Source organism: Nilaparvata lugens, chromosome 13, assembly GCF_014356525.2.
Source record: "Nilaparvata lugens isolate BPH chromosome 13, ASM1435652v1, whole genome shotgun sequence".
NCBI classification, from domain to species: Eukaryota; Metazoa; Arthropoda; class Insecta; order Hemiptera; family Delphacidae; genus Nilaparvata; species Nilaparvata lugens.
The window spans coordinates 15,670,810-15,742,898 of NC_052516.1; the positions used below are offsets into that span (position 1 = coordinate 15,670,810).

The 72,089-nt window shown below is 33.8% G+C and overlaps 2 protein-coding genes across 10 annotated transcripts in view; both read right to left on the minus strand.

Moving 5' to 3' along the window:
* Positions 1 to 2,867: 2,867 nt before the first annotated feature.
* LOC111059678 (cryptochrome-1) lies at positions 2,868 to 33,383 on the minus strand. 2 transcript variants are annotated; one of them, XM_039439897.1, is made up of 13 exons: positions 33,000 to 33,383; positions 29,013 to 29,330; positions 27,561 to 27,669; positions 23,439 to 23,581; positions 22,307 to 22,491; positions 19,664 to 19,752; positions 18,359 to 18,499; positions 15,356 to 15,523; positions 13,346 to 13,486; positions 11,429 to 11,580; positions 7,941 to 8,143; positions 5,296 to 5,588; positions 2,868 to 3,349 (listed from the first exon to the last, which is right to left on the minus strand). In XM_039439897.1, the coding sequence occupies exons 2-12, from the start codon at positions 29,318 to 29,320 to the stop codon at positions 5,356 to 5,358; spliced, it is 1,872 nt and encodes a 623-aa protein (XP_039295831.1). In that variant the 5' UTR covers positions 29,321 to 29,330; positions 33,000 to 33,383; the 3' UTR covers positions 2,868 to 3,349; positions 5,296 to 5,355. The 2 variants fall into 2 exon arrangements, with proteins under 2 accessions (XP_039295831.1, XP_039295832.1); XM_039439898.1 differs by lacking the exons at positions 27,561 to 27,669; positions 29,013 to 29,330; positions 33,000 to 33,383 and adding an exon at positions 26,086 to 26,223.
* A 3,730-nt stretch (positions 33,384 to 37,113) lies between these two features.
* Positions 37,114 to 72,089, minus strand: part of LOC111052380 (diacylglycerol kinase eta) — a 260,041-nt gene continuing 225,065 nt past the window's right edge. For all 8 annotated transcript variants that reach the window (XM_039439900.1, XM_039439902.1, XM_039439906.1 and 5 more), the window contains 12 exons: positions 64,578 to 64,883; positions 62,832 to 63,044; positions 60,566 to 60,665; positions 58,313 to 58,582; positions 56,639 to 56,826; positions 55,075 to 55,181; positions 49,967 to 50,130; positions 48,614 to 48,731; positions 48,082 to 48,177; positions 46,551 to 46,688; positions 45,070 to 45,416; positions 37,114 to 43,078 (listed from right to left, as the gene is read on the minus strand). In XM_039439900.1, the coding sequence (XP_039295834.1) occupies positions 45,090 to 45,416; positions 46,551 to 46,688; positions 48,082 to 48,177; positions 48,614 to 48,731; positions 49,967 to 50,130; positions 55,075 to 55,181; positions 56,639 to 56,826; positions 58,313 to 58,582; positions 60,566 to 60,665; positions 62,832 to 63,044; positions 64,578 to 64,883 (2,027 nt within the window). In that variant the 3' untranslated portion in view covers positions 37,114 to 43,078; positions 45,070 to 45,089. The remainder of the gene's footprint in view (positions 43,079 to 45,069; positions 45,417 to 46,550; positions 46,689 to 48,081; positions 48,178 to 48,613; positions 48,732 to 49,966; positions 50,131 to 55,074; positions 55,182 to 56,638; positions 56,827 to 58,312; positions 58,583 to 60,565; positions 60,666 to 62,831; positions 63,045 to 64,577; positions 64,884 to 72,089) is intronic.

Here is a 72,089-nt window from a genome sequence, read left to right on the forward strand (position 1 = left end):
AAACAATTTTTGCAAAAAAAATTGCTGTCATAAATTATAAAGGAAAAATGGAACCACAATGGCTCTGATTTAAGAAATTTAATTCATAAGAATAATTTGATTATCCGTAGCTGCCAACAAATAGCAGACACAGAATCCAATCAGAACTACATTATAATTATACGGTACAACCTATCAGTTGCTGGTTTACGATAAGCCTACCAATTGGTTCAGCAACGCTATTTCCAAAGATTTATAGATCATTTAAAAATAATACAGCCAAAAGGATCAATAGCATGCATAGATGTTCACCTTATTGGACGTAGGCGTATATAGACTTTCATCTTATTATTAACAAAACTCCCATATCAATCAGGATAAACTTGCGTGCAATTGGAATTAATGTTAATTTCTCGTTTACTACGTATCCAAGAACCCAAGGCTGGGAGGCTCAGAGCTTCTACCACAGGAGCGTACGGTAACTTTTCCGCTTATCAGAAAAATGCATTGTCTCTTATGGGGAACACAATTCGAACGGAATATACGCATTCTGTTGACGAGCGGAAAAAGAAAAAATATCGTCGCGTTGTTATTCCACTCGTATAGAGATATACTAGTAGTTCTGCGAACAGTAGACCTCGCTCATGAATAGCCTACAACTTTTAAACTAATGAGAAGGGCCATTAAGAAAGTACAGTATATTGTGAAGATTTATCCATGTCATCTATTATCTTCTCCATTGAAAGTGCTAAAGACATTGTTTCCAGGGACACCGGACTTATAAATGTCTCTCAAGGAGGTACCTTCATATCGTCCCCATATTTACAATATTACTACTTTTCTAACTATAAATTAATCATAAGAAATCGGTCAACTGACAGAAAAATGGAATATGCAGTAGGCAATTTAGACGATGAATCGTCTCACAGACGATAGTGAGACGGAAAATAATTCTAAATAAGATGGGTTTGTTGGTGACAATGACAGGAGGTTGAAGTGGATTCAATGTTATGGCGGCTTGTTATGCCTATGCAGAATGTTTCTGCTCACAGGTCGGTTTCCGATCTCATACACATACTAAAACGAATACAAGAGCTAACTAAGCTGTGATGTCTCCGGCCGGTTTGGTAGGTCTAGAAACTATTCATCTATGAAGCAGGAAAATATCTTGTTGAAAAGGAAAGAAATGGTGCAATCAAGTAAGAAATTTTTTTTCAATTAATAAATACAGTATGATTTGGAGCGGCTCAGACGTTTCAAGGTTCAACTCTTGTCCTCTATTGATAGCATTCATTCAATAAAGCACATTTTAGAGCGGCACAATTTATATTCTATTATATTAAAACCGGAGGTCTTATCAAAAATCGTTACACAAACGTTTCTGCGCCTTGTTTCAAAGAACTTGTATACCAAATTTCATCCAAATCGGACAATAACTGCGACTGTAACTGAGGTACAAACAAACAAATAGACAAAAGCCGATCGACTCGAAACTAAGACCTCAGTTTTGCTTCGGTCAATTATTTCTCCAAGAGAAGAGAAATAAATTTCGGATAATAATTATTCCTAATTTCTCCTCTTCATAAATCGATATATTTTAGCAATGAAATTGTCATAGGCCTACTGTGACACAACACTTGACACACAAATAAAAATATTAATCTGAGAACCCTTATTATTTTGTCAAAGGTTATTTTAAGGGTATTTTATAAAGGCATTAGTAGCCGAAACATGTAGTGACAAAATAATTTATAAGGGTACTCAGTTTAATATTTTTTTATAAGTAGCCCTAAAGAAAAAAGACACTACTTGACACACATAATGGGTCAAAAGTACCATAATCTATAGACAAAAAATATCAAGTTCCAGTTGGAAATTTTGAATAGGTCTACTCGCTCTTCTATTCTTGAGATTTTGGGTTTTTGATACCATTTCATTCTATTACTCTTGAGATCTTGACTTTTTTAATACCTACTCGCTCATGCTCTAGAGTTTTGAGCGTTTAAAAATTCTTATGAAGTAAATAAAAAAACAGTAAATAGAGTACACTGCCCCCTGAATTATTGACCGAGCGAAGTGAGGTCTAAGATTCAAGTCGACGGTTTGGCATTTCTCTTAATGTTTAAATTTTGCGCTTTTATGGCGAAACGCGGTAATAGATTTTCATGAAATTTGACAGGTATGTTCCTTTTTTAATTGCGCGTCGACGTATATACAAGGTTTTTTGAAAATTTTGCATTTCAAGGATAATATGAAAGGAAAAAGGAGCCTCCTTCATACGCCAATATTAGAGTAAAAATCAGACTATAGAATATTATTCATCATAAATCAGCTGTCTAGTGGACTATAATACCACCCGTTCAAAAACATCGAACATCTTGAAAATGTATCTTTCCATTAACGTTGTAGACAGTTGCAGCCAGACCTGATAACAGCGCTCACACTCACATTCCGGGACGACACGTCACGGTAAGATAGGACAGAAAGCTCTATATTTATTTAGGATTTTTTCTAGACATTTTAAATTGATAAATTATTTATTAATTTTTGAGAAAACATAACAACAGGTCAATGTAACTTACTGAGCGCGAGGTCTACTGTTCACAGAACTACTAGTGAATACTGCAGTGATATTATTTTTATAAATAAATTAATGATGAATTATGGAGAATATCACACTTGAAGCAAAAATGATAACAATATCAAGAAAACTCAATTCGTAATTAATAATTTCTTCTCACAAATATATAATATTTTACAAAGGAATGTATTGAAATACTTCAAATTATTTACCTAATTTTTAAAATCTGGAGCGAAAGAGAATGGATAAATTATCTCAAGTAATCGGTAAAAAAATGTTCATAACTAATATAAAATTGCAAAATAAACCAAGGCTCCATTCTAGGATAGCTAAAACATGAATGCAAATCCTATTTCTTTTTCAATAATACATTTTAAATACTGTAAAATAACAGTTCAAAGTTTTGAGAATGATTAGGCTACTAATAATCAGTCAAAATACTAGGGTAGGCCTACCAAAAATTTAAAAATCGAAGATGATGATTCATGAAAAACATTTATAAATCCAACTTCTAAAAAAAATCGTGTTGAATAGATCGTTAATATTGAAAAATTACAATACATGGAAAATATATAAGTTTTGGAATAACACTTTACACCATGACCAATCATTGTCAAATCTTAACTTAAAGCTGTAGGTTTATATTATATTTATACTAATGAAAGCATTGTTTTCGTTGATTATAATTATATACACATCAATTTAAGTCGTAATATTAAAAGTCCATAATTTCATTGTGTAAACAATACACAGCCAATGACAGAAGTGGTCTATACTTCACGTTCAAACCTGAAATTGAGAAGATGAAGTCAATTAGAAATATAGATTGCAACAGTTGTTAATAATTATTGTTCTACAGACGAAAAATGTTCGTTCACAATGACTTTTGTACTAAAATTGCAAGAAAATAGTGAATGTTTAGTTAACTTATTTCTTAAAAACTTTGGATAACGGAAAAATACGTCTTTCCCTCATGAATACACAAAAGAAAATAATATGCATCATGTTTAGAGCCTCATTCATGATATAAACTTGATAAATGTGAAGGTCATGAAATACCACTACAGTGATTAAAATAGAACACGGTAATGAATAGGTAACTGATTAAATAATTAAATAAGACTAAATTCTAATTTAGTTCTGTTGAGGAAAAGCAAGAGAGGTTAGAATAGGAATGGGAGTGAGCAGGAAAGGTGAATGAAAGAGGTAAAATGAAATAATTGAAATGAATGCTGAGACACATCAACTGGGAACTCAAGGAGAATTGAATTTGTGGAGCGGAATATTCTGGATTGTGAAGAAGCAACAACAGCCAAATTTTTCTGAAATAAGAAATAGAAAATAAAAAATAATCATAACGTGATAAAGAAAGTAAATAAGTAAGAGTTGAGTACGTAAGCGAATAACTGTGGTTGTTATTAGTTATTCATTATAATACTCTTATCTTCAGATCCTATTTGTTCAGCAATCTTTGTCCACAGATTCCTTTGAACATCACGACGATGATATCTTTTGTCTCTCATATCCCGCAATGGAACATGCTCTTGAACCAAACTTATCAGCTTTTCACTGTCCATAAATACAATTTTATAGAACAGAACAACTTAAAAAACAAAGAAGACTGTGAAACAATTTTAGGTTAGGAACACTTTGTTGTCTCAGCTCGACTAGTTAGCTCGGCCGGATAGAGCCGGAAAATCCCATTCAATTCGGATCGAAAAATTGATCGGCCGGAGACGGCCGTATGAACCTGTTGCAATGTACGAGCATCTATTCCTTTCTTTGTTGGGGATCGTTCGGTCGCGTTCGGTAGTTTTCGGCCGATGCTAGTTCGACGAAAACGGTTCTAGTGGACGGCCCACTTTAAGCTTCTCAAGCTTTTACAAACGGTCCTAAAAATGACAGTCTTATACAACAAATTGAATAAATACAAAATAGTTATTTGTATATCTATAGTGAAAAGTACGACTTTTCCCCCCTGTGGGAAAAAGTTTGAAGCCCGAGGCGAAGCCAAGGGCAGCAATTTTCCTGAGAGAGAAAAAGTATTTTTCGCTCGTGATGTACACAACATTTTTCCTCCATCTACATTTTTTTTAGAGACTGCAAATAAAATCATTCTAATAACTTACGTATTGGTGACAATGATTCCTAACAACATAACCTAAATCTAAAACCTAAAAACCGGTCGTCTCATTGGCACTGCCGATTGCGCTATCTATCGGCAAAAGTTGTAACAATTATATCAGCTGAGCAGCTACCAAAAATGGCTGACTCCAGATCACGCGGTTCAGATTTGAATTGCAGATCAAAAATATTTGTTGGCTGGTATTTTGAATAGAATAAAATATTTTAAAAATTGTATAAATTTTTATTGTCTACTAATATTAAGAATATAATAATTATCATACAAACATAATATATTTCATGAGTTAATCAAATTTCTGGTTGTGGTATTGAATTCAGTTGACTCAATGACAGACACCTCTATTATGCTTTCTCATCTGAGCTTAGACCTTCTAACCTATTACAATGTAAGTTTCAAAATAGAGATGCTCCCCATGTTATTTAAATGGAGTCACTTTTACTCCCTAAGGAGTTTTTCTGTTTTTTACTACCGAGAGCGAAAAAGTGACACTTTAGTATTAGGTTTCAGGGAGTAAAGTAAGTACTTTAGACAGTAGGTGGAGGAAAATTGTTTTTATTATAATTGGAGTATTACTAAGTTTAACACTTACCTCCCGAGACACATAACCTCAAAACGCACCCGTCGAATCCTCTTTCAATTATCCTTCTTCTCACTTGTGCATAATGAACCGCTTCTGATTCAACTTATCCTTGTGTTTGGGCAGAAAGGGTGTGTTGAACATTGCCTTGTCGATGGACTCTTTCGAGTTCCTCTCGTTCTTGATGCCATTGACCACGTGATTCGACTGCGAGGAGATCTCACAGTTGTCCATCAACATCGTCATCACACCGTTGGAGGTGGTGGGGCCAGAGGGGGAGGGCAGTGGTCGCATTAGATGCATATCTGAAACAAAAAAGAATAATATGAAAAATCAATATAAACATTCTATATACACAATGAGTGCTGCTATCCAGAGATTGACAGTTTGGTGTAATTGGTTGAATCATGCCTAACTAGCAATTAGGAGGTATGCAGATTTGATTCCCGGGCTGGCAAACCAATAACTTATTATTTTTTCCCACAGTTACGTTGAAAAGTGGCCATTGCTGCACTGATTACAGAACGCAAAGAATCACTTTTCCGCTCTAGTGCGGGAAAAATTTTTCCTGCACTCCAGATTTGCAACATGGCAACGCAAAATACTTAGTAGGTTATATGGAGCAACAGTGCAGCAAAATCAAAATGAAGTTGGTAACAGTGACTGGGCTGCTATAGTGAGCAGAGGTGCAACGAAGCACAACGCGCAAATTATTAATTAGATATTATAACCAAGGACAACGAGGACTTTAGGATTTTAGGATTAAGGTTTTTATCAATAATAAAATTACACAGAAAAACATTTGATGGATTTCAGGCAATTTTACCCATAATTACCCACTTCTCATATTCAATGGTAACTGTAGGAAAAAATTAATGTGAAATACGTGCGCAAAGTTCCTCTGCTGCACTCAACAAACCATTCCGCCCTCGCCTTTCGGTGCAGCAAACTGTTACTTTGCGCACTAGTTGCACAAATAACTAATTCATCCTATTATCTTTATCCATTTATTGTTGTAGTTACTCCGCATTTTCCAATGCTCGAATTGATAATTTTGTTAACTTTTACCAGAATAGATACTCTTCTGATTTAGTAGAAAATAGATAATAGCTTAAGACCATATTATGTGCTATACATGTTTAACGCTAGTCTACGATTGAATGAAGGTATGGTCGCATTTATTATAATGTGTCCAATTCCAGGTTTAAACTAACAGCTGATCAATCTCCGTTTAAACTAGGATGGTGTATATATCCTTAGAATATTATGCACCATCCCAGTTTAAACAAAGTTGGATTAGCTGGTGGTTTAAATTCGGAATCTTACATATTACAGTAGTGTAATAAGCACGATTCCTGTAGTGCCTTCTCACCATAAAAACATGACTAAATAAAAACTCATGTAAGTTAATCCTAGATTTTCGTCAAACTCTGACTGTGCATACGCTCTCAAGTTACAGTAATTATAACTTAATATCGGGGCACCGAGCTTCGCTCGTTATTTTTATTTATTGATAAAAAGAACACAATTCTCTAAAATTATTGTGTTTATTATATTAAATTTACAGCTGGCTATACGTCAGCTTATGAATTTCGGGGATGCGATATTTTGATTTTCCACAGAATCACTCGCTCACTTTTTACTATACACAGACGACGAAAGTCTCAGCTGTTTCATCCAAGGATTAATTATCCTTTTAATGTCGTTCAGCGAGTTTTCCCAAGGATGAGACCTAGTGCAATCGAATTTTTATATCATAAACCTACTATGTTCCAAATTTCGTGAAAATCGTTAGAGCCGTTTTCAAGATCCGTTGAACATTAATGACCAGATATAAATATATAAAAATACAGAAATTGCTCGCTCAATATAATAGGATAGTGAGATTCAGGTTATCAAGTCAGTCCTACTTTTTCGTTACCACCGCCTTCTATAGTTCAAAGCTGTGATGATTGAAGTTATCCCAGTATATTTCATTGACAATCTCAAATCATATTGAAATATGATTGGGAGAAGACAACAGGCATAGCCCAAAACTGTCTTTTCCCAAATTTTTACAAATAAAAGTTTCAAAAAAGAATGAGGTTAGATTTCACTTGTCACTTCAAAAAGTCCAATTTACACTTCAAAACTAATGACTAAAATAAAAATGTCAAATTTTGATATTTTAAAACTAATTAAAAACAAAAATATTCACTGAAATCTCTTCAAATTTGAAATTTTTGAGTAATATCTGATGGAATACTGTATTTATTGTAGATAATGATCAATTCCATCTCAAATATATTCTATACATCGATAAAATATTTATTAGAATTATATTCAATAATACATTTTAATAATTAAGATGACATATTTTAGTAGATCATAATATTCCTACATATATAGTCTAAAATCAATTTGGAAACGGTCAATTAGCGGAGCTAGAAAAGGATGGAGTTATCTGCTTTGTTTATTTATTATTTATTTATACTTGTGGCTTTTATTGGCAGAGAGATGTTCTGACACGCCATAGTACTCAATTTTTCTCATTATAAAAACCTGAGTTTATAGGTTACATTGGGTAGATGCATCTATCTGGATGATCTGGATATTCTGGCAGACCTTAAAACTTGAATCTTCTCACTACAGTTTAATTGTATGAAAAAGCGACTGACTATTGTTTCGGAACTCGGCGAGGCGACTGTAGACCTGCTTGAGGCGCTCCATGTTGACACGTGACGCCTGCACGTGGTTGACCATGGGGAGGGGGAAGTCCTCGCCTATTATGCACTTGGCACTCCGCTGCAGCTCGACAGGGCAATTCCACGGCTCGTGGATGTACGCCGACGGAAAGTTCTTCAGGGCGGGCACGTATCTCCTGACAAAACAAAAATTTCGCAATAAATAAAAATTTTATTATTAATGAATATTATTTATTTTAAAATGAATTTATGAAATATTATTTCAAATAATAAATCTACTCATAATACATTATTTAGGGAGGAAATAAACTATAGTGAGGTCCACTTTATAATGACAGTGGATAAAGATAGGAGAATAGCGATGCCGATTCTCTGCATTGATTAATTATATTTCTACACAGTCAAAAACATATTTGGCATCGTTGTGGACCTAGAAAAGGATAGTACCACCGGCTTTGCCGAATGATAGACAAGGATAGCAAAACCAAAGTTGAACAAATACTGTCATTATAACGTAGACCTCACTATAGAGAAGCGGCCCCCAGGCAGAAGAACTCACTTATGAACAATTGTACTAATTTTTGTATCTACCACTTTTAATATTATATGTGCCGGTTGCACAACCGCCGATTAAATTTTAACCGTGATTAATTTCCACAAGAACCAATCAGAGAAGCCGTCTTTTCAAAAACGCCTTCTTTGATAGGTTCTTGTGGAATTAATCGGGGTTAAAATTTAACCGGTTGTCGTGCAACCGGGCCTTAGTGAGTCAATATAACTTTAAGAGGCGTTTACATTAGTCATGTTCCCTTAAATTCAAGTTTACTTGACTTCAATAAAACTTGAAACAGCGATGTTTGCAAAATGAACGATTTTTTTGCAAACTTGAAGTCAAGTCAACTTGAATTCAAGTTCTCATAATCTCAAAAGTCTTTACAAAGTGAAACATGATTAACCAAAAAATATAAATATAATTAATTCAAAAGTTTTCTTCTTCATCTGCATTATACATTTCTATTTAGTTGCTCTTATAAATTCTATATTGACTGTAGGTTAGATTTTACCTTCAAGTTGATTGCAAAAGTCGAACATGTTCAACATATTCTTGAGTCAAGAAAACTTAAAGATTCAAGTATTGAGTTCGATTTAAGTTTTGAATCGACAAAACTTGAAGAAGTGTTTACAATGCTATAGTGGAATAAAGTTTGTGTTTTTGTAGTTTCATGTTTCCTTGAATTCCAGGAAACTTGACTAATGTCTAGTACTTTGTATAGTTTCCTCTGATAAATAAGTCTGAATCAAAATTCAAGACAGACAGCTAAAATCACGACGTGTGGGCGCATAAAGGACAGACAGTCTGTGATATCTAACCAACTGTTATATAACTCCCAAAACACAAATAGCAATGAGCTAGATGATAAGTCACTACATCAATTTCGAAGACCAACGATTCCATCTGACCAGAATATGAATGATTCCGACCCAGAATACGATGGGAAGATGAGATTAGATTAGATTTCTTTATTTATGTATGTTACAATATTTACTGGCTTATACACTGATTTACATTAACTGACGACAATGCTAGTTATTCAACGAATTCCACAAAGTATAAATAATTAATCAATGAGAATAAATATAGAATGCAATCAGAATAACGATAATATAATAATGTGATGTAACTTCATAAATCGGCGGTGTTTCAACAAATAATTGTCCATTCTTTTAGAAGGATATAAAAATCTGGTGTGGCGCACTCACACAACTTTCCTTGCCGTTATGTCTACTATTCAAAGATTTGAGCCAGCTGATGACAGGGCAATAACGCTAGAAACACACGAGGTCTGCTATCTCTTCATAGTGAATCATTTAATAGAATCGACAGTTTGCAATTGAAATAATAACATTTTTTCGAATTTCAAGCTTATTTTTTTGCAATTTTAGGTGGAAATGTTACTGAACATTAATTGTAGAGATTTTCATGCTCAATCTTTTCCACTTGAAATTTTTTGTCTAAATTGTATCTGAAGCCTGATTGATAATTGGGAATCTAAAATCAAAATTTGCATAGATGGGGCGGAGCTCCTGGAATTTTTACAGATATGGGACTTGTGGCAGTTGATAGAGCTTATTAATGACTTTTTCAAGTATAAATTTGATCAATATCGTTGGAGCCGTTTTCGAGAAAATCGCGAAAAACCCTGTTTTTGACGACATTTTCGCCATTTCAGCCGCCATCTTGGATTGCATTTGATTGAAATTGTTCGTGTCGGATCCTTGTAGTGTAAGGACCTTAAGTTCCAAATTTCAAGTCATTCCGTCAATTGGGAGATGAGATATCGTGTACACAGACGCACATACACACACACACACACACACACACACACACACACACACACACACACAACAATACCCAAAAACCACTTTTTTGGATTCAGAGGACCTTGAAACGTTTAGAAATTTAGAAATTGGGGTACTATAATTTTTTTCGGGAAGCAATACTTTCCTTACCTATGGGCAAGCAAAGTAAAAATTGTAGTAAAGTTGATTATGTTCGAAAATAACATCTGAATAGGGCAAGGAAAGTAAAATATCCTTCTCATTAACAGACGACCGGGCTAAATTGAGATCAGAGATGATTTAATAAGGTTGGGTTATAGTGGATGAAGGAGATTCATTTTATTCATTTATACAATAAGTAAGTACATTATCAAAATGATAGGGAGTTGAAAAATAAGGTAACCTTGAGCTATTCCTCTCCCAAATTTAGATAACACATAGTTAAGTCTAGATTGATTGAAGACAGAGAAGCTTGGACGAGCCCACACTGGGCTGTAGAGCTAAATAAAGAATAACTAGTAGTTCTGTGAACAGTAGACCTCACGCAGTATTCTCATCCATAAGTACCTGATTGAAACTATAGACCTTATGGAAATACAGCAATAGACTGGCTTCTCCACACATCTGTGTAATCACTTTTCAGCTGATTTATGATGAATAATTCTATAGTCTGATTTTTAGTCTAATATTGGCGTATTGAGGAAGCTCCTTTTTCCTTTTATATTATCCTTGAAATGCAAAATTTCCAAAAACCTTGTATATACGTCGACGCGCAATTAAAAAAGGAACATACCTGTCAAATTTCATGAAAATCTATCACCGCGTTTCGCCGTAAATGTGCAACATATAAACATTTAAACATTAAGAGAAATGCCAAACCGTCGACTTGAATCTTAGACCTCACTTCGCTCGGTCAATTAAAAAAACGATTCGATCTGTGTAATGTTTCAAAGTATATGTGTTAAAAATTTCAAGTTTGTTGATGAAACCAATAAGATTTATCGTCGTACATACAAACCCACAAACGCACTCACAGCCTCAAGTCTTCCTCAAAAGTAGGAACTCGCTACGCTTATTTAATAAAATATTGATGAACTATTGAATTTTTTGCAAAATCTGACCTGATGAAGTCACCACTGGGGTCGGCAAGACGTCCAAAGCGAACCGGACAGTAGACGTGGAAAAACTGCTGGAAAAACGACGAGCAGGAGAGCCACATCCACATGCCTGCATTCACCGACCAATCGGCATCCAGCAACAGTTCATCAAAGACCTACAAATCAAATAAATCATTATTTTTTTAGCGTAGCATACGGCTTGTTAGAATTGCCACAGAAAAAAAAAAACAAATAGTGTAGTAATAGTGTACTTTGCTCATATACAGTAGTTCTTAACATCGAAATACAATAAAAGTCATCTAGAACCCTTAATCTATACTTTATGTAAAGGCCTTCCTTTACATATAGTATTGGCTATACATAGGAATTTGCTTTTACATGTACGGAAAAAGAAATTCATGTTTCATCACTTCTGAACTTCTGAACTAAGGTGGGCCGTCCACTGGAACCGATTTCGTCCGAACTAGCTTCGGTCGAAAACTACCGAACTCGTCCGAACGATTCCCCAACAAAGAAAGCTATAGATGCTCGTCCATTGCAACAGGTTCATACGTCCGTGCACGGCCGTCTCCGGCCAATCAAGTTTTCGATCCGAATTGAATGAGATTTTCCGGCTCTATCCGGCCGACCTAACTATAGTGAGGTCCACGTTATAATGACATTATTTTATTAACTCTGATGTTGCTATCCTTGTCTATCATTCGACAAAGTAGGTATTACTATCCTTTTATAGCTCCGCAAATCTGTTTTTGGCAATGTAGAAATATAATTAATTAATGCAGAGGCAAGGCAACGCTGTTCTTCTATCTTTATACACTGCCATTATAACGTGGACCTCACTATAGTCGAGCTGAGACAACATCATCCTAACCTCAAAATTGTATCACAGTCTTGTCTGTTTTTGTTTTTTGAACTTGTTCTGTCTTATAAAGTTTTAACTATGGACAATGGAAAGTTGATAAGTTTGGTTCAAGAGCATGTTCCATTGTGCGATATGCGAGACAAAAGATATCATCGTCGTAATGTTCAAAGGAATCTGTGAACAAAAGATTGCTGAACAAATAGGATCTGAAGATAAGATTATTATAATGAATAACTAATTTAGTGGATATTTGTTTATTCAATTTTCAAAATCATTGTTTATGAAAAATTTTGGTGGCTATGATAGTAGTTGATTCAATAATTAACAACTAGACTGACGTAAACGATTCCAATGGACGACCATATTCAGCCGAATTAACTGCCGGCAGATTCGTCCGATCCCACAATACGAACGGATCGGTTGAATACGGTTCCAGTGGACGGTTACCCTAAACCGATTAACTTTACATTTTGCATAACTACTCTTAATTTACCGAGGATGGTTACATGCCTATTTTCATGTTTGTTAATTAATTAATTATAATTTTGATAATTTAAACAAATTTAGTCAATTTTTGATACAAAATATCCGTAAGATAAGAGCCCAATCAAATAGTTTTTCTATTTATTTATTTGCCAAAAACAAAATACAAAAAATCTTTACAAAAAATAAATATAAGTACCTATATGCTTCTGCACTTAAACCAAGATACATACATTTATTTAATTAGATATAATAACGAAATGATATCCTTTATATTATTATTGTAAATTATCACAGTTGTTAATACTTTTAATATCAACATTGAACTATAAAACTAAATTCAATCTATTTGAGCTTTTAACAGACCCTTGTGAAGCACGGGATTCCTGCTAGTTATAAATAATAGAAGGTAGCCCTATGAAGAAAGAGTGAATGGGTAGTTCTAAACATATAATTCTTTAACCCGAGCTATGGATATCTTTTAACAAGATAGTCTCTTGCCAAATCACCTGTACTATAGTGAGATTCTCGTTATAGTCATACATAAATGATTAGAATGAAATGGAGATAATTACCACCATTCCTTTCTCCCAGGACACCCAGAGGTCGCCTCTAGTAAGGAAGCAGGCGACCGCATGCCTGGCTAGATGGTGGATCCACCCCTCCTCCCTCAGCTGATGCATTATCGCGTCGATCCAAGGGAATCCAGTTTGGCCCTGACACAAATATAAAAATATTTATGAAAGAGATCCATTAATAATTGTAGGGCAAGATATGAGTTAACATGACTGAAAGGATACTAAATAATCGTTAAAAATATTAAGCATTATAGGCTATAGTGAGGTCCATGTTATAATGGCAGTGGAGAAAGATAGGAGAACAACGTTGCCGAACCTCTGTCTTGTCAATGCCTTCTATAGACGGTAGCTGATACAGGTTTATTGATGTAATATTAACTCTTCATTCTCATTTAAAAAAAATCAATTATTATAATCCTGATAGGCTTTATACTACACCTTGTATGTTAGGATTGAATTATTTATAATATTTTATTTGAATAATCATAAAACATGTATGGACTTGTCACTTTCTCTTTAACAGGTCAATGGGTCAATAACAGGTGATCAATGTATCATACAGGTTTATTGATGTAATGTTAACTGTTCATTCTCGTTTAAAATAATCAATCATATTTTATTAGGCAAGAAATTATATTTTTCAATAATGAATTTTCATAATTAAGATGTAATATTTTGTTAATTAATTATTAATTCTATATTGTTAAAAGATATGGCAACAGAGCATAGCGAGAAAGAGATAGCGCTATCGGCTTTGTTGAATGATAGACAAGGATAGCAATACCATTGCTAATCAAATACTGCCATTATAATGTGGACCTCACTATAGTACAACATATTGCGTAGTGGTAGTAGTAGTTGTTGTTTTAGTAGTATTATTTTTATCTTTAGTTCCAAAGAAAAAAAATGTGATTATTAATGATTTATCCGATTCTCTCACGGTTCCCATGACATACAACCGTAGTTAAATTTAATACACGTACTTGCAACCGGGATATCAAAACACATCATTGAATAGTAATAGTTTGAAACTCCTTCTCTTTAGTCAGAGAGATATTACTTTTAATACGGCTCTCTCTCGAAGACGGAGAGGTCCGATACTCTTTCCTTCACTAATCACTCCCACAACCTAACAGCATCCAGCATGCTTCCTCTTCACTACTCTGCCCATGCTACAAACTGTGCAACGAGAAACAGGTTTTTCCTCTTCATATGAAAAGTAATATCTCTCGGACTATAGGATTCCTCCTACATGAATCGTTTGTTCCTTCTGTACCTCTATTAACATCTATTGTAGACCTCTGTTCCTTCCCCTCTTTATTATTATACATCACAATTTATTTTATTTAATCATCAGAATTACAAAACTTATAGAAAAGTACCACAGGCTTATAAGCCCAAAACCGTTCCAATTCTAATTTATACAACAGTCCAAATGTAGCTAGGTTATGTGTCAATTAACATTCTTCTATTACACACTCAATTTACAAATTCAAATTCAAATTTTTTATTAAAAAAAAAAACAAAAACAAAACAAGTATTACAATCACTTCAATAATCGCCCATATGGACCTCTAGGGTCTGTATTTGGGTCGTTGTTACAGTAGGTAGCCAATCATAAAGTAATACAATAATATAAACGTTACTATATCAATTAAAAACACACAATTATTGATTTGGTATATTTATTTATTTTATTTATTTGTTAATACAATTACAAATCATATGAATATGATCAAGAAAGAACGACAGTCATAACCCAAAACTATTCTGTTCCCAAATTTTGATAAAAAACATGACCATAAAAATAGGTTATGTTCTTACTGTGGAAAGTTAAAGTTCAATTTCTGTCCAAAAATATATAGGAGCTGGAAATTTTGAATGATTAAAACACCAAATTATAGTCAAATATTACATTTGATATTACTATTGTTTTGCATGCATTCATTTGTATATTTGCATTGTATTTTGTGTGTGTAAATGATTGAATTGAGTTGTTGAACTTACGTTGGCCCACTTGGCAAGCGCTTCAGGATTGTTGGTCCACGGTATCTGCACACAGATGGGATTGCCGACCATTCGGTCGAAGTTGGAGTTGTTTGTCGCCGCACAGTAGAAGAACTCTCGCCACAACAGCTGACCGTGCAAAGAAGGAGGCGGTGCTGCTTTCTTTATCTAAAACACAGCAAAAATAATTGATTAAAAAAATTAATTAGGATATCATTAAAAACACAGGGGAAAATAATTTTGTTTTGTTATATTGGCATAAATAAAAAATTACAACATCTTAAGGTGCGTACAGATATACGCGCCTCCAACCCGCTCCGCGCACGCTCCGCCCTCGTTCCGCCATCGCTCCGCAGTCGCACCAATCATGAACGTTACGGGAGATGTTAGCTCTTCTCGCGCTCCACTCTTGCTCCCCGGTCGATCATCAATCGCTCTGCTCGAGTGACGTTCGGTTGCGGAGCAAAGCGCAAGTCTGTACGCACCTTTATAAATACATAATGAAAGCAACACAAATTTGACAACATGGGAAAATACTATTACAAAATAGAATGGAATGCCTATTGAGTATTTGCATCTCGAGGTGCTACACCTGTTTGAGATGTTCATATAAAAATTGATTGAATTGAAAAAATCTTTATTCATAAAACATGTAAAAATACAGATGAATAGTGTCACAGAACTTTATAAGTTCTGTAGTTTATAAGTTTATTAGCCTAAGTACTAATTACAAACAAATGTCATACACAAAAAAATATTATAAAAACTCCTGCAACGAATACAGGGATAAGCCTACCAAATATTCCTTCAACTCAATACAATCTTCCAAAATTTTCAAATCGTTTGGCAATTTTGTAAAAATGATTAGAAAACTAGTGCTAAAAAGTAATTACAGAGGCCGACAGTCGCATATATGAAGTGACACATATTACATAGCAGTATCGATGATTTATCAATTTTAGCTTCGAAGTATATTGTACACTATTATGAATTCTCATCTATTTCACTATCCATGTCGAACTGCAAGTTAATAATACGTTTTGAACTATTTTTGACGACACTACAGTCTAAACTAATCAGAACATAAGAATCTAAGATTAAGTATAAATTAAGTATAAAACTCAAGGAGTATTTAATATCATCTCTGTTCTCCCTTCAAGAGTTCACAGATCACACTGTAGGTTTATGATTGTTGTTTATCAATATTTGCTATTTCTATAAGATGTTTAATACTGTTTTAACTACTTTTTATGTTATGTTTGTTTGTATTACCGTATATTGACGCTGTTCCTGATGTACCTCTACATGATTATGAATGAAGATTTTTCAATTCAATTCAATTGAATTGAGTTTCATTACCCACGCACAAGCCTGGAACTCATGTAGGGAGCATCCTCAGAAAAAAGTAACACATTGAGTATATTATATCTCCTACAGCAAGACGGTCTTATTGGTCAGATTGAGACGGTTCTTCCGTTGGAAGGGTGGCTGCTTTAGACCAGCTCCACTGAGCACTAATAGACAGTTCGACTCAGTCACTGTCGATGTTGTAGAACTGTTCCATAATGAAATAAAAATACACAAATATGTTGTCAAATTCACGAGTCACTGATATTATTTTATGAATCCAGCTTAAGATAAATCAGAAACTTATAAATTTGAACTAAATTTATCACATTTTTTAAGGTAAATGTATCACATGGAAGAACAACTCCATTGACAGTTTTTCCGTGGTGCAAAACCACAGAGATGTGATTTTACAGCCATGTCTATTAGTGAAATAAAAACACAAATAAATATGTCGTCAAATTCTACAGTTTTGACAGAAACATTTTGACAGTATTTACATGGTACAGGACCATGGTTTCGTGACCACACACGTCACATTTTCAAGTTGACTTTAAAGTTGACGTTTAAAGTTAGACTTTAAAGTTGGGCTTTAAAGTTAATGTTTAAAGTTAGACTTTAAATTCAGCTTGAAAATGTGACCTGTGTGGTCACGAAACCATGGTCCTGTACCATGTAAATACTGTCAAAACTGTAGAATTTGACGACATATGTGTGTTTTTATTTCACTAATAGACAGGGCTGTAAAATCACATCTCTGTGGTTTTAAAAACTGTCAATGGAGTTGTTCTTCCATGTGATAAATTTACCTTAAAAAAATGTGATAAATTTAGTTCAAATGTATAAGTTTTCTGATTTATCTTAAGCTGGATTCATAAAATAATATCAGTGACTGGTGAGTTCTAATAATCAGGGTGCAGAAGCTGATCATGAGGGTCATCAACCAGAAGCCTCCACGCTATTCACCAGACCAGCTATTCAATGAGTTTGACGTGATGGATGCAAGACAGCTTTACTCCAAGGAGATACTATGCAGATTACACAAGAACCCAACAACATTTCAAACTAGAAACCACAACCACAAATACAGGAATCTTCTCATCACCAGTGTTGCAAGGAAGGCACTATACCAGAGACATTTCAATCATTTAGCACCAAAATTATATAATCTACTTCCTGCAAACTTTAAACAGATTAATCATCCTAGAAAGTTCAAAGCAATAGTAGACAATTGGATGATGAACAAAGGAAGACAGAACATAGAAAACATTATTTCAAATAACAACTAACCACCTAATGACTTACTAAACACTAACTAATTGATAATACGCACAAAAAACTAACAAAACCTACTCTAGAACATGGTACGCCATAGTGGATGGAGTAGGTCAATTTCCACACAGAAAAAACTGAACAAGTAGAGGACACATTATAAGAATCTTTTGTAACTAACTATTGTATGTAATATTGTAATTTATCTAATATTTTCGTAATTGATGTTGTATGTAGTTTTAGTTTTTTTGGGAAATAAACATTTATTTATTATTTTTTATTAAATCTTGCACAACTCAATCTTATGTGACAATACAATAAATACAATCAAACCTAAGTATCAATTAGAAAAACAAAACAAAATCAAGAATACAGTACAATTACCTTTTTATACAGATCCGACAGTTGATAATAGAACAGTCTTGTAGACAAACATCCAAAACGTAGATATGGACTCAGACCAGTTTGACTTGCAAGAAGAGATTGTGGAGTCATTTTGGGCCTACCAAAGGAAGCTACCCATGCCTAGAAAACACAAAACAATTGAAAAGTTATCGCAAAAACAAATAAAAGTTGTCACAAAACAGGAAATATATCACAAAAACATCGAAAATCCATCGTAGAAACATTATAACTTATGATGTATGTTTATTGTTTATATTTTCTATCTTGATAAACCAATCAATGCCTGTGGTTCAGGACAGTTTTGGAGGGGCAAAAAGAAAAACCCAAGAGACCAGAGATGGGCGAAACTCCAGGCACAAATGTGGGTCAAGAGGCTGAGTCGAGGGTGGCTGGGCGCCGGGCGCCCTAGAGGCAGTTTGGCGTCCCCTCTCTCAGCGGAAGGACCTACAAAAAGGCCAGGAGTGGAACTCACATAGGTCACGATTTTGTGGGTGGAGAGGCCAAAACTCACCACTGCTGAAAGAAGGGCGGCCATTTAGGCAAAACTTCTACGGAGAGGTGAGGCTTTTGACCCTGAGAAGTTTCGGAGGGGCAAAAGAGAAAACCCAAGAGACCAGTGATGGGTGAGAAACAAGGCACAAATGTGGGTCAAGAGGTTGAGTCAAGGGTGGCCGGGCGCCCTAGAGGCAACTTGGCCACCCCTTCCTCAGCGGTAGGACCTTCAAAGAAGGCCAGGAGTGGAACTCACGTAGGTTACGAGGACTAATCAGTCTGAAGAGACTGCCAAGTATATCACACTGGATTGCAACCAAGTGATGAATGGAATGTTAGTATAGGGAAAAACTCCTGGTTCTTGTGAAGGACATAGGTATTGGTTTGCCCAACTAACATACTACTTGGGACCCACAATAAGCTCCGGTTGACGTGTGGGGTTCTTTGAACCTTTGGATCCTTGAATCCGTCCCTTCAAAAACAATAAACAAAATCAATGCCTGCTGGTTCAAAAGCCTTTAAAGCTGGATTCCCTCACATTAGTGTCAGAGTCAGTGACAGGTACAGTGATGTTATAATTTCCATGATTGTTGTATTTTCATCACTTATCAAACGCACAAGCCTAGAGCTCAGGTGGGCATTATCCTCAGTAGAATAATTATATTTATTACTCATATGAGCATAAAAAATTGAATCAACAAACTTAAACCAGAATAGAAATACATAAAACTAAATTCATTTGATTAGCATCAAATGATTTATATCGATAGCTATTGAAATAAAATAGCTTACTTTTCTTTCCAAATGCCGTTCAAGCCTGGCTAAGGCTTCTGATTCCCCTCCTTGCCAAACCGGAGGCAGTAAGCCTTCTGTGTCAAAGCCTATCAACACAAACAAACAAAACTATTAATTTGACATAGCATAATTTAATTGAATGATGTATACAAACAAATTATGTAAGTGGGTCAACAAATAAGTAATAATAAATAAGAAAAGATACATGATAGCGAACATGATTATAAGTTGAATTCAAAGAGCTTGCTAATTAAACCATTCATTCTTTAATTAATTCATTCAATTTTCAAATTTATTTTTCAAATTACCTATTCTATTTGTTTATTTTTTAAGTTACCTATGCTGAACAAATAAATAGAAATTTAGTGAATGGATCAAATCTTATAACTTACTAAAATTTACTAATTGATCACTTTAGCTAGCTCTTCCAGTGAAGACGAATATTATCACGTTTGTCGATCGGAGTAAATGAATAAAATAAAAAACTGAATGAATATGTATAGAGTATGACTAGCCGTCAGGCTCGCTTCGCTCGCCCTATCCGTCTAGCAAGGGGGCTCCACCCCCTGGAACCCCGACTGGATCGTCCTAAAATGAGATCAGCGGGCCCGCTTCGCTCGCCAAAAACGCAGATTTTGGACGTATCTTTGACGTTATTTCAAATTCCTTCTAACACAACATTATTACACCCTAGCTTAGCTTATGTACTAAATTTGAACAATTTCTATTCATTTGTTCTCGATAAATCTGAGAAAAGGCAAAAAAACGCTAATTTTGGGCGTAACTTTAACGTTATAGCAAATTCCTTCTAACACAACATTATTACACCCTAGCTTAGCTTCTGCACTAAATTTGAGTAATTTCTGTTCATTTGTTCTCGATAAATCTGAGAACAAGCAAAAAAAAAAAAAACGCTAATTTTGAGCGTGTCTTTGACGTTATTGCAAATTCCTTCTAACACAATATTATTACACTCTAGCTGAGCTTCTGTACTAAATTTGAACAATTTCTGTTCATTTGTTCTCGATAAAACTGAGAAAACGCTGGAAAACGCAGATTTTGGGCGTATCTTTGGATTTTTTTTTCAAATCTGTTCTTAGTGCGCCTCTAAAGGGCCAACTGAACATACCTACCAAATTTGAACGTTTTTGGTCCGGTAGATTTTTAGCTCTGCGAGTGAGTGAGTCAGTCAGTCAGTGAGTGAGTGCCATTTCGCTTTTTTATATATAGATAAAATATATGAATGAATGCTTACTCACAGAGTTTCACAAGTGAAGGCAAACCAAACTCGTCATTGTGATCGTCGGCAATTAGAGTAAATGAACAGGTATATGAATGAATGAATCGTGACTCATCGAGCTCCTAAGTGAAGGCACTCCAAACTTGTCATTACGGTCGTCATTGTAGTAAATGAATCAAATAACTGAATGAAACAAATAGATTTCATGAGTTGTATAATGTTTTTATGGAAAATTAGATGAACTTGGATTTGAATGAATGCATGAACGAATGGTGACTTACCGAGTTCATCTAGTGAAGGTACACCAAACTTGTCATAATGATTCGTCGGCGATTGGAGTAAATAAATAACTATAGAACACTGAATGAACAACCTAACCTGATAAATATTATAATGACATAAGGTTGTGCAAAGGCTAAAAATAAACTTTTTACTCGTAATATTTTTCATTTTTTTTTATTTGTATTTCATCAAGCTATCAAAATGAAAAGGTTTCCTCAGGTAAGCATTTTTTTCTGATCATTACTTTTTGAGACATGAGCGCCTAAAGTTTAAATTTTTGGGACAGAACATTTCAAATTCGGTAAGAGATAAATCCATGAGATTTAGAGGATAGATTCTTCATGGTATTGTTGATCTAGTAAAACAAAATGTTTTGAAAATATCAATTTTTAAGATAGTTATTCAATTTACTAAAAATAACCAAAAATAACTTTTAGTTGAGTTATTTTTGGTAAATTGAATAACTTTTCCAAAAATTGATATTTTCGAAAAATTATTGTTGTTTTACTAAAGTGGGAGAGAAATTACTTTTAACACGGCTCTTTCTCGAAGACGGAGAGGTCCGATGCTCTATCCTCCACTAATCACTCCCACTACCTAGCAGCATTCTAACGCGTCGCGCCAACACTCCCCTCCAGCTATTGCCTGGCATTGTTCCAAAAATTGTTTACTGGCAGCAGGTATATTGGTATGTGTGATTACGGAGATGTGTTCATCACAAGAACGTAAAGCGAAATAACACGGCGCATCCAAATGTGCGCAGGATGTCTGTCTGTGTCTACGCTACAAACTGTGGAGGGAGAAATGAGTTTCTCCTCTTCATGTTAAAAGTAATATATCTCAGACTTTAGATTAACAATACCATGAAGAATCAATCCTCTAAATCTCATGGATTTATATCGTACCGAATTTGAAATGTTCTGTCGCAAAAATTCAAACTTCAGTCACTCATATCTCAAAAATTAATGGTCGGATAGAAAATGTTTTCCTGAGAAAACTTTTTCATTTTGATAGCTTGATGATATAGGCTACATATCGTAAAACTAAGAAAAATATCACGAGTAGAAAGTTTATTTTCATCCTTTGCAGAGCCTTAATGGAAGAATGGTGTGACTCACCAAGTTCCTCGAGAGAAGGCACACCAAACTTGTCGTCATGGTCTTCATTGATGGGGGTCACCGCCGTGGCAACCACCTTTGCGGTGACAGTGGGTTCAGCCTTGGGTGGCTCATCCAGTGACGCCACCACCGTCTGGAATTTGCGATACGTCAGCGGGGCTGTTCCGCCGTTCTTATCAATTATACTATAGAACAGCAGAAATAATCCAATTAACATACATCATTTCAATTCTATAATATTCGTATACCAACATATTCTATGGGTGTGATGTGTTCCCTATACAGTATATGATTATCATAAAACTCAAACGTATCTTCTATTAAGTGCAACATAGAATATACAAATATACATAATTCATAAAAAACCGTACAGTTGAAGTTGCATAAGAAGATTCCTATAGTGAGGTTCACGTTATAATGGCAGTGGAGAAAGATAGGAGAACAACGTTGCCGATCCGCGATCCTCACTGTCTTGTCAATGCCTTCTTGACGGTAGCTGATATAGGTTTATTGATGTAATATTAATTGTTCATTCTCGTTTAAAATAATCAATTATATTCTATTGAGCAAGAAATTATAGTTTTCGATAATTTAGTAATGAATTTTCATAATTAAGATGGAATATTTTGTTAATTATTAATTCTACATTGTTAAAAGCCGATCCGGCAACAGAGCAAAGCGAGAAAGAAATAGCACTATCCGCTTTGTTGAATGATAGACAAGGATAGCTATTCATTGCTAATCAAACACTGCAATTATAAAGTGGACCTCACTATAGTTTAAAAATTCTTCAAAAAAGAGATCATGGAAGAATAGGAACATGTTTTGAACAACCAAAAATCAACAAAAAATTCACGAAAAAGGTGAATTTTAACTCACCAGTAACATAGAGAAAAAATTATGCTATCTTTTTTTCTATGCCAGTAATTATCAAAATCAGTTATGTTGTAAGTATGACTACACGACAATGGTTCTAAAATAAGAATACAGCAACTTAATTAATTGTGTGACTACAAAACTGTGTACAAACTAAGTATGACTACAAAATGGACAATGATTCCAAAATAACGATAATTAAATAAGTGACTACACATTAGACAAAATGGCTACACAAAAATAATATTCAACTCACTCATCAAGTCTGTAGAGAGTATGCGAGACCCTGGACACGACAGTGATTCCCATTTCCTTGCAAATTGCCATCACGTTCTGGTCACGCACCCTTCCGAACGGCTCCGGGTCCTCCTCGAACGTCAGGTTTGTCGTTCCCCATTCCTGGCAACATAAATAATAATTTTATTCGACCAATGAACATACATTGTACAAAATATTGCAAAAAAACGTAACTGGTGTAGCAAATACCTTCGCATGCACAGTACATTGCATATCAAAGTCTAAATGAAGCCCCCAAGGTAATCCTGTATGGGGCCCTTCTTCATACCTTCACAATAAAAATCAAATAGAAGGGAAATAAAAAAGAATCAAATGATAGATAGACAACATTGGCACATCAAACAAACAACTGACAGAAAAGCGACGTCAATTCATACGCAACGTCTTAGAAAAGTAAAGTTATTTCATATGGATTTTGTTGATGGCGAGTCCCTTGTGATGGCAAGGTCACCTTCACCTGAATATGCAGAGTTGAGTCATATGTATGGGAACCCTTCAATGAATTGGAGACTGTTGAAGATATAATACTGTAACTTCCAGGATAAGTTATTGGTCGAATACTCCACCTTTTGACGTACAACTGAATTTCAACCCCTCATAAGGGGGTGACTAAGGGGTTGTAACTCAAATATTTTGAGTGTAAACACTCATTGTGTGATACATCATTCTAAATGCCTTTTCAAAACGAGAAAGATTGCATCAATAAAAATGTTCTATGATACTTTTACACAAAATGGCGGCTGATTGAAGTTTTAGTTTTTAAAGAGATGAGGGGTTGTAACTCAAATATTTTAAATGTAAACCCCCATTGAGTGATACATAATTTTAAAGGCCTTTTCAAAACGAGAAAGATGACATAAATAATAATAATAATAATAATAATAATAATAATAATAATAATAATAATAATAATACTTATAATCATTATTTAGCGAAAATCCTAAATAAATGCTGTAAATCATTCAATTATATATAAATTAAATCGTTAAATAATAATTATACATCAATTAGCATTTGAACAAATGCAATCTCTAATTTAATTCCATCTGTTTATAATAATATTTATTCGACCAATCAACATACATTGTACAAAATATTGCAAAAAAACGTAACTGGTGTAGCAAATACCTTCGCATTCACAGTACATTGTGATTGTATATCAAAGTCTAAATGAAGCCCCCAAGGTAATCCTGTATGGGGCCCTTCTTCATACCTTTACTCACAATAAAAATCAAATAAAAGGAAAATAAAAGAATCAAATTATATATAGGAAACATTGACACATCTAACAAACAACTGACAGAAAAGCGACGTCAATTCACACGCAACATCTTAGAAAATAAAAGTTATTTCATATGAATTTAGTTGATGGCGAGTCCCTTGTGATGGCAAGGTCACCTTCACCTGAATATGCAGAGTTGAGTCATATGTATGGGAACCCTTCAATGAATTGGAGACTGTTGAAGATATAATACTGTAGCTTCCAGGATAAGTTATTGGTCGAATACTCCACCTTTTGACGTACAACTGAATGTGAACACTTCATAAGGGAGTTACTTAAGGGTTGTAACTCAAATATTTTGAATGTAAACCCCCATTGAAAGATACATAATTTTAAAGGCCTTTTCAAAACGAGAAAGATGACATCAATAAAAATGTTCAATGATACTTTTATCCAAAATGACGGCTGATTGAACCTTATCAATTATTTATTTAAAAACTAAATCTTCAATCAGTCGCCATTTTGGATAAAAGTATTATAGAACATTTTTATTGATGTCATCTTTCTCGTTTTGAAAAGGCCTTTGAAATTATGTATCACACAAGGGGTATTACATTTAAAATATTCTAGTTACAACCCCTAAGTCACTCCCTTATGAGGGGTTGAAATTCAGTTGTACGTCAAAAGGTGGAGTAATCGACCAATAACTTATCCTAAAAGTTACAGTATTATATCTACAACAGTCTCCAATTTATTGAAGGGTTCCCATACATATGACTCACTCTGAATAGTCTTCTAAGCATAATAGAATAAAACAATCTTAAGAATAAGTTTGAATGTAAGTTAAGTATAAGTTTTCTCTGGTCTAATTTCAGCTGTCAACGACTATCATACTTCAGCCAACAAGAAAGTATTAGAAAATGTTTAATTAAATTTAACATAATCTGAAAAATTGACAGAGTTGTTGTTTTCTTTTGAATTGTTCAATATTATTGTATGCAGTATATTCACTTTAGTATTGTACTGTCTTTAGAGAGAAATTAAATTAATTATTTTATTGAATGGAAGATAAATTATTGGAAGTCTGTATACTTTCATTCACATTTTGAAATTCACAAAACCATCACAATTCATGAGGAAAGTCCATTTTCAATTCGCACCTTTGAAACATATTTATGCCAATATTTAGGGCTTCCAGAATATTCAAGTTTCAGATTTTGGGCTCAACAGGAAATGGGGTTTATAAGGATTTAACAATGAACATGCCCAGTCATCGAATTGAAGTCAATTGATAAAAGGGAATTTGCATTTCTAAATTACAGCAAAAAATAATCACCAATGAAATTAATGAAGAAATCCTCTCTAAATAAATGTATGAACTTACTTTAAATATTTTAGGAAGCACATCAGCTGGTTGTCCTCTGACAACAAAAAGTCGAGAGTTCAACTTTTTCAAACTATTGTCAAGATCTTCCAGGCATTGCAGCAGAAACCTGGAAAAATCATTAATATTAGAAGGTTTTTATACATTGAGACATAGAGAAACAATAGCGTAAGTAGATATCCCATGGTATAGGGCGGTTATGTCGCAACTTTTACTGTTATCTTAAGCCGATTACTGTCGATTTTTACTGTTTTGACCGGGTGAGAGTATATGAACGGCACAATATGAAAGACTGCCAGCGTCATAAAGCTTCACGGGAGAGAAATACGTGGACTATCGGCTTGAGATAACAGTAAAAGTTGCGACATAAACGGTCTATACCATGGGATATCTACTTACGCTATTGTTTCTCTATGATTGAGATGAAGTACATTGATATTTATCTGAGCTGAGCTGTGATTGTGCAGTCTCATACATGACTTTGAACAAGGTTCAACAATTTCACATATTAAATCTTTATGTTCGAAATTTTTATGGAAATTATCTGTTTTGCAATATGGTACTTGTGTAAGAAAAGGATATAGTTTAGTTTAGAAGAATCAACTAGTTCAGAGTCCTCTCTCTCTAGCACAAGGAGTATACATTCCCAACACCTCTACCCTCTATCACGTTATAATGGCAGTGGAGAAAGATAGCAGAATAAAAATGTTCAATGATACTTTTATCCAAAATGACGGCTGATTGAACCTTATCAATTATTATTTAAAAACTAAACCTTCAACCAGTCGCCATTTTGGATAAAAGTATTATAGAACATTTTTATTGATGTCATCTTTCTCGTTTTGAAAAGACCTTTGAAATTATGTATCACACAAGGGGTATTACATTTAAAATATTCGAGTTACAACCCCTAAGTCACCCCCTTTTGAGGGGTTGAAATTCAGTTGTACGTCATAAGGTGGAGTAATCGACCAATAACTTATCCTAAAAGTTACAGTATTATATCTACAACAGTCTCCAATTTATTGAAGGGTTCCCAAAAAAATTGAAAGAGTTGATGTTTTATTTTGAATTGTTCAACATTATTGTATGCAGTATATTGACTTTAGTATTGTACTGTCTTTAGAGAGAAATTAAATTAATCATTTTATTGAATGGAAGATAAAGTATTGGAAGTCTGTATACTTTCATTCACATTTTGAAATTCACAAAACCATCACAATCTATGAGGAAAGTCCATTTTCAATTCGCACCTTTGAAACATATGCCAATATTTAGGGCTTCCAGAATATCCAAGTTTCAGATTTGGGCTCAACGGGAAATGGAGTTTATACGGATTTAACAATGAGCATGCCCTGTTATTATCGAATTGAAGTCAATTGATAAAAGGGAATTTGCATTTCTAAATAACAGCAAAAAATAATCACCAATGAAATTAATGAAGAAATCCTCTCTAAATAAATGTATGAACTTACTTTAAAAATTTTAGGAAGCACATCAGCTGGTTGTCCTCTGACAACAAAAAGTCGAGAGTTCAACTTTTTCAAACTATTGTCAAGATCCTCCAGGCATTGCAGCAGAAACCTGGAAAAATCATTAATATTAGAAGGTTTTTATACATTGAGACGTAGAGAAACAATAGCGTAAGTAGATATCCCATGGTATAGGGCGGTTATGTCGCAAATTTTACTGTTATCTCAAGCCGATTACTGTCGATTTTTACTGTTTTGACCGGGTAAGAGTGTATGAACGGCACAATATGAAAGACTGCCAGCGTCATAAAGCTTCACGGGAGAGAAATACGTGGACTATCGGCTTGAGATAACAGTAAAAGTTGCGACATAAACGGTCTATACCATGGGATATCTACTTACGCTATTGTTTCTCTATGATTGAGATGAAGTACATTGATATTTATCTGAGCTGAGCTGTGATTGTGCAGTCTCATACATGACTTTCAACAAGGTTCAACAATTTCACATATTAAATCTTTATGTTCGAAATTTTTATGGAAATTATTTGTTTTGCAATATGGTACTTGTGTAAGGAAAGGATATAGTTTAGTCTAGAAGAATCAACTAGCTATAGAGAAGTCTCCGTTATAATGGCAGTGGAGAAAGATAGAAGAACAACATTGCCGATCCTCTGTCTTGTCAATGCCTTCTATAGACGGTAGCTGATACAGGTTTAATAATGTAAGTTTCCAAGTATTTTTAATCTATCAACCAGAAGCCTCCACGCTATTCATCAGACCAGCTATTCAATGAGTTTGACGTGATGGATCCAAGACAGCTTTACTCCAAGGAGATACTATGCAGATTACACAAGAACCCAACAACATTTCAAACCAGAAACCACAACCACAAAACCAGAAACAGGAATCTTCTCATCACCAGTGTTGCAAGGAAGACACTATACCAGAGACATTTAAATCATTTAGCACCAAAATTATATAATCTACTTCCTGCAAACTTCAAACATATTAATCATCCTCGTCTGTTCAAAACAATAGTACACAATTGGTTGATGAGCAAAGGAAGACAGGACATAGAAAACATTATTTCAAACAACTACTAACCACCTGACTTACTAAACACTAACTAATTAATAGTACGCACAAAAAAAAACAAAACCTACTCTAGAACATGGTACGCCATAGTGGAGTAGGTCAATTTTCACACAGTAAAAACTGAATAAGTAGAGGATACATTATAAGAGTTTTTGTAACTAACTATTGTATGTAATTGTAATTTATCTAACATCTTGTGTAATTGATGTTGTAGTTTTAGTTTTTTTTTGGGAAATAAACATTTATTTATTCATCTATGTCGTGTGTTCTAATTAATATTATAAAACTGTAAAGTGTTTTCTGTTGTGTTCAAAATAAATAAATATTTTCAAAAATTAGGAGATTTCTACAGACTCACCTCCACTTATTGATGCTGACATTGGATGCCCCAGTAAACCACGGGTCCAGAATGAAAATACACCTGAAAGTGGTAGCATTCCTCAGCCCCTCCCTAAGGCTGGGATTGTCGTGAAGACGCAAACCCTTCCTGAACCAGTGCACGGTATGCTTCTGTCCCCCTCCTCCCGCCTGTTTCTTGGTTCCTCCCACTCCTCCTCCTTCCTGCGGTATCCGCTGCATTCTGTTGTCTCCCACTCCTCTCCCTCCTCCCATCATGTCCTGACCCCGAGACCATCCGCATTGTGATGGAACCACCTCACCTGTCATTACACGCCACCTAAGAATAACAAACAGAGTTAGAAAGATAATAAGAGTATTGGTTGCAAATAGAGCATACTTCAGTAGCATGAAACTTTTGAAGAACAGGCTCATATGTAGAAACATGAAACTTGAAATATATGAGAACCTAATTCGACCTGTTGTAACGTACGGCTGTGAATCTTGGACGTTAACAAAAGAAGACAAAAACCATTTAGGCGTTTTTGAAAGGAAAATCCTAAGAAAGATTTATGGTCCAGTTAAAGAAGGAGAGGAGTGGAGGAGAAGAAATAATTCCGAGCTCGAGGCATTGATAAAAGGCCGAAATATTGTAAAATTTATAAAGGCACAGCGGCTTAGATGGTTTGGACATATCTGTAGAATTAACGAAAGCAGAATGCCTAAAATAATATTCAAGGAGAGGCTACATCCAAGAAGAAAGATAGGAAGGCCGAGAATAAGGTGGGAAGATGAAGTGAGAGCAGATCTCAAAAAAATGGGATATAGAGGATGGAGACAATTAACAGAGGACCGAGAAGCGTGGAGAGCTGTAGTGGAGGCGGCCAATGCTCATATTGGGCTGCAGTGCTAAAAAAATTAAAGATAGTTGTTGATAGGCCTAGTTTGGTTGGAAGATAATAATATTGAATAATATGAAATAATGGAAGAGAGATAATGAGCAAAATAATATTAAAAATGGTTTTCAGAAATATTAGGTGCATGTTTCGCTTCGTGCATGTCAGGCGATTTATATGCCAATATTGGAGTAGTATTCAACTGTTTATGCAGATGACGTGATCATAACAGGACGGAACTGACAGAGATATATGAAAAGCTGGAAATGAGGCAAAAGAAGTAGGCCTGGAAATTAATTTGCAGAAAACCAAAGTAATGGTTATGTACAGGAGGCCAGTGAATGATGGAACACAAATACAGTTTTCAGGTAGAACCTTTGAGAAAGTGAAATCATTCATTATTTAGGCACCCTAATAACAGATGAGAATAATGTAGCTGAAGAAGTGGATGCTGGGATAATGTCCGGAAATAAAGTGTATTTCGCCCTGCAGAATATCCTCTAGTCCATGAATGAGTCAAAAGAAGCCAACATAAAAATTTACACAACAACTTCAAGACCAATAGTGACATATGGGGCCGAAGCTTGGATATTGACTAGAAGAGAAGACGGTCTGCTACAGAGATGGGAAAGAAAGATTTTAAGAAGAATTTTTGGAGCAATCACGGAAAATGAAATATGGAGGATAAGAACAAACGAGGAACTAGGAAGATTGTGCGAGGTGACCAGTATTTTATCTGTTGTGAAAAGTATGAGGCTGAGATGGGCTGGTCATGTATGCAGAATGCCGGAAGGGAGAGTGCCAAAAGGGAAACCCGGAGGAAGAAGACTACAAGGAAGACCAAGAAAGCGGTGGGTTGACGATGTGGAGGAGGTTTTGCGAAGACTGGATGTAAGAAGATGGAGAAGAACAGCAGAATGTCGAAAGGGGTGGAAGGATGTAATTGTGAAGGCTAAGGCTTTACATGGGCTGTAGTGCCAATAATGATGATGATTCAACTGTTTCAACAGCTTTGTCATTAAATATAGAAATATCATGTATTGTGCATTGTGGAGCAAGACGACATTTTAACAGGTGGCCATCTGACTGGATATCACCGCATTCGCAGTGCGGATCGTCAATTTGCCTCCAGGTTGTGCAGTTTTCTCTTGTACAGGCACAATCAGCTCTGAGGCGGTTCAGAGTCTTCCATTTGCCATATGTCAGCTCTGCTCCTGATGGCAGTTGCTCCTGAAGCTCAATGCCAGTGACATCTGTACTTCCCTGCCACAGCTGAATCCTTTCCTGGGCGGCATGTGAAGGGAATTTATTGGAGTGAGTCAAATTGAAAGCATAGTTCACCAGCTCATCAAACATCGAAGGAAAGATATTTTGACGAGACGAGTAACAAGTAAGTAACATTGAAAGTCTTCTGTGAATCACAGAGCAAAAGAGAAGTGGAGATGATGTTGGTAGGAGGAAGTACCTATTTAAGGAAAGTCATTGAATAGGGTCTATTCAGCGGGGGCTGCTGATGTCCTGAGACTGCAAAAGAGGGCTGTAAGAATTTTAACAGGCAGCGACCATCTTGCCCACTGTAAGCCCATCTTTGCTCGCCTTGGTGTGCTGACGGTCTTCAACCATTACATGCTCCTGTGCTTGGTGTATGTCAAGAGGATACAGCATACTCTGGCTGCCCGTAGTGACGTTCGCAACCACAAAACCAGGCACCGCGAGCTGCTGGATGTCCCCAGGAGACGTCTCCACCGTTCACAGGCCAGCTATAGAGTTTCTGCACTGAAATGGTGTGAAGCAGTTCGATGAGGCCGCCTTCAAGAGAGCCGTCAGGAAGCTGCTTTGTGATAAATCATATTATAGCGTAAATGCATTTTTGATTGATGATCTGTACTTTTTTCAAAAAGTGATCATTGTTTTACCTGCCATCTGAATAGTTTTTGTGTTATTGTGTATATTGAAATCGAACTCTATGACGCCATCGATCCCACAAATGTGGGTAATGGATGAAGCAGAAGATATGTAAAGTGGAGAGAATTAGTAGGAGGAACATAAAAATTGATAATAAAGAGGGGGGCACTTTAGTTGATATTGATTAAAAGTTGCAAGAAAAATGTATATGATGTTATGAAACTGAGGAATAAAAAATTTAATGAACTAGACATAATGAAAAACATTGTTTACTATACCCTGACAGCCGGAAACCACATCCCTGCCAATTGAAGAGCAGAATAGTAATAGGTGATTGGGTAGAAATAGAAAGTAGGCTACCAAGAAATTGAAAAACATGAGATGACCGGCGGTATTGAACATTTCTGAAAGTAGGTCTGATAAAAATATGGAAGTGCCAGATACTAATTTAAAGTTGGTTACAGTATTAAAAAATTAGGAACTACATAGCTATGATGATTTATTAATAGACCCAATTCCACAAAGTCAGAATAAATTGATAAAAAATTAAATACGTTAGGCTAAATGTATCTGAAGTGATCTGACTGACTTGGATCTTGTGACAGTTTTTAGCTCGCATCTGAAAAATTGTTGAGCCTCTGATATATTTATGTAGAGCAGTCTCAATTTTGACATACGGTACTGTTTTCAAGTATCCCGGACCGGAGACTTTACGTGTTTATCCAAAACACTGGATAGGCCATAGGAAAATATGTTATCGGCCGAAAATATAATCCGCTGCCACTGCATGGCATATAATTTACAAGGCCAGCGTTGAAACCACTTGATTATAACCACTGATAAATTTGAATTAATAGGCCTACAGTTATAATACTGACAACAAAGCAGATAAGCTTTGGTGAGTTAACCATTTAGCAAAACATAAATATTATTAGTATCAGCAGCTAGCCTACCACCGTACAAGGTTGATGTTTGCAATAGATTTCAAAACAGAGAACCAATAATCTCAAATAAATAATATTATAAAGCTCTAATAAAACCTTGAATCCCAGATTGAATTGAGTTAGAAAAATTAGATTATAAAGATAAATTTTGATAGCTGTCAAATAAATTTTTCTATTGACTAGAATCTCATCCCACCGGGCAAAGTAGTTTGGAAACTTCAAACTAACCTCTATAATAGCCTACCATAATTTTACAATACTTACGTTATTTCAAGAAAGACATCATTATTTCATTGTGATCACTACAACAATATTTTTCACACACCATTATTTGAAACAAGTTGATATCCAGTGACACTGAGTGATATGATTAGCAAACGTGATAACTGAGAAAATCGTTCACAATCTACAGCGGCGCACTTTCTGAATAAACTGACAGTTCACGAGAGGTTATGATCACTTCTACTGTAACTAATAGTAGATTTAGGAAGGGATTATAACATTTGCCATTAGCAAATTCAAATTAAACTGGAATGAATTAATTCTTATTGGAACGCACAAAGACTTGAACAAAACACCATTACCAGCCAGCAGACATTTCCAGACACACACATTAGAAGCAACGTGACTTATGACGTCACAGAGGCAGCGGCAAGGCAAAATCACGTGGGCTGCGAACTCACGTTGCCGGCGACGTGGTTTGAAACTGCGGTTCATTTTTGTAGGGAGATGGTGGGAGAAAATAATACTTCGATTTGACAGCACAAACAAAGTGGAACGCGTATTATGTAATAGTTCAGCCGAGACTGGGCCTTGAAACGAAATTAAATAACATAAGATTGTGCAGTAGTAGGTTGCTTCCTAGTTGTAAAACATTCATTCATTCTGGTGCGTTCTTTGTATTTGTAGAGACACCAGTCCCATTATTTACTAAACGCCCAAAGAACCTTCACTCTGGAATTTCAAAACGTGACATGGTTGAATCCTAAAATAGATTCTGCTATATTATTATGAGAATGCAGTACCTCTATACAGAAATGTGTTAGGTAGGTACCGGTACTTTATAGACCTATGTCTCTTGAAAGTGATACTTCCCAAGGCCTCTATTATGTTTAAGGGGAATCCTGGTTTTTGGATTAGAGTATAATACTCTGGAACATATTATTAATGCATGATTTGAAAAATAAATAATTCGTTTCAAAATAAACTACCTGATGAAACACTATTTTCCCTTCAACGAACAAAACTTTCTCCAACTTGTTGAATAAGTCTGGACGTATCTGGCCTCATGGCATGAAATAGAGTGAAAATCAAAATAATGCTGTTTAAATGAAAATAGTGATTTATTAGTTTATTTAAATTCAAAAGTTCAACTTAGGATGAAAACCTTAGAAAAAATTAAGAATAGTTTCAATTTTCTTCAAGTTGAGTTAAATCATGTTACCATTACACAAAAGGAGAGCTAGGAATAAATAATACAAAAACACACTCATTTCATACTTTTTTGTGGTCCCACAACAAATTTATTTATTCCAATGAAGATCAATCGAAATAAATACATTCTTCCAGAGGTAAACAATCATACAAATCCATCTCAATATTATATTGCAAGGTACGAACCGAAACAAACATTGTAGATTGCTAGTATATTATATCAATATATTATAATTATCGTAATAATAATATCGAGTGACCTGGCTGGCTCAGGTCTGGTGTCAGAGTTTTCAGGTCGCAACTGATCAATTTCAGGGCCTCTGACATGACCTAACGACTGCTTTTTAGGCAGCCGGGACCGACGGCTTAACGTGTCCATCCGAAACACGGGAGTGGCCCGAGATAAATAAATATCTTGCCCGGGCCGGGATTTGAACCCGGGCATCTGAATCATAAAGCCAGCATCTGATCCACTCGACTATGGCCACTCCAACCTATTACATTTAACATCATAAGTACCTTACTATAATTATCATAACACACTATAGGACAAATATTTTTTATCAATTCTTATTACTGTAGTATAATGCAAAACGCAGGTTTTTCAATAAATAATTTGTCATAGATGGAAACATAATTCAAAATAACTTGTTCAAATTGTGCTTTTATTATTTTAGTTATTTGGTTGATTATAAGTATTATTATTTATACTTATTGGTTGGTTGTAATTATTAAATCCAAAAGCTGCCTTGAAGGAAGCAGTTTAGTTGAATTGAGTTTTTATTCTTGATAGGAGCTGGGAATTATATTAAGGTTAATATTTTTGTGCAGAAATCAATAACATTTTAGTTTCATAAATTGAATAGAAAATCATCATTAAAAATATGGAGAATATAATATTAAAAATTAGATAGGTTCTGATGTCCTCTCAGTTTGCTTGGGATTTACGTTTTTGATAGAAAAACGTAAATTCAATCGGAGGAGTTTATGAATAAAATAAAACATTTAATTGGTAATTCAATTTCTAGTAATTTCAGCAAAATGTTTCATGTAAATTATAGACATTTATGCAAAAATTAGGAGAGTTACAGTACTTGACAATAAATTTGAAATTTTGTCCATATTTTAATTATTATCAAGAGTAAGTTGATTGTGCATCTCCATTCACATGGTTTTTCTAAATACTTGATAGAATTGATAATTGAATAGCGCAAGGATGAAAAAACATATACATTTGAAAAGATTATTTCTTTTAAATTTTTTAAGGAATGTTGTGGGTTAGAAGTTTTACAATTTTCATCTTTGAATAGATGAATTTACTTCATCAATAAAGGTAGATTACATTTGAAAATGCATTACTAGTTTTAGATACTTTATTTAGAGGAAGAACTGAATATGAAAACTCTAAATATTTGAGAATATCACAAAAGTGATTTAATTAATTTATCTTTTTCATAATTTTCATTCTTCAATTCATCTTTTTTACATTTAATGTTAGTATCTTTCAAATTGATTGTTTCAAGCAAACAAATAGGCTCAATCTGAATTATTTAAAAGTATTTGTAAAATAGCATTGCTTTGATTTTTAAAAATTTATTTTCTTGAATTATCAAGTAGGTACCTACTGCAATTTGCATAGATAGTTGCCGTACTTTACTAACAATAAAGATCCACTAACAGTAGAGTCTTCTACAAAGTTATAATTTATCAGTAAAAACACTTACATACTATTTAACAAGAATATTTTCTTATTTTATAACACTCTAAACACACTGGATAGTAGAAAAAGAACACAAGATGTAGGTTCGATTAACGATAAAGAATATATTAATTAATATAAAAATTGATTATATTAATTAATATACTGAAGGTAACAACAGTAATACTATATATTTACTCACTAATGCCAATAACTGATAGTACTCCTTATACAGTTAATTTCAACCACAACATATTACCTATGTATTTCTAACATAGGATAAATAAACATTATTAAAAATAATATAAGTTTCAGGGAGATAAATATTAGCTACCTATTCCATTCTACTCATAGTATGAATATAGTAAAAGAATGGCTACCGAATTTGATGTAATAAAATGAACAAGTTAGTTAGAACAAAGGATTTTATGATATTTGATATAATTCTGGCGAATAAGATATCTTATACATATTCAAGATAGTGATTGACTAACAATGTTTTTGTAATAATAATTATTGCCAAGAATATAAAATGATTTATGAACAACAACAAATTGCTCAAAAAATTATGATAAGGCAATAGATTTCAAGTGAGTGAAAAGAGTAAAAATTGTTTCAATACTTTGGAAGAACCTAGAGGAGTGTCCTAAATGGTTCTAAATAGCAATAACTGTCTAATAGAACAGCAACCACAAATCTAGTAAAACAATAAAAATCTCAACATAATTAAAAGAAGTCGTCATGAGACGATTATAGACTTGATATGCAAAATACTTTGTAGTATGATGATTCTCTAGATAGTATATTTTTTATGTTTCAGGTCAATTGAAGAAAGATTTCATTCAAGCTTCAAAGATTGAAAGGCTTGAAAGATTTCAATTTATGCTGAATGTTGCAAACATTTTTATAAATTAATAAAAATAAAATTGTTAAATTTTTTAATGATAACAAATGAATATATTTTTATGGATATTTCCTATTGATAAACGAACAACTATTGAATTGTAAATTCGAAACAGTTAGCAAGGAACAGTAAATTAATTCAACTATAAGTTCCTAACGAAGATTTTACAATACTTTTTTCGTTGTTAGTTACAATAATGAAAAAGGTTGATAGAAAAATCTAAAGGAGCTCTAAATTACTTTGATTATAATACATGTATTATCATTATTATTTGCTTGATAAATGATATATTCACGCTGGGTATAGCCAGATTTTTAATAGTAATGCTTTTGTTTATACGGTACTTAGAAGACTTACATGTATAAAATGTCATGTAATGTAATCTGTAGACATATCATTACATGTCGGAATAATGTAAATGAATACACATTTGATTAATACAAAAATATCACACACTTTGTCTCGTCCATAGATTAAATTTATCGAAATCAAGTATTTAGTTTTCAAGGTAGAAACTTTAAAATACTGTTTTAAATAGCTACAATACTTTTCTATAGTGTAATAAGTTACAACGGGTTTGTTTGTTTGGAAATAGAGTAGAGAAGCAAGGAGAAATATAGGAAGAGTTAAAAAGAGATAATATGGGAAGAGAATAAAAATGAAGAGAAGATGAGAATACTTTGATAAAAACTACGGAAAAGATAATGAGAATTACAAAATGGTGGACTGGTGAGCATAAACAGGGGTAGGAATATAATGGAAGAAGGTGAGGAAGAAATACAAAATGTTAAGGAAAGTGAAATAGTTGAAAATAAGAAATAATATATAGAGAAATTCTAATTCAAGTTGGGCTGTAAAATTGGTCACTAAGAGTCGAGAGAGGAAAGAACGATAAGGGTGGAAAATATTATGGAAATTCGGAAACCTAGAAAGATATATAGACGATTGAAAGAAATGTTTTTCAAGTTTCAATGAGTCTAAACACCGTAGGTGCTATATTACAACTAATCTGTATTCAATTCTTTTGTAAGGCAATAACGTCTGAAACCATTAGCAACCACGAATTTGTTTGATGTCTGAAACCAGTTCAAGAACATAATTTATAATAAAAATTAATTTAAATAAAACTTCAAAGATATATAAAGGATTTAAAGAAATGTTTTTCAAGTTTTAATGATTCTAAATACCGTAGGTGCTATATTAAAACTAATCTGTATTCATTTTTTTTTAATTGAAACATAACAGTTTGATTTGATGTCTGAAACCAGTTCAAGAACATAATTGATTATAAAAATTAATTTAAATAAAAGAGTATACAGAATGTCCCAAAAGTAGCTATCCATCATAAAGCTACCGGTACATGACCTCATGGGAAGGCCTACTACCACTCTGTTCATTCAAAATCAACTGTAAATATTTGAAAAACTTATTCAAGTTATATTGAACAACTATTGAATACTTCTACAATTATCTATTCCAATAAGCAAATCCGCTGTAATTATTACATATACTATTACCCGTTCTTTGTATTATTACATAGATCACATTCATCCTAAATTTTTTTCTCAACAATATTACTTCTGTATAAAATCTATATCATATTCAAGAGAGAAGCTGCCAGGCAAGGATTGTAAATCTCTAAAGTTAATATTTACATTTTAAGTGCTCCAACGCACACTATATAAGGGTAATCTTAATAATTAATACTTATGGGGAATATGTTACTCTAGGGTAAAGGGAATATCTCTTTCTCAGATGCCAATAATTCTATGCTGGATATTACAAGTTAGCAATTCTAGTTTTCTTAGCATATTCTATGCTGATATGAAAAGAGTAGCAATTGCCTTTCATGATTTGTTGAATAAATGAAAGTACAAGGTTAAGTTAGGGCAGAGAAAACTCCTATAATCTAATTCTGTGTTTAGGGTTATAGCGGATTAGTTCCAAAAACAATGGAGAAAGTCCATTGTCTGTGACTAGTATCTAATAGGCTAAATAGTAATAAGTTCATAAGTAACTACACTAGAAAGTAACAATTATTACTCGTAACTAGAAGTTATTGCTCAGTGTATTTGATTAGATATAATATTGTTTTAGTTAAAATAGGTATTGGTTTACTATCATGAAACAAAGGACCATGGAAATGAACTGGATTCCTTTTTCCATGGGTTTTGTCATCATTTTTTGATAGATATACATTTTTGGAATAAGATTTATGTGTATAAGATCTTGTATTTCATGTATTCAAATCGGGGAAAATTGTGGACTAAATTTAATATTTGATTTTTGTTATTGATAACAATCCTATATGACTTCTACTGTAAATGGGAGATTTCGGTTTTAAGGCCCTAGATTGAAATCACATGGTTTTATATTGAATAGTAGTGGAAAATGGCTTAAGGGAATTTCTTCTAACATTAATATACTACATTATATCTAACCTTCTTTAAATATTCTGATTATATAACTTTTATTTCTATACCAATCTTGCTTTATTAGTTGAACAAACTTTTACTACAAATTAAAAAACAATTAGAATACTGAAACAGATATTATCCAACTCAAATTTTATGAATACTCAACTCTTACATTCATAATAGCAACTGCTAAAGCTTGAAATATTATATTTACTGGAAGAAAATAATCATACTGGAAATAATAAATGTTCAAAGAGACCAGAAAAAGACTAGAAATGGAACGAATACAAAACAAAACGCAAATGAGGAACCAAATATGAATTGCAAAATGTTAAATTTAAATGTCAAGAATGAATTTATTTAAAAATAGGATTAATATATTAATTGGCTAAAATGAAGCCAACAAGTTGATATAGTATCAAGTGTTGAAGCCCAATACGTTTGTAATAATAATAATATAGAGGGACCTGGCTGGCTCAGGTCTGGTGTCAGAGTTTTCAGGTCGCAACTGATCAATTTCAGGGCCTCTGACATGACCTAACGACTGCCTTTTAGGCATGTAAGTTTGTATTGCAGAATTTTAAACAAAGAGGGAAAGACACATTATTTAAACCTCTTCTTCCCCCAAAATTCCCGAATATTGCTTGTGCTTGGGTTATTATACTGTATCACAAGGTTAAAGTAGATAAAGATAGGATCTAGATGATAAATCTTGAAGTAATATTCTAGATTTAGATGAAGAAAAAGATAAACATGAACAACATCGTTCAAATCACAGTTATTGAGAGATATTCTACCCAGAATTTGAAGATTACAAACAATAAGTATCATAATAAAACAACAGTTGAAGTAATGAAAAATGTTACAACTAGAACGAGATTTTGGAGAATATTTTAGGATATTCTAAGATATAGTAAATGATGTAAATGATTGTGTTGGAATAAAATATAAAGGTAATATCTCTATCAATTTGATAAATATGTTTTTATCTATATAATACATGATTGTAGCTGTACAGGTAACTTATGTATCAACATTACAATTATTGCATAATATAGCATAGCTGAGCACAAACTATGTGAAAAATATAATCTGTTATTCGAAAATAGAAACAGTTGTCTATATATGATTACACAATGAACGTTCAACTGTTTTCCATCATCTAAGAACAAACAGTTCCAGTAATTCATTTCACCATGATTATTATTTACATATTTGATTTCATTAGCAACCAGCAAAAGTTTGTTGAGTTGACTTAAACTGATTTTTTCACTGATAATATTGGTCCAAAGCAGTGATTTTTAAGCTGGGTGTAATACTGTGGTTAAAGCTGTATATTGTTTACCGAGAAAAAGTTCCAAAATTCAAAATGGTGGGATCAAGTATTGGGATAAAAAACCAGCAAATTTACTACAATCTCAATGGAAGTATAATGATGAATAATAGGCTAATATAATGTGATATAGAAGTCGTATCAATGGTTGGGGGAAGTATTTTAATGGGATTTGAAGTAACACTTTCCAGTTGTTTTTGGCGACATAAAAAATAATTGATGACTGTAGAAATATTGTACAAAATTTTAGCAAGTTTTACGTAATTATTATGAAGTTATCCCTTGTATTCAACCCCACCATTCCTATGTACAATTTCTGATGTATAAAATTTTCATACAACTATAGAAAGCTGTAGTAATAAATCCAGTTTAAACCAACAACTAAAATCCATTGTTTAAAATGGCACCATATCTTACAACAGTTCTTGTGGGACTTTCAATGCCCCAGTTATATTTCCATGTAATACAGTTCACCCGCTTAAAAGTTTTATTGCAAGTGTATTAGATCTGTCTTTAATACAGCAACAAATCTATTTTCCAACTTGAAAGCGTTCAAACCATCTCAGATTCAGATAAGGTTAAGATATTGTGAAAATGTATTTACAAAGATATTGCACTTATCAATGGAACAGCCCCATATATTATTTATATAATTATTATTCTAGAAATATAATCACATTTACTGCCAATCACTTTCACTGTCCAACAATCGAATATTATATTTTTGGTTGAGAACAAAAACAAATATTTTAATGAGCTAAAGATTTCTTCCCTCAATACATCAAATGAAATAGACATAAACCATAATTTTGCTGATTGAATTAGGTTCATCAATCATGAATTATGTTTGTTTCATTTTTGTTTTTAATTACAAGAAGTTAAAACTCTATAAATGAAATGGTACTACATCAGGAAATATTACAGTAGGATATAATATCAAATATTATATCTGAGTCTTCAATAACATAAAGAAAGACACTTCTTGTTAATTCAATAAAATAAATCTAATATTAATATAGAATCAATAGATAAAACTCAAAAAAGTTCGATTGGAAAGTGAAAAATGAAATCACTAACATGATTTAAGACTGTTTTAGTTCACAATAGATAACTATTGAACTTTTTTCAATTCTTATCTCTAACTTACAATCTTATTTTTAAATTCCCTTATTTCTTTTAATTGATTAGTTGAATATTTTATTAATTTATTTAGCTGTAGTGAAAGACTTATTGCAGAAGTTTACAGATGATAATATATAAACCACACGAAATCTCAATAGTTATTCTCAGCACCAGACAAAACTGTACACAATATTCAATGCAGATTTCATTATTTTAACAGCATTTTAATAGCTGAAGTAGATGAAGAATTATTTTTTCAACAAATAACATGTACATAACAAGCAGTCTTGGAGAAATTGCTGTCAAACTTTGATAAGTTGAAGTGTAGGTATTTCAAGAGATAAATGTTCACTATGATAAAAAATAATATCACGAAATTATTAATATTCATAAATTTAATAATGTGATAGTTCACTATGATAATGATATTATGAAATCAATATGTTCATAAATTTAAAATTATGGAATCGATGGGCTTTAGTTTAATGATAGTCATTCTAGTCGAGTTGATAGAATCACGATTTCATCAATTACATTTAGGAGAAAATCTCCATCAAAAGAGATCTAATTACTAATCAAATAGCGTACTATCAATTAGTAATTACTCATGTTAACTAATATTATCAGTAATACTGATATAATTGAACACAGTGCACATTAACAGATCATAACTTGGATTGATATAAACAATTACTTGATATTTTACAAAATAGATATGACCAACTTTGTTGGACTCTTATAATTCGAGAAAGAAAAACCTTTCTCAAACTCAAATCACACAAACACATCATATAAAAACTAACAAACAATAAATACATTCACACAATGTAGATAGAACAATGTTCAAATGATATCTAAATAGAATACATAATCCTTCAAAAAAGAAAACCAAACAACAGTTTCAACTACAAATAAATAATCAGATATTAATCTAATTGAATAAGTGAACTAATATCGTTGTCAGTTCATTCTTCAACGTTTTTCTATACAGAAAATTTATTGTACAAAATAAGAAGTCGCATCTCAATAGAATAAATTTTTTTAACAGTTATGCGAAGTTTAAAAACAAGTTACATTATGTTCGTTTATTAAACAGTTTCCAAACTCTCGAACAAAGAATTTGAAACAGAATAGACTAGAGTATTTATCACTTAATCATTAGCATGTATCATAACAATAACTTTATGTTAATAATATGGAAGATGGTCTTTAAAAATATCAAAGACCTTACCGATATGATTATTATAACAAGAATTGATAATTTAGCTAGTGATTTAATAAATTACTTATGTGGCGTTAATTGCAATGCGTGCGTTGTTTTCAAAAATGTTAGCTTTTGTCTACCAGGACTGATGATTTTGATGATAATGATGATGAGTTGCCACGAATGATGATTAGTCTCAAATGATTTTGATTGTCTTCGACGTTAATGTCCTGAAAAATTGAGAAAAAACAAGGTTACATTGAGTTGCAAACTAGTGTCAAGATACAGACAATTTATTCATTTGTTGATTTATTATTCAGAATTACACAACTTTCAGATAAGTACTACAGGCTCAAGCCCAAAACTAAAAGACAGGGGAGAAGATTATCACAGGAATGACAAAGAGCGACATTATTTTCTTCTCATTTTGTAATTCTACTTTTCCAACCTATAATTAACTGAATTCATTTGAAAAATTTCAAAACGTTTTGACCGAGCGAAGTGATGTCTAAGATTCAAGTCGATGTACCGCAATTACGGCAAAACACAGCAATAGATTTTCATGAAATTCGACAAGAAGGAACATTTCTTGCATCAACGTATAATATATATAAGGTTTTTTGAAATTTTGTATTTTAAGGATGATACAAAAGGAAAAGGAGTTTCCTTCGAACGCCAATATTACCGTAAAAATCATACTATAGAATTATTCCAACGTTAGTAGACAGTTGTCTATTATCTTTGGAATTATTCATCATAGATCAGCTGTCGAGTGGATTATTAATTGCATGCAATGACGCATGCAATTAATATCCCAATGTAATTTGGTAAAAAATCAGGTGTCGTGTGGATTATTAATTGCAAGCGATGAGGCATGCAATATTGATAACTAAAAGTAGCTTATTATTTTCACCCGACTTTTTTCTACTTTCAACTCGGTAAGCTTTTGATGATAGTAACATATTTGTTTACAACAAATTATTAGCATTGTAATGCATATAATTAATATTAATAATTATTGTCGATACAACAACCCAAACAGCCATTAGTTGTTAACACATCGATATCTCGCCGACACGTCAGGACAGGACATAATTCACTCTGATGGAGGCTGTGGCTTTTAAATGCGCGAGGTCTACTGTTCACAGAATCTCTAGTATCAGAGAGAGGGTACATTTATCAAATTTCACATTTAGCAAACTTCACATGAACCAAAATTCAACCTTGTAGAGCTTTCAAATACGTTTTCAATGAGGCAAACACTTATAATCCACAACTCAATGGTTAATCCTTATTGTGGCTAAAATTGAAGATGTGTGGCGATACTCTTATCCAAAGTTTTTTACTACCCGAGGGGTTTTCACAGAAAAAATAGAGGTTACCTTTAGATTACTGTTCCAATCTGCGGGTGAGAAGTTTAGCAAAAAAAGCTCTCACTTGTAATATGCTAAATTCAAAAGAAAAATAAAAGGTGATGTGAATTCTTTCTTATATTCTGACCACAATATTTGCCTCAATTAGGTTTGTACAATAGGAATTACTTTGGAATTGGTTTTGTGAAGAGGTTGTCCTTAACATGTGACCATAGACGATTTCAGATTCTCTGAAATACAGCTTGATGCAGTCAGTCTGCGAGTGAACCCAATGCTTTCAAATTGGGCTGACCATGTGACTGAATCTACTATGCAAATGGGGACAATTTTATAAGATGAAGAATGGATTCACATGATGGTAGAATTGGGAAATTTATCTGTACAGGTTACCTGTGATGGAAAACTTGATTGTTAGCCACTCCTGTCTTCCTTTATTATTTATTTGTAACAATTACAAATCATATGAATATGATCGGGATAGAACAACAGGCATAGCCCAAAACTATTCTGTTCCCAAATTTTGATAAAGAATAACATGTCCAAAAAGTAGGTTATGTTCTCACTGTTGAAAGTTAAAGTTCAATTTCTGTCTTAAATATATATGAGCTGAAAATTTTAAATTTAGAATGATTAAAACACCAAATTATAGTCAAATATTGCACTTAATATCACCGCAAAATTTTGAAGCCAAAAATACACACAACTTTTTCCACTAAGCACAGCTGTTACTCAATTACTCATTGTTCAGGTGTAGCAACCTGTACAGGCAATAATTTAGATACATTTTTAGGATAGGGACAGCCTCTATTCTCTCCACAAAATCAAACCCAAATTCAAATTGTAGTTACCTGGTTTAGACACTCCTGGATCACATGCCTAGCTCCCTGACCGCCTGCAGTATACGTTTCACGTGACCCACTTTGGTAACGCCCATCTCCTTGAGGTCACGCCTTGTCAGCGTCAACAGTTCCCGCCCTCTGACATCATTCTGCAAGAATGCGTCCGCATACTCGCCGAGCTGCAGCGAGTCGAGCCATTCGGCAACCTCGGCCACGCCCCACGAGGCCGCCTCCCGGCCGGCTACGCCCGACGCCCCGCCCACTTTGTCCGAGGCTCCGCCCACTTTGTCCGACACACCGCCACCTCGTCGAAACTTCATCAGCCAGAATGGCGCTTTCGGTCGACTTTTACGCTCCTACACAACAACACATATGAATCAATGTTTATTATATAAAATACATAAATTATTATACATAAAATACATTAGTTAACATTTATTTACCACATAAAAATACATATAAGAGCACAAGGAACGGCATCCCATAATAATGCTTGCTTAACACATTATCAAATGATCAATGGATAATTTAGAAATATGACTGTGGGGTCCCAATCGACTGAATCCCAAACGACCGAAAGTGATAGGATTCCCATCCATCCGAAAAATTAATTCTCCTGATTGGCGGAACGCTTTCGGTCATTTGCGACAAACTAGAGAAATTTTCGGTCGTTTGGGAAACCTATCACTTTCAGTCAGTTGGGACTCTCAACACTTTCGGCTCAATGGGACAGACCACGTTTTCTGTCGATTGGGAAAATTCTTAAAAGTTTTCGGTCATTTGGGATTCGGCTAAATGAGAAAGTTCCAGTTTCAATATTTAATTAATTCTGCCGAATGGGAAAAAGTAGTTCTTGGCTGTTTGGGAAAATATAGCGTTTCGGTCGTTTGGGTTTCGGTCAATTGGCATGCCACCAAATATGACAATCCTTTGCAGTTTGTTGACATTTTCTTATAAACTAAAATAAACATAAATACAAAAGTACCCTTTTCAACATTAATTTTTCACAACATGTTTCAATTTAAAATCATTTTCAGGTAAATCACTTGCAAGTCAATGACATGTTGTGAAAAATAAAAATAAATCTTGAAAAAGGTTGAAAGAATAAGACTTTGATGGTGTCCCAAACAATCAAATTGTTAAAATAGGGTAATTTGTTGGAAAGGTAATTTGATTTCCAATTCTTATGTAAATACAAGTAGCACTGAACAAGAAAGTGAACATTAATAGATTTTTTTATATAAACTGATATGGACAGGTTGATGATTTGTGAGTGACTTATTTGAAGAATATAGGACTAATATAATATTTATTTATTCAATGATCACAGAACACAAATCATTAAAATGATTGGGGAAGGACCAACAGGCACAGCCCAAAACTGTTCCCCCGAATTTTGACTCATACACTCATAATTAAACCATTGAGAAGTGATGAATTAAACAGTGATACAGATAAATGAAAAATCATTATACTTTTCCATTACTAACCTCATCAGCAGGCGGGGGATTGAGGTACACAAGATTCTGCCCCGTTTCAGATTCAAAAGCAAATTTACATTTCCGAAACTCATGGTCCATATTGCTTAGTGCCAGATTCAGTTGAGTAGCCAGGTCCTCTTTCAGTCTCTGCAAGAATGAAGAACAACATTGAAGTTTACAGTATTTTTTCAGTCGAATATACAATAATGGAGACTGGGAAGAGAATAAAAACAGACAACATATTTCAGAAACTTACATCAGATTGTAATCTCATTCCAGGCTCTGAATAGATGAACAAGAATCGATACAGATGAAGTTATACTGTTGATAAGATCATTCTCTAGAACAATGGTCGCCAAACTTATGAGCATGTGAGCTAGAATAGCATTTATAAATCTTCTAGTGAGCTACCAAAGGATATTAGACTGGAGAAAGTACGGTAGGCAAAATGAAATTTTCACACTTTTATTGCCTGTGAAGATACATTTCTAGTGTTGAAATCTACTTATCTCATAGCAAAAAGTATAACAAAATTTGAAATGTACATTTCAATGAGAGCAGTGGAACTCTTTTTGGTCATCAAGTATTTGATATAGCCGCCATTCTGATGCTGTTTCCCAAATGTTCATCAGTCCTATATAGATTTTTTATGAATTTCATACTTGAAAAAGATGCTTCATACAAGTAAGTAGAGCTGAACATGGCTTTCAACCTCAATGCAACTTGAATAATATTTGGATATTTTTCTTTGGGAACTTGATGCCAAATATTTCCAGTTGTAGAAAGTTATCTGAGAGAGATCATTTTGAAAATCCACAAATTCCATTTCAACTGAAGCCTGATCTTCACCAAAATGTTGCCACAACACAAGCTGCAAAATCTTCTGCATAGATTTCCACAAAAGAGAGTTGATGAATTGGACCATATTTGATATGCTTTTAAAATCTTGAAATCGTTGATCAAACTGTTGTCTCAAGTCTGAAAGAATCGTAACGAATTCTTTATTATTGCTGCGGTGCTGTGGAGGATGTTTCTCGCCATTGATTTTCTTCAGACTGAGAAAGTGTTTATATTCATAAAGGACGACTTTACTTGCACAAGTATTTCTGTGAGCTACCAAAAACTACCCCACGAGCTACCGGTAGCTCGCGATCGACTGTTTGGCGACCACTGCTCTAGAACATTTCAAACATTTTTTATAAAATTATTTCTAGACTGGGGTTCTAAGGTTTAGCCCAACACAATATAATAATTATTAGTTATTAACAAGTTACCAAATTGTATATTGTCTGGTTTAGTAACCCCAAACTGTAAAGTTGAATGACAATAAAATTTCATTTATTCATTCACTGAATAATTTTGCAGTCTTGAAAGTGAAATAGAGATTTGTAGCAGTTTCAAGAAACAATTATGTAAATTAATAGAAAACAATAAATAAGTCTTCAGTCTTCAGTCACATTTAAAATAATATAATAATACAGTGAGATTTTAAACAGTTTTATATTATTTATAGAATATATTTAATAAAATAAATTCTTACCAATGTCTGTGCTTTCTCCCTGAGCAAAAGACAAGCCTCATCATTCAGATCTCTAGTGTTTGTCACCAGCTCTGTGAGTTGTGTTCTTAGCTCAAGCTGTAAACAAAATTATCGATTAATCCAAAAACTTTCAATTTTTAGAACTTGATTAGTAATAATTTCCCATTAAAAGTACCCAACTACCACACCAGAAACTGGATATTGATAATAGAGTAAAAACTGAAACTAGTTATTTTATATTTCAATAAATACTTTGATGTTGCAACTTTGAATCAATACGGATAGCTACCACAATATCATCTCCACTACTATAAAGAAAGACAAAATATACATAAGTGTCTTCAAGAACCATAAAAATTATTTCAGTTTAAAAAACGACTAGATTGGAAGAATAAACCACTTAATAACAATAGTGTAGAATAACAGTGTAGAATAATTTAGTGATTAAAATAAGAACGTGAATTCGTGGATACAATAAATTTTAATCAATAATATTAACGACTTAATTTGAGAGATAAGAGATAACACCTACCCCTTCCAGAAATTTCCCACCAGGATGAACTTTCTCAAGGCTGACTTGACACTGATCTGCTATTTCGTAGAGAGCCGACTTCATTGAAGGATGATTGATTGTCAAAAATTTGACACAACTGAAACAGAAATGTTACAATAGAAAGTTGGACAATTTTGAGAAACAAGCAGAAAAGAAGGCGACAGCAGGAGATGGAGCATCTACTTTCAAGTAATTTATGCGTGAAGTTGGCTATTTTATGAATTATTTATTTATAGAACTTGGATTTTTAAAAACACTTATGAAATGAAAATGCACTTACTATTGGTAGTGACGATCCAATAGTAAGTCCATTTTCATCTTCTATATATATAAAAGCGAAATGGCACTCACTCACTGACTGACTCACTCACTCACTCACTCACTCGCAGAACTAAAAATCTACCGGACCAAAAACGTTCAAATTTGGTAGGTATGTTCAGTTGGCCCTTTAGAGGCGCACTAAGGAATCTTTTGACAATATTTTAACTCTAAGAGTGGTTTTTAAGGGTTTAAAGTTCGTCTTTTAGCATGTATTTTATTCTCTTAATTATAATTGAAAAATGTCCATACCATATAACTATAATCTAGAGAGAGTAGAGTACCTCTTTGAAACAGTTGTTAACTGGTAACTAAATTAATAATTTTGTCAGGTTGGCATTAAGTTGAGTTGACTTTGTTAGGTTGGCACCAAGTTGAAGATCGAAATGCATTTATTGCGGAAAAATTGATTGGGCACTGCTACTTCAATCAGAGCTATTCCTGGGAATATTATATTACTAGCCGTCAGGCACGCTTCGCTCGCCATATCCGTTTAGTCTGGCTGGATCGTCCTAACATATGATAAAAATGTTCAAATGAAAAATGCAGGCGAGCGAGGCGAGCCTGCTGATCTCATTCTTGGACGATTCAGTCGGGGGTCCAGGGGTCGGAGCCCCCTGGGTAGACGGATATGGCGAGCGAAGCGAGCCTGACGGCTAGTTTCATAAGTGTTTTTAAAAATTCAAGTATTATTTCATAAGTGAAAAAGTATTAGTGAAACAGAGAATTTATTTTTTTTATATAACCTTTCAATATTATCTATACAAAACAAACTCTACAGAAGAGTTTTCTATCCGATGCTGACGTCACGATGGGGCGATATGGCAGTAGTGATGTTGGCTTCATCAACTTTCAGTGTGAATATACAATGGGCCGTGTCTATTCTATATCTGGTCTAAGGGGGTAATGAGGAGCTCTCAATTTTTATCAGACTATTTTCGTGCGGTTGTCTATAGTTATGTCCAATAATAATTTTGGAGATTAAAGTATTAAAATAGTTTGTGAATAGTTTACCGAATGAGCGTGGAAGTGGCTTCAATGAACTCCATGAGCAGTTGCATCTCCTCCTCACAGAAGATGGTGAGGCTGGCGGGGGTGGTCGACTGCCGTCGCGGCGTTTTAGACAGCGCCTGTTGACGTTGCTTCTCCTCCCACGCTTTCAACGAACTTTCCAACGCCTAGACAAACACATTTTCTTATTAAATACTGTTAATAAATGATAAAATTCAACATGTTAGGACAGAGAAAACCGCTAGAGAACAAATAAAGTCATGTGCCACTTATATCACTCACATTTGATTGATTGAGTACTTTATTTATGTAGATTACAATATATACTGGCCTATACACTTATATGAAATAGCTTACAATACAGCAAAATTATAGATGAATTTACATAATATAGACTAAAAAATAATTATTGAACTGTATATGATACGAAAAAAGCAATTTGTAATAACTAAAGATAATATTGTGATGCATCTACATAAATTGGCGGAGCTTTGGACATATCAATGTCCATTCTTCGGAAAGAATATTCAAAATATCCTTCCCACTAACTCTCTACCAAAACGTTAATTTCATCAATTCAACTGAGGATTTATTTATAAATGGAAATATTGTAAAAGTTTTAATTATTATGAATATTCAAGAGAAAGAAAAACAGAAAATTAATAAAGTAAAATAATTATATAGGTGGATAAGATCAAATAATTGATTAATAAAATGGAGTAGGCTGAAAGTAGATCACATTTGGAGAGTAAGGTGAGAGAGGCCGACTGCGCTCTAACTTCGCTCTCTAGGAAAATTAAAGGCAGCCAATCTATTCTATTTACATTTACATCTGTTCGTTTAATATTAATAATTAGTGTAGTACTAGGATATTTCTGGAATAATAATTTTAATTTTTATAGATTATTATTTTATTTTGCCAAAATACAAGATACAAAAAACAAATGTAAATTATAATAGAGAAATACTAATAAAAGAGAGAAAATATAGTACGCTTCGTTAAGACCCAAATAATAAGGTGGTTGGGGCATGTGATGAGGATGAGTGAGGCTAGAATGCCCAAAATAGTATTCAATAGCAAGTTACACAGCAGACGAAAAAAAGGTAGGCAAAGGAACAGGTGAAAGATCCATGAACAGAGAGGAATGGAGGCGTGTTGTGAAGGAGACCAGGGCTCACCTAGGGCTGTAGCACCGGATAAAGAAAGAAAGAAAGAAAGAAAGAAAGAAAGAAAGAGAGAAAGAAAGAAAGAAAGAAAGAAAGAAAGAAATTATAATAAATCTTTGGCACAGCCAGCAAAGTCAGACTTGTGCGCTAGCTGTGGGAACAGTACAAAGTAAAAGAATAAATTTTATAGTTTTTTTCAAAGTTTGGAATTTTCTCATTAATTGTGATTGATTTAATTTAATTTAGAAGTATTTTTTTTTCAATTTAAAAATAATTGTTGTGCGTTTTAAATTGTAAATTGAGTGTGTAATTGAAGAATGTTAGTGACACATAACCTAGCTACATTTGGACTGTTGTATTAATTAGAATTGGAACCGTTTTGGGCTTATAAGCCTGTGGTACTTTTCTGTAAGTTGTGCAATTCTGAATGATTAAATAACTAATTTGGAGAAGAATACTGAAACATGAAAATGCAGTATAGAAACTTCAATAACATATCATCTTTTGGATCTAATTTAATGACAGTATTAAAAATCTATTATAATAAATTTGAAAAACTAATATGAATGGAATGATTTACTATCATCAAATGAATGAATAAAATATCGAAAGACAGAATACAACATTAACAACAGAGCTGGACCTTGTTTCAATATGGTGTACAGCTCTTTACACATCAACAACATATGACAACGACAAGCAAGTCTCAGTTTGTGAATTTGTAACATCGATAAATTTCAGTTAGGCTCAACTCACACTTACGCGACTCAGATCGAGAAGAGACTCCACTCTAGTCGAGAGCATGTGTTTTCAAATGTTGACGTCGCGGAGACTAGAATCGACTGGTCTGAGTGTCACCATTTGGAAACACATGCTCTCGACTGGAGTCGAGTCACTTCTCAACCTGAGTCGCGTAAGTGTGAGTTGAGGCTTATAGTTCATGACAATGACAAAAATATATTTCTCAGTTCGTGTATTGTGACATTGAACAATTTGAGTCTACATTCATGAGAACGGAACAACAACGAATTGAGGCTGAATTTTAGATAATGACAACGCGATGTCTCAGTTTGTGAATTTGTGACATTGAAGAATTTGAGTCACAGTTAATGATAAAGGTGAAGTCCCACTTTTGCACAACATAGTGAGTTATAACATTACAACAACAAAATAATGTCTCAATTTGTGAATCTGTTTTTTCAACAAAAAAGTGGAGTCTACCTTTCTGACAGTTACAACGTCTTATTTTGTGAATTTCTGTAAACAAACTGGACAAACTGAAGACTTAGTTTATGAATTTGTAACGACAAACTGAAGTCTTAATTTGTAAATTTGTGACAACAGACTGATGTCTTAAATTGTGACAATGGAACAAAGTAATGTCTCAGTTTGTGAATTTGTGACATCGTCAAACTTGAGTCTCAGTTTATGATAGTGACAATAACACAAAGTGATGTCTCAGTTTGTGAATTTGTGACATCGAGTCTCAGTTTATGACAAAGTGAAGTATTAATTTTAGACAAGACCTCGATGGAGACCAACTTCCTAAAACCGACAAACTAGCGTGTCTCAGTTTGGTAATTAGTGACAACAAATCGATATCTTATTTTGTGACAGTCAAAGATAGTGATGTCTCAGTTTGTGAATTTGTGACATCGTCAAACTTGAGTCTCAGTCTATGACAAAGTGAAGTATCAATTTTGGACAAGAACACAATGGAACCAACTTCCTAAAAACGACAAACTAGTGTGTCTCAGTTTGTTAATTAGTGATAACAAATCGATATCTTAGTTTGTGACAATGAAAAAAGTGATGTCTCAGTTCGTGAATTTGTGACATAGAGTCCAGGCTATGACAAAGTGAAGTATCATCAATTTTAGAGAAGAACATAGAGGAGTCCAACTTCCTAAAAATGATAAAGTAGCGTCTCAGATTGTGAATTAGTGACAACAAATTGATAACTTAGTTTGTGACAATTTAAAAAAGTGATGTCTCAGTTTGTGAATTTGTGACATCGAGTCCAGGCTATGACAAAGTGAAGTATCAATTTTTGAGAACAACTTCCTAAAAATTATAAACTAGCGTCTCAGTTTGTGATTTAGAGACAACCAATCGATATATGTCAGTTTGTGACAATGACAGTGAAGTCTCAGTTTTTTAATTAGTGTCGACAAACTGATGTCGTCTTAGTTTGTGACAATGACAAACAAGCGACAAACCTTAGTGGCAAACGACTTGACAGGCCACACGGTGGCAGAATCACGCTTCTTCCAACGCTTCAAACGTGTTCGCTTTATCACCTGTATATGCGAGAGATTGTACAGAACAAAATAAATATTTGTAGATTTGTAAAAGAATATAACAAATATGGTGGTAATGATCACATCAACCACAGAATTAAAATAGTCGAGAACTATGAATAAGATTGTTGAGTTCAGTAGAATAATAGAATTGAACATAAAACTTACTTCCAATCGTTCAAATAAAAATTTCTAGTTTTGTTGTCTTTTTAATTTATGAGATTGTGATAAATTGAAAGAATCTTTGACTACAAATAATCTGGATTCTAACATATAAATTTTAATCAGTGAATGTGACCGACACAGTGAAAATATGATTCCCATGATTTCTACTTGGACTATTCACACTAAGACCGACCGAGCTAGTATGAATAGTCCCATTAGAGATTACGGGAATAATATTCTCACTGTACCGGACATGTTCACTGATACTGATATATGTGGGATTTCAGCTTTACTCTGTTAAGCTTATCGAATGTCCATTAAAGTATTTCAAAGTGTTTCTTTATAAGTTTAAACTTGATTATCCTCGGGTAAGTTATTGACTCATAAAAGAAAACTTTCTCAATATTAGAGTTGAATATTATCTTCAAAAAGGGAGAAGTTAATCATCATCAAATTCTTGACTTCAAAGGCATTAAGACAACAAATTCATGTCACAGCTCAAATACTTGATGAGTGGAGATATATCATTTGACATATCCTCAGTTAAGTTATTGAATCAGTATTTGTACAACAGAAGAAAGCAATAAGGTATATTGCAAGGCTCGGATATAACCACCCTTGAAGAGAAGCATTCCGATCGCTATCGCTACTGACTGAAACCTCAATTTACATTTTCAGGCTGATTGTGCATTCTGTCCAAAATAGAACGAATTTCAGACTTAGAGCCGATATTCATTCGTATAATACTAGAGGGAGAGAAAACTTTGCAACTCAACCTCATAGGAGAAAGCTAGTTGAGGGGGAGCCTACCTATGCGGGCTGCAAATTTTATAATAAACTTCCAAGCTTTTTGAAACTATTATCAACTAACTGTGGATTGAGAAAATTCAAAGCTAACCTTCATAAATTCTTAATAGAAAAAGCCTATTACTCGGTGGATGAGTATCTGGAAAACCATCCTTGAAGACTATTAGATAAGTATTGTAAATTTTTATGTATTTGTTATGACTGACATGCTATATTTTCAAGAAAATATTTTTTGTAATTGACGCATTCTTGTACATTTTTATGTATATTTGAATAAAGATGATTTATTGATCATCCACTAATATTGAACTGGGAAAATTCAAAACTGACCTTTATAAATTCCTAATTAAAAACACGTATTACTCGGTTGGATGAGTTTCTTGAAAACCAACCGTGATGACCATTAAATGTAAATTTATAGATATTTTCTGTTGACTGACTTGTTATATTACCAAGAATTTTTTATAATTCACGTAAATTTATGTATGTATGTCTGAATAAATATGATTGATTGATGGATCATAAAAAATCTCAATAACTTATTGTTTTACTGTATTTTCAAAAGAAGGTAGTGAATCATCATCTTCTATCTTCAAATTACACTTTCATGAATCAGATATAAAAAGAGGCTGTAAATAGACAAGGAATACAAAAAGAGAGAGGGAAACTTACTCTATTCCTGCATAGCATTTTCATCCTGTTCTTGTGAATGATTCGAATCATTCCGGGCGGCTGAATCCAAGCTTCACCATCCACTTGAATCGGGACTCCCTCATCTCCTGCAAATCAAACAAGATTAGTATATAAAATTAATTGTTTCAACTAATAAAAACAATATTACTTTTTATTTTTGATAAAATTAAAAGTAAATATGGTTAAAATTAAAAAACTTCAACCAAAAATAATAAATAATAAATAAATAAATCATATGAAATTGAGCATATGAACATATATCATCTAGTATCAACTTGTTTATTCTTACATTTTAACTTGAAAATGGCGAAAGCAGGTCGAAACTAGTCGTTAAAATACTTTAACGTTTTTAAAATGTTTCAATAAAAGGGTACTACAAGTTTTATATTGTTTTTATTAATTTGAATAATGAAGCCCATATAAGTGAGAAGATTTTTGTTTCAACAACAATTAATAACCAGTCTAATTTTGTCATTGGCATTAAGTTGTGGAAGGTTTCTAAACAAGATTCGAGTTCTGTGACTTAACGCTAACCTAACAAGGTTAGCACCAAGTTGAAGAACTTATCTATCTATACTATAATAAAGAAAAGAACAGCTCATACACGTACGGGATAGGAAAGTAATGTTTGACGCATCATCACGTCTAAACTACTGGGCTGATTAACTTGAAATTTTGCATATAGATTCTTTATTAACCGGGGATTGTTCTAGGCCTACTTCACACTCTTCAAGATTCCACTCGGTCAAGTTTTCAGGTAGACCCTTGTGGAGCACGGGTTACCTGCTAGTTAACAATGAAACAAAACAAGTTTGGAAACACAAGATATGATATCCGAAAAAAATGGTTTCCTGTACAAAAATATAAAACTGTAATGTAATTAAACATGCTAGATTGCCAATTTTAACCATCTGTTTCGGAGAGGTAGTCTCTCTATATTATAGTTCTATATTAACATAATTATGGTCTGTATTCATGTCCCATTTATTGAAATTTGAACATAAATTCTGAAAAATCTAGAAGGAGAATTAAAATTTGGTTTTCCAGGTGCACGAGATTGATATTTTTAGAATCTATGTGCAAAATTTGGAGATCTAAATCATTCCCGTTTTTCCGGTATGCAATCCACAAGTTGACATGTTTTGAAGCGAACAAACACAACCCTACTCTCTCTTTATAGATAATAATATAAAGATAAATGAAGTTTATTCTATCGCACCCTAACTGTATCAAGGTAAAATGAGACGAATTGATCAAGGACAAGTGACTGATGACCTATAGTGAGGTCCACGTTATAATGACAGTATTTGATCAACTTTGGTTTTGCTATCCTTGTCTATCATTCGACAAAGCCGGTGGTACTATCCATTTCTAGGTCCAAAACGATGCCAATCATGTTTTTGACAGTGTAGAAATATAATTAATTAATGCAGAGATTCGGCATCGCTATTCTTCTATCTTTATCCACTGCCATTATAACGTGGACCTCACTTTAGAATGTTGATCTGTACAGTCTGACATGGACTGATAACGATCTACTAACCTAGAATGTTGATCTGCACAGTCTGGCACTGCGCGATGCGATGGTGCTGCAGGTTGATTAGCCTTGAGGCGGCCATCTGCACCGATCCGAAGACAGCGACCACCTCCAGTATCTTGTCGTCTATGCTCGGCGCCAGAAATATGTCGTCCTCTTTCGTGCCTCCCCAGAAGTTGGTTCCGCCCATGAAACTAAACAAAATACAAATTCAAAAAATGATTTATTCCGCACAACATAATATTATTACAAAACATTCTACCAGCTACAAATAGAAAGAAAATACAAAGTAAGCTAACTAAACAAAAGTTAGATTAACTTTCTCAAATAAAATAGTAAGGAGACTCAAGATTAGTAAGCCAGTCCTCAATAACTGAATACATTTTAAATAAACCTCAAATATCGAGTATACCATACAGATTTTTGGTGATTTCTAGGTGACCATTGCAAATAAATATTTCTACATGAAAAATGAAGATTAATTTTTCCTATTGAATTAAACTATATACTATTTGATCATTACAATTCAAGAGGTACTGATAATATACCGGTATGTATATGGATTGAGAATGTCTTATGCCCGGCCCGGCGTTCGTGATTTGATCATGTTCAAACGTCTTGACCGAGCTTGGTAAAACCGGGCATGAATCTGGGAATCAAAACAAGATTTAAGAAACTAATAAAACTGTTTTTCAATATTTGAGACCTTGAATTTTTGCTCTGACATTAGAATGCCTTGCATTTCATTCATATTCTGAATTACGCACAAAAACACGCAAGCTTAACTCTTGCTTATCTCAGCTGTTGTTTAAAATTGTTTTACGACCAATACGAACACTAGCTGATGAGCTGACAAGGCTATTTTGCGTAAGCATCGAACGTACCTCGCTTTTGTCCAATCTTGACGAACGAAACTGATGTTTGAGAAACGTTCCTAACATGCGAGGAGCGTAAGTCAGCTTTACACTCAAAATAACTCAATTGCTATTGGCCTAATGGTTATTGCTACTTTTTTAGGGTTTCTTTATAGTTTTTATTGTGTTCCTTCTAGTTAATATTTTCAACATGCAACTCCATTTTCAATTTGCCATTTTTAGTGCGGCGCTTGGGTAGCATTACAGTTGTAATAGTATATTTCGCACCTAGAGCAGAAAATGAGATTTTTCCGGCTCGAAATAGGTTTTCAATTCCGAGGCCGTAGGCCGAGGACTAGAAAAGATTGAGAGGCGGAAAAACATTTTTGCCCGTGGTGCGAACGCTATTTTTCGCCACACACAAAAATAAACAATATATATATGAGAATAGTTGTTTACTAAGCACTTCCGAAAGCAGAAGGTGATTGCTCTAGCAAATCTGAGGTAATCTGAATATCAGGAAATTGTCCAAGTATTTTTATTTTTTATTCTGATTTGTCTAAAAGAGTGTACCAACCAGGATATATTGAATATAGAAATTCCCTGCAGCGAAAATATGAATGTAACAGTTGTAAAAGAGTGTACCAACCTAGGAATATTGAGTATGACAATGCCCTGTAGAATTGTAGAATTAGAATTGTAGAATTGTAGAATTACAACAACGAATTGTTAAGTTGTAAAAGAGTGTACCAAGCAGGATATATTGAATATAGAAATTCCCTGCAGCGAAAATATGAATGTAACAGTTGTAAAAGAGTGTACCAACCTAGGAATATTGAGTATGACAATGCCCTGCAGCGAGGGCAGTGGTATGCGTTGTCCGTCACACTCCAATTGCACGCGCTGCTCCAGGTTCTTGTAGGTCTTCTGCAGCCACTCCTTGCTGCCCAGGACGCCGTACCACATGTAGTTGCGCGCCCGCGACCGACACTTCTCCGGGTGCTCCTCCCGTTTGTTGTGGAAGTCCAGCGAGATCTTCGCGTCGATGCCAATCCCGAAATAGTTGTTCATCACGCACTTCTCGTAGAAACCTTCCCTGTGTAACCAACATTAATGATCATATTTATTTATTCATTCGTAGATAAAATCACAAATCATATAGATATGATTAGGAAGGAACAACAGGCTTGGCCCAAAATTATTCCATTCCCAAATTTTGATAATAACATGTTCAAATAATAGGTTATGTTTCCACTGTAAAACTTCAATTTTTTCAAAAATATATATAATTTTTAAGTTGGAAATTTTGAATTTAGAAGAATTAAAACACCAAACCATAGTTGAATATTACACTTAATTATCACTGCACATTGAATTAATAAAGTTATTTTATAAAATTGTTGAAGCCAAAAATACGCTCAACTTTTCACTACAGTAACCACAGCTGAGTTTTAATTAATCCTACTATAGTCTATTAAGCAAGCATTTTCTGTATTTATATATCTGGTTATTTATGTTAAACGGATCTCGAAAACGGCTTTAACGATTTCACGAAATTTGGAACATAGTAGGTTTATGATATAAAGATTTGATTGCACTAGGTCTCATCCTTGAGAAAACTCGCTGAACGACAAAAAAGGATAATTCATCCTTGGTTGAAACAGCTGTGGATGGTAAAAAAGTGAGTGAGCGAGTGAGGATGTGTAAAATCAAAATATCGCATCCCCGAAATTCATAAGATGACGTATAGCCAGCTGTGAAATTTTAGAGGATTGTGTTCTGTTTATCAATAAATAAAAATAACGAGCAAAGCTCGGTGCCCCGATATTGTTGAATGAATGAGACAACTGGAATTTAGTATTTAATATTTCTGAGGAAGAGGAAATAGAATATGAAGTAAAGGAGGGAGAAGAAGAAGAAGAAGTAAAGAAGGTTGAAGAAGTAAAGAAGGAAGAAAAAGAGGAAGAGATAGCTGTTGATTGAACACGTCTTGTAGAAGTCTTCTCTGTTTAAACCACAGAACTTCAATTAAAACGTATTAACCAACTAGTTATTAGATATTTTTAAAGAGGAGGAGGAAGAAGAGGAGGAGAAGGATGGAGGAAGTCTACGATGGTCAAAGCGTCAAAGTTATCAACTTTTAAATTGTCATTTCAGGTAAATTTGTGCTTCTCATACGGTAATATCTAAAATTTATTTCATTTATTCAAAATTACATTTTAAATCAATTATACAACTTGTGTACTTAACTATTTTGGTAGAATGAAAAAAACCATGGTGGCTGAGAATATTGTTTGTTTAAATCTGTACAGTCACTGTCAAAAGTAACAATGAAATATTCTGGAAAACTGACAACATTGCAATTATTTTTATTATATTTATGTTGTGAGAAGCCACAAATTCTGAGCAGTGCTCAAGTGGCATACAACATGTCATTTTTAGAATGGAGTCACATGAATGCTCTAAAACACTCCTCAATGGTATAAGGACAAGCCTCTACCAGTGTCCTAATTATCTTTGATACAAATAACTTATAGCTGCTACACAGCCTTATTGCAAAGCTAGAGAGAGATAACGCTATCTGTTTTGTTGCATGATAGACAAGGACAGCAACAGAACAAAGTGGCATACAACATGTCATTTTTAGAATGGAGTCACATGAATGCTCTAAAACACTCCTCAATGGTATAAGGACAAGCCTCTACCAGTGTCCTAATTATCTTTGATACAAATAACTTATAGCTGCTACACAGCTTTGCAAAGCTAGAGAGAGATAACGCTATCTGTTTTGTTGATAGACAAGGACAGCAACAGAACACTATTGTCAATCTACACTATTGCCCATGTGAGGAACCTTCTTCAAGTTTTATATATGTATATTCTGTATTGTTAGTATTTCTTAAGAAGAAGAATACATATAATTTCAATTTCAATTTCAATCGTACACTGCCATTATAACGTGAACCTCACTATAGTATGAGAGACACCATTTGAAAACACATGCGGCGTCGTTGAGTGGCACTAGTGTGAGTGTAGCCTAACTATTTTAACTCAAGTCTAAGAGGTGAATAAAACTTACATGAGAGTCTCATCAGGATCCATAAGAGGCACGGCCGCCGCACACAGCGCGTCTGCATTGGCCAGTAGGGCTTTGCTCACCATCCCTATCGATGATACATCTACAACAAACAGTCAACATTGTCAACACATCTTTCAAAACTTTAATAAAACTCTCATGAGCTCACAGATAGCACATGTTCAAGTTCAACATTATAAACTCGTATTTCATTTATAAACAGTTTATTGTCCTATTGTACCGATATCTTCTTCCAAGAATCGACAATAATTATTTGTTATATATATGCGTATGGTGCGAGCAGCAAAATACAAGGATACACCATCAATACATCCAACAAGAATAGAACAGAAAAAAACAGTAAGATAAAATACATACTTTGTACTATGTTTGGCATACAAGATTATCAAGCCAGAGTATGGCATAGTCAAGAGCTAAATTTAATTGTAGCAGCCCTCCATGGAATCTGGTTAGTGGTCATGACTCCAGAATGTGACTCATTGGCCCATATGAATAAAAACAGAGCAAATGCTCATGAGCAAAAGCATTGAGCATAAGGTTTTGCTCATGAGCAAAGCAGAAGGTAGAAGCAAGGTAGAAGCATTTTGATATGAATAAGCTTTTCCTTATACTCTTACCTTATGCTCCTGAACTCTGGAGCAAATGCTCACGTATTTTAGAGATTTTTCATCCGCTGATTCGCTTTTGTAGCCTAAGTTTGTTTTTATAGCTCACGGAAGCGCTAAATATGCAAATAAGGTGCACCGCTTGTGTTTGCGTCGTCTGCTCTGTTTTCTATTTATGAATAGAGTTTTAGGTTAGTTGAGTTTGGAATTTTGAAATAATAGCGTGAAAAAATGTCATCTCTATAATAATCTTCAGCATATTCTTATAATATCAATAGCCTTCTTATAATCGTCTACACTTTCATCCTCTTAAATACCTATTTCCTATTTTGTGATGGCTATCTTTATAACAGGTAGCTATCTTTTGTATTTAGTCTTTTGTAGGGATAACGGTGATATGTATCATGGTTGAATCTAAAAAGAGTTTTATAGTTCTCAACTATTGGTTGTGATCGTATCTGGTATAGTTTCCTCTTCCTCATACGAATTAGTTGAGCCATTTTACTATGAGCAAAAGGTGATAAGCTGCTCTAGACTAAACTCGCCTTTTTTGAAGCATTTGCTTCAAAAGTTGAGCAAATGCTCTAGTTTATTCATACAATTTTGAGCAAAAGCTTTTACTTTTGAGCAAATGCTAAAACTATTTTTTTGATGAGCATGAGCAAAAGGTTTTGCTCTCGTTTATTCATAGAAAATGAAGCAAATGCTCCATATTTTAGAAGTATAAGCAAATGCTCAACTTTATTCATATGGCCCATTGTCTGTACCTACCCACACTCACAGAGAGGAGAATCTGCAAAGCCCCACCTGTGCATATTTCTCTGGCATCTCCCCTGCCCAGTCCTGAACCTATTCAACCTTACCCAGAGGTGCCGTTAAAACTCTGCCTACTTATGTATTATAATATTATATTATCGAAATTCAAAACGCATTCAATCGGCATTCTGATTGATAATATTCTTCATACCTTGTAAAATTCATTGAATAATTAGCTATTTAGTTTTTATTGTGAATTAGTAAATAAGCCAGCATACATTGCAACTAACATTAGTAAGAAATATAATCTATTCCTAGTATGACTTTAATAAAAAGAACGAGAGATCTACCACTCGCAAATATTTCTGTTTTTCCGGCTTTTACGTTTTTTTATGAATACTATTTACACTAACTTGATAAAGTCCAAATGTGCATGAAAGTTTACAACATTAAACAATTAAGACTGCTAACAATTTTGATAGCTAGGCTTATATCTGTGCGCTTAAATATTGTATTCTGCCGTCATTCAGGGCAAAAAAGAACAATATGAATTGGATAAAAAGTTGAAGATTCTAAAACTTTTGACATTTTTGTCATGTTAACAACATAGCATTTTAATAATTCTAATCATTGATGAATTCCTTGAGAAATAATGAATGAATCTACCTACTAAGAAAAATTCTAATCAGGAGGTGGAAATGAAAGTGAAAACTTCTAGTGACAAATGTTCAACCCAATATAACCTATTAACTCAAGTGTATATAGGACGTCACATTGTGTATTACAGAGGGCAGAGCATCCGAAATGATCTCTGCCAATAGAAGTCATAAGAATTCCAAATAAAAATTCAAATTTCAATAAGTATGATTGAATGAATTTATACTCACTGGGCCACGTGGGCAGCCTGACCAGCGGATTAATAATGGGCAGCTCTTTCTCCTTGTTCTTATCCTTATCCTTGTCTGAGTCCTTGGAAGGCGTGTGCGCAGTGGGTGTGGTCTGTTCGGTAGAGTCCGACCGACCAATCAGAGACACGCTCGAGATGCGCCGCGAGGGTGAGGGGGAGAAGTGCAGCAGGGAGAGGGGGGAGGCTGCCGACACTAGAAAGCCAGAAAAAGCAACGATTATTCTTCAAAAATAAATTGAAGAATTTACAATAAATTGATCACTTTTGCTATTAGAAGAAGCGACTAGCAGTCAGATATTTTACAATAAATGAATTAATCACTCACTTTGACAACGAGATCATTCGGCAGGTCCGCCATCTTCTTGTTTGTCAACCAAGTCGTTTTTTCTAATAGCAAAAAGTAAGAATAAGAATAAGAATGTTTATTTCGCCAAAATTACATAATAGTTACAAAACATGAATGATTTGGCACAGCCAGCAAAGTTAAACTTGTGCGCTAGCTGTGAGTTCATAAAGCAAACAGTACGAAGTAGCCTATAGCAATACTGAAAAATGGAAAAAAATATATATACCTATGTAATAAATATTATAGTAATGCTTCTTATAAATAATACAATGATAAGAATTGAATAATTTCGTGTTAAAACCAATTATACAGGTGATAACCAAAAACAAGTCATACAGCCTACATTTAAATCTTCTAAATGCAAACTAATGAAGAAGAATACAATAAAAAATGAAATTTTCAGTTGTGAGCACATCTCAGTGCTTAATCAATTTTCATAAATAATACAAAAGTGATTTAATAATAAGCAGTTTGTGATGGAAAACAACATTGAAGAATATACAATAAATTGATGTTGTATAATATATTGCTAACTGCAATGTAAAAGCTGGATTCCCACATATCAGTATATCAGTGAATGTGTCCGGTGAAGTGGAAATTTTATTCCCATTAGACCTATGGGACTATTCATACTCAGTCAGACCAAGCGTGTGTGGTTACTAAAAGGCACTTTCAGCTGTAAACCAGTGGTAGCATACAGTCATTGGATAAACACACACATTACTATCGATGATAAGTACAAATTTAGTCAAACGTACGTGGTGTGTAAAGCCCACATCGATTTTTGGACGTAAATTTGTTTGCCGTCCTTATAAATTCTACGAGATTGAATGGGACTTGACAAACACATGATACACATCATAATGTTTGCCAAGTTGTGTTCAATCTAATAGAAATTGAAAGGACACCAAAAAATCGTTAGAGTTTCATCAAATGAACCATTGAGAATAATACAATATTTACAAGTACTTGATCACTGATTTAGATTCAATAATTGCAGAAAATACAAGTAAAACAGATGTAAGGTGCAAAGCAATAGATAAGTTAGTGCTACCAGCTAGAATTGCCTTCAAGGAACTACACGGGGCCACTCATGGGGGTAATGAAGCGGAATCAGAGGACAATAAAGTATGCTAGCCGACAGTTAGAAGATGAACTTTTTTGGAATAATAGCCCAGTGCACAGGTAGTGCAGCATTGTCTCCTTTCTTTTAACCCAGTACCGTAGTCATAACTGAATCCTTTATTATCTAGTTTCTAGTAAGTGGTCCTCCATCATCAATATGATATTAATAATTTGAAAAGTAAAACAAAAACTACATAGAAACTACAACAAAAACACATAGTATCTCATTGCAAAGAGTGTTAACCAACAACATACATTTGCGACAGTAGTCATAGCTGGGTCGTCTATTATCTAGTAGGTCATCGTCCTTCTTAGCAGCTGTTGAGGTCGGGTCAATGTCATCCCCTCCCCCCTCCTGCGGCGGCGAAGGCGGGTCTATGATAACAGTCGGACCCATCGACTTGATGACGTCATCGGTGTCCTCTATTGTGACGTCATTTGCTGCATCGTCATTTTCTGCATCATCGTTGGTTGGTGAGATGCTGAGTCGAGGCGAGCCCGAGGCAAGGCTGGAGGGGGTGAGGTTGCGAGCGGTTGAGTCTCCCCCTCCTCCTATGAGACCTGTGCGGGTGGAAAGAGGGGTAACTAGGTGAGATCAGACTGTCTTATTTGTCTTTTTATGAGGAGGTCTTTTCACTGTCCTATTAATTTTCTATGAAGTTAAGATGAAGGGATGCAGAGTCAAGAGTTGGAATTAACTTCAAAAGGGTTCCTATAGTGGGGTGCACATTATAATGGCAGTGTTTGATTTGCAATGGTATTGCTATCCTTGTCTATCATTTAACAAAGCCGATATCGCTTTGTAAAAATAGTATGTAAGAGTAGTGTAGTAACTTTTTAACACTATTTTTGACGACACTACAGTCTAATTATATTATAGAGTCTAGACAAGTCTAAAATCTAGTCAGCACTATCCCAGTTGCTATCCTTGTCTATCATTCAACAAAGCGGATACACTTTCTCGCTTTGCTCTGTTGCCAGATCGTCTTTCAACAATGTAGAATTAATAATTAATTAACAGAATATTTCATTTTAATTATGAAAATTAATTATGAAATTATTGAAAAATATAATTTAAATCACTTTTTGCTATTAGAAAAAACGACTAGCAGTCAGATATTTTACAATAAATGAATTAATCACTCACTGTGATAACGAGATCTTGGTTGTCAACCAAGAAGATGGCGGACCTGCCGAAAGATCTCGTTGACACAGTGAGTGATTAATTCATTTATTGTAAAATATCTGACTGCTAGTCGTTTTTTCTAATAGAAAAAAGTGATTTAATTATTATTAGCAGTTCGTGATGGAAATAACATTGAAGAAAAATATAATTTCTTTTTAAAATATAAATGATCATTTCAAACGAGAACGATCAGTTAAATATTACATCAATAAACCTGTACCAGCTACCGTCTCTAGAAGGCATTGACAAGACAGAGAGGATCGGCAACGATCTTCTCCTATCTTTCTCAACTGCCATTATAATGTGGACCTCACTAAAGATTTTTTTTTTTTTTTTTAAGATTACGTCCTAAAGACTCCAGTCATGGAGTATAAGACAAGTCATGTTATTACATAATAATTCTAACACTAAGTAGTTCAACCTAGTTTAGGTTTGAAAGGAATTCTTGTACACTATAAAAAGCTCTATCAACTAAATATTTTTTAATATGTTTTTGGAAAATCTTCAAATCATCATTACTTTTCAAGATTTGAGGTAGCTTGTTATAAAATTTCCTACCAATATAATCTGGTTTTTGTTCAAATAACCTACTATTGTGACCCATTATATGATAATCTGCTCTGTTTCGCGTATTATACTCATGAACATCTGAATTCTGGATCACACCACTCGTTTTCACATGCATTACAACTTCATATACATACAAAGATGGCACAGTTAATAGACCAAGCTTTTTAAATAAAGGCCTACAAGAGTCTAACCTATTCACTTTCTCTATACATCTGAGTGCCTTCTTTTGAATCTTAAACACCCTGTCCATATTTTGTTGAGATGAATTACCCCATACTAAAATAGCATACCTAATATGAGATAGTATAAGTCCATGGTAAGCAGTTAACAGTAGTTTTTTATCATTCAGCCTAGCAAGCTGCCGCAGGACAAATACCCCAGATGATATCTTATTACATATCCTCTCAATGTAAGGATGCCATGTTAATTTCCTGTCCAATAAAATTCCCAAGAATGCTACTTTCTCTTCTTGGTCTAATTCATTTTCCTCTACAAACACATTTATTTCTCTATCCTCTACTGAATTATATTTACTTTTGAATTGTAGGAATTGACATTTCTTACTATTTATTGTTAATTGCCTTTGCTTCAAGAATTGGACAATTGACTGTACTCCAGTAAAAGCATTTATTTCTAGACTATCTAATAAATAATTGTTAAAGATAAGCGATGTGTCATCAGCAAACAACAGAGCTCTGTGATCTTTTAACTCTTTTGGTAATTGGTTCACATACAACAGAAACAGTAAGGGACCCAGAATTGAGCCTTGAGGTACTCCAGCCTGGACCTCCAGTTTTTGAGATTTAATTTTTACTATTTCATTCCATCCACCTTGGTAAGCTCAACACACTGGTTTCTACCTATGAGATATGATTCAAACCATTTTAGTTCTATACCATTCACACCTACAGTTTTTAGTATTTCCAATAATATTCTATGGTTCACACAATCAAAAGCTTTGGATAAATCAAGAAATATTGCGGCTGCCTTCTCACCTGAATCTATTATATCTATTAGTCTTTCAACAAGGGATACTATTGCAGTCTTAGTAGATTTCCCTTTCTGGAACCCATGCTGTTCATCACATATGAAATTAATTTCTTCCAGGTGCATCAATAGCCTATTTAAAACTACTCTTTCAAAAATTTTACTTATTACATTTAGAATACTAATGGGTCTATAATTTTCAACTCTTTCAGAATCACCGCTCTTGAAAATTGGCAAAATTTTTCCTTGTTTCAGATCATCAGGGAAAATACCCTGCTCTAGTGAAGTATTAAGGAGATGCAATAACCCTTTCTATCCCACTGTTGTTCCTGAACAACATGACTTTCTATGATGTCTATTAGATCAGTGATTGAATGAATCTGCCATCTACTGGCCTTGTTTGAAAGCTACATTAGTCTAGTTTAGTATTATACCACTAGAGAGCACTCAAATGCAGTCTAATTTCTGAAAAAGCAGCTGTCATATCGAATTGTACCAACACTTCAATGTGACAATTTTCTTCGGTTTTGATAATTTTTTATAAAATTCTCAAGAACTGAAAATAAGAATAAAAAATATCCATATAATTGATTATTATTTCATGATGAAATATCAGTCATAGGAATAGAAACTTGAACAAAAATATCATTTATATTCAAAATTTTATGTCTGTTGTTTTAGAACAACATTGGGCCGTTAGAGGAGTCACATGTGAGGAGACTTTGAGGTTATGTTATTGTGTTTCTCTCAGTCAGTTTTCAAACGCGTTCGTGGAGTTATTGTTTATTGATTTATTGTGGATGATTGTTTTTTGTTATAATGTACAAAATCTTGGATAATGAAGATTTAGACAAACTCATGAATCTTCCTAAAGATGAGTTGAATAGTTTTTTAGAAATCAAGATACCTGACAGTAATATTATTGCTGATCCTCTACAAGAGAATGTACAGGTAAGATTCTCTCCAATTTATTTTCAAAAGTCTGTTTTACCTGTGCAATCCAAATCATTACCTGAGTCAGCAGTCCTGTATTACAGGACTCATTGGTATGAAAGCAAATAGCCTAAAGCTACGTTTACACTATATATAGTTGTACACTATAGTACATTATACATTACATTATAGTAGTGTACACTATATGTAGCTGGGGAGCTATATGAAATTTGAGCTACATATAGCTCTGCTATAAGGAGATCTATGCAAATTCATGTAGCAGAGCTACATATAGTTTGGAATAAACCACTATTCACTGCTTAGTTATCCCAACCAGATGCCAAAGAAGAATGTACGTAGTTCTTGCAGCAGCCACTGCTTTCGGCGAAGCTACTGTGATGCTTTCAGCACAGAGAAGAGAGAGAAGATATAATTTTGTAAATTTTGGATAGCTCATTTTCTGCTATATAGCTGAGAAAATAGGCTCAACTGCTATATAGCATATCTCCAAAGTCACTCTTTGAACTTGTAGCAGAGCTTTATAGCTGAGCTACATGTAGCTCTGCTACATAGTGTAACCTAGCTTCATAATTCCCTTTTTCTCCAGACACTGGAAGAAATATTGGGCACGAACATGGGTATTTTGCAAAACAAGGAAGCTGTGTAAGACTGGGTACACCAAGGTGTATTGCACAAAATGTGGAGTACGTCTTTGCTCAGTCCCAAACAGAATGTGCTTCAATGATTACCATAGATAAAATAAAAAAATCCAATAGGCTACAAGGAACAACTTGTTCTACAAAAATAGTAAATATGATAGAGTAGTAGATGTAGTAAAGTAGTAAATATGATAAACCCGAATTTCCAGTTTTTAGTTTGTTTCATATTATGTAAGTATGTATCAGTTAGATATGAACATAATAAATAAGTTAGTAACCAAAATATAGTTTTAAAAAAGTAGGAAATTTATGATATTTAGAAACTTATTTTCAGTTTCAATTTCACGTTTTTATATTATGTAAATATGTATCAGTTATGAATATAATAAATAAGTCAGTCACCAAAATCTGGTTCTGTGTATCACATTTTTGAGAATCCATTTTACTACTCTTGAGAATTTTATTATATTACTTTCATTGTTATAATGTTGAAATCAAATGAAAATTATTGATTGGGAATGATTCCATAATAAAATCATTCACCTTTCCTTGAATAAAGCATGATGAAAGTACCATTGATTTTTCTAATGCAAAACCAAAATTTTTTACTATACATATTTGAAATGACCCAAATGTCCCAATGTTGTTTCAAAACAACAAATCCCTAGGGGCCCCTGGAGGGTGAGAAAAATTTGGGGAAAATTATTTTCTCATTTTTAAGAGTGTTTTGAAACATAAAAACACCAGAATAATTTTTTCATCTTGTTTTTTCATAAATTGGGATAGAAAGGGATAAAGGGTCCAGTAATTCATTTTCACATTCTTTTAAAATTTTGCTTGAGACCCCATCCAATCCTACTGTTTTTTTGTTATTCAAATTTTTTATTATTCTTGACAACTCATCTCTTGATAATGGATGAAATTTAAATACCTTTTCAATTGGCTCAGCATTTAATGTAGTTGTATTACAAGTATTAGTGTTCAGTGACTTTTGGAGATTATATGCAACCTGTTGATAATACTTATTGAAAAAGTTACAAATGTCTATACTATCATCCATATAATTTCCATGTTCATCGATTATCCTAGGAACATTAGTAACTGTATCTTTTTGAGCTGCTCTCCTATTTCTATTAATTACCTCCCAAACAGCAGAGTTAAAATTGGTACTAGTTGTTAATATTTCAGCTGTTTTCTTACACTTAGCTTTCCTCACTTCTTTTGCATAGTTTTTCTTTAGACATTTGTATTTGACTTCACTCGGAACATCCCTCACTAATTTAAATTCCTCATAAGCTTCCCTAACAATATTTCTTTGAGTAAGAATATTTTCAGTTATCCATTCATCTACTTTGTTCAATTTACTTTTTACTTTGACTTTTTTTATTGGACAGCATACACTAATGTGAAATCTTAGAGTATCAATGAATTGCTTATATTTGTAATTTAGGTTACAACTGTTATAAACACTACTCCAATTTTCTTGAAGCAGTCCCTGCTTCAAACAATTTATATTTCCTAGCTCATATTGCTGAATTTCTTTCACAAAAGTTTTTTTTCTGCTTGGATTCTGGCCCTGCAACTTAACATCTAAAATTTGATAGTTATGATCTGATAGATCTGAGCTACCTAACCTGACATTACAACCTTCTATATTTGTGAGGATATTATCAATAATTGTCTGTGAAGTTCGAGTTACTCTTGTATATTCGTGGACCTTAATTTCTAAATTATTCATATTAATAATATCTCTAATATCCTCTGTCATTTTATCCTGCCTGGCAAAATCGGTATTGAAATCTCCTACTACTATAACATTTGTGAAACGAGCGGTTGTAATTTCCAAAAGTGTATGGAGCAGCTCACAAAATTTTTGCCAGTCTCCATTTGGTGACCTATAGATACCTAACACTGCTACCTCAAATCGATCATCAATTTTTAACCTTAGTCCCGTCACCTCTAAATCCATCTCAACAGAAAATCTCTTAACAAAATCCAGTTCATAAGTTTGGGTATGTTTAGCATTGCTAGTGAATATACATACACCACCACTTCTATGAGCTATTCTACAAAATTCTGATCTCAGTGAATAGCCTGGAATCCTAACTTGATTTATTTCCTTTATTTTTAAGCCATGCTCTGTGAAAATAACAATGTCAGGATCCTCCTGTTTAAGAAATACTTCTAATCTGTCAATTTTGTTGCGAAGATACTGAATATTTTGATGATAAATACTAAAAACCTTACCATCTTGTGCTACTCTATCTCTAGCATTTGTAGCTATTTCCCTTTCCCTGTTTTGAGCCAATTTACTAAAAATCGTTATTTGTTTTTTTGACTGTTTTTAAACCAGAGGATTGCAAACGGCTTTCAATCAGCTCTGCCAATCTATTACAAAAGATTACTTTGCCAGATCGATTTAGATGCAACCCATGATTAGTGAAGTTATGTCTTTTCAGCCTTTCATTTAGAAAACAAATCCCCAGTTGTTTAGAATTCTTATTTTTTAGGCTGTTGATTGTATTATGGATTGATTTGTTTGTCGAATTGATTGCTTCATTTAATTCTGGCCTATCAAACCTATTAGGAATAGTACTTATTATTAAGTTTGTTTTTTTGCTGAGTGGCACAATTTCCTTGATTTTTTCTGTTACTTGAGGAAGATGATTCAAGTTAGGTTCATTTATATTATTTGAGCCACCCAGTACAATTAGATAGTCATTTTCATCAAAGTCTTTAGTTTGTTCCCTAGCTGACTCTACAACTGCATTAATTGATGCACTTGGCTTGAAAAAACATTGGACATCAAATTTATTTTTCAATCTTTTATCAAGGAGATCACTGCAATCACGTCCATGACTGGACGTCAGTAGCAGAACTCTCCCTTTCCTATCTTTATTTCCCTCAGCTATATTTTGGTTGCTGTCTTCAAAACCTCACTGTACGTTTTATTTCGACCATTTTCAGAGCATTTCCCATCATTTAGGTTAGATTCTATTTTTTGCATTTGGACGGAGGTTCTATCATACATTTAGTATTATCAAATTTAGATTTTAGTTTCTTTATTTCCTCCGACATTAGACTACATTGATTTTTTAGATTTAGTATTTCTTTTTTATGGTCTTCATCTTGTAATTTTATAATCAGTTCCAAAGATTTAATTTCTTCTACCATCCCTAACCTTTCTTCCTCAGACGTTTTTAGAGTTACTTCTAATTGGTTTTTTAAATTAGTGTGGCTACTTTGTAGTTGAGCAACTTTTTCGGCTAAAGTAGTTTGAGGAACTGGGGTTTTTGGTTTTGGCGTTTTTGAATTTTGGTTTTGGGAACGCGTAAGTACTCCCGCGTTTCTATTAATAACCTTCGGTGTTCTATTTGAGCTCATCTTCCTATCTAAGAAATTATATTACTTGCAATAATAATAATTGATTTA

What these genes read in the sequence shown, in the direction of transcription:
- LOC111059678 (XM_039439897.1), bottom strand. Translation starts at nt 29,320, where the DNA reads ATGACAGGTGAGGTGGTTCCATCACAATGCGGATGGTCTCGGGGTCAG. An exon ending in GTCAGCATCAATAAGTGGAG is followed by an intron (nt 27,670 to 29,012) that starts GTGAGTCTGTAG and finishes TGATTTTTCCAG; the next exon opens with GTTTCTGCTGCAATGCCTGG. An exon ending in CGCTTGCCAAGTGGGCCAAC is followed by an intron (nt 13,487 to 15,355) that starts GTAAGTTCAACA and finishes TATTTGTGTCAG; the next exon opens with GGCCAAACTGGATTCCCTTG.